This window comes from Papaver somniferum, chromosome 6, assembly GCF_003573695.1.
Source record: "Papaver somniferum cultivar HN1 chromosome 6, ASM357369v1, whole genome shotgun sequence".
Classification (NCBI taxonomy): domain Eukaryota; kingdom Viridiplantae; phylum Streptophyta; class Magnoliopsida; order Ranunculales; family Papaveraceae; genus Papaver; species Papaver somniferum.
Window position 1 is genome coordinate 64,496,784 of NC_039363.1, and position 64,754 is coordinate 64,561,537.

General features: G+C 36.1%; 2 protein-coding genes across 2 annotated transcripts; one reads left to right on the forward strand and one right to left on the reverse strand.

The window, feature by feature from the left end:
* Positions 1 to 22,248: 22,248 nt before the first annotated feature.
* LOC113285724 lies at positions 22,249 to 24,396 on the reverse strand. The gene is made up of 6 exons (XM_026534495.1): positions 24,055 to 24,396; positions 23,261 to 23,325; positions 23,104 to 23,187; positions 22,952 to 22,998; positions 22,687 to 22,743; positions 22,249 to 22,481 (listed from the first exon to the last, which is right to left on the reverse strand). The coding sequence occupies exons 1-5, from the start codon at positions 24,185 to 24,187 to the stop codon at positions 22,707 to 22,709; spliced, it is 366 nt and encodes a 121-aa protein (XP_026390280.1). The 5' UTR covers positions 24,188 to 24,396; the 3' UTR covers positions 22,249 to 22,481; positions 22,687 to 22,706.
* A 28,435-nt stretch (positions 24,397 to 52,831) lies between these two features.
* On the forward strand, positions 52,832 to 55,162 carry LOC113287798 (indole-3-acetic acid-amido synthetase GH3.6-like). The gene is made up of 3 exons (XM_026536637.1): positions 52,832 to 53,223; positions 53,303 to 54,213; positions 54,389 to 55,162. The coding sequence occupies exons 1-3, from the start codon at positions 52,901 to 52,903 to the stop codon at positions 54,976 to 54,978; spliced, it is 1,824 nt and encodes a 607-aa protein (XP_026392422.1). The 5' UTR covers positions 52,832 to 52,900; the 3' UTR covers positions 54,979 to 55,162.
* The last annotated feature ends 9,592 nt before the right edge of the window (positions 55,163 to 64,754 follow it).

Genomic DNA, 64,754 nt, shown 5'->3' on the forward strand with positions numbered 1-64,754 from the left:
AGGATGGAAAGTTGTTATGAGTAATTTTCTTCAAGCTCGTGATTTTTGAACTTGGGTACGTGTCGTTAATGGCTATGATCCTCCGGTTAATACAGAAGGCGTTGTATCTATACCTAAGGATGTTTGTAGTTATAGTCCTGAAGAATCTCTTGTTGCAATACAAAACTCTGACGTATTAAATGCTATCAGACAGACCATTACCCCAGACCTTCAGCACTATGTGTCTCCTTGCACTAAGTCTAAATATGCCTGGGATATCTTAGAAACTATATTTGAAGACAATAGATACGTATCTAAGAAGCATGTCATCGATGGAGGAAATAACCTCAACACCCTCTCCAAAAATACCTCTTTTGGAAAGGTAAAAATTCTTGATCAAAATTCTGTTCAAACCCTTGCATTCAATGTTGCTTCCGACACAAGTGAAACCTCTAACTTGTCTTGGGATGATGAATGTTGCTCAAATGGTGATTGGTTCAATAACCACTAATAACAGAAATGATCAAAGAATTTGTAAAAAGAAGCATTAGATGTGATAAACATCTTCTGTCAGCTCTTGCAGCTAATGATTCTGTGAATGAAAAATCTTTAAGTGTCAGCGATTTGAATTCGTCTGATAGATGTGATGAACCCTTAGCTTATGCGGCAGAAACATCCACATACTCAAAGTCTGATTCAGATATTGAGTCTGACACATAGATTTTCGAATTCTTGAATAGAGAGGTTCTTCAAGAAAATCTTCAATTAAAATCTTCATTGAAGAAACTAGAATCGTTAATCCAGGTGAAAGATCTTGAGATAGATTGTCTTAATGATAAACTCACCAGAACCATTGCTCTAAAGGAAAAAGAGACTAATACTCTCAAGTATGATCTACAAAGATTATCTGGAAGCTCTGACAAAATCTCAACAATGTTATTTGGTCAGAAATCCTTTGGAAATACACATGGTTTAGGATTTAAAAGCAAAGCTGCGGGTACTGTCAAACATATTGTTTCTATTAATCATGGAAAGATAAAGGATGACAGCTGTGGTAAACAGAAGGCACTTCGACAAGACAAAGGATCCCTGATTTGTTCGTTTTGTGGAAATGCAAATCATGTTCAGAGCACATGTTGGAGATTCAAAAAGAGCAATAAGAAAATCACCAAACTGCAAAATAACATGGAAAAGATGAATCTGGATAATCAACCTGGGGCTCATAAAACCAGTGCTTCCAGATTCAGAAGAGGTAGGAAATCTGTTTACATAATAAACCTTGGTAAACCACTATGTGGAAAATAAGGGGAGCGCTTGGCTCACAACGTCCCCTGCCTAGTTCCAGAGACGTTCGCATCCTCATCTTTAACTTGAGAAATTGAGGTTTTGCGTCTTTTTGGCTCAAGTATTGTATTTATTTTTGTTAAGAAAATATTCTCCTAACAATATATATATTTGATCATTAAACCTCAAAAGACTCGTTCTTCTAGGGTTTAGTCGTTCATTAGTCTATCTATAAAATTATTTGTAGACTTCCTTTTTCCTAAAAAATACAGTTTCATGGCTCCTGTAACTAGAGGCACCAAAAGAAGGGATGCAGTTGAAGCATCTAACGTGTATCTGTGTAAAGGAATTTCTTCCTCAAGGATGAAGAGAGTGAAGGCTACAAATAATGGAGAAGGTTCTTCCTCTAACTGTGTCTTATCTGGTTGTCATTTTGATAATAATTTTAGAGGCATGGTGAAAGATTTTATCAAAAAGAGAAATAATTTAAAATCTCAAATTGTTTCCTCTTTGGAAAAGATAACTCACTATGAAGAAATATTGTCTCTAACCAAGAACTCCTTGCGTGATCTAAAATGAGAACTCAGTGAGTTAACTGATATTTCTGAAGATTTGGAGGAACTGAATGATCCCATAATCAATGGGTTTTTCAATAACAAGAAGGAATTCTCGGTAGAAGCCTTGAGAAAGCTCTATTTTGCCTAGTAAATCTTCTATTTTGCTTGTTTTTATTTAGAAAAATAACTAGAGTTTGGAATAGCCATGATTGTGATTACACATAGCTATGTCCAACGTTTTCATCTTCATGTTTTTAGGTTTATTTGTTTAAATTCTAAAATTTAGAAGATGATTTTTGCAGTATTAATCTTTATGGTTTTATATATTGTAATATTGTTATGGAATATGTGTGGTTACGTCTGTGAACTTCATTGTCCCATACTTCGTCAAAAGTAAAGTCTTTCGTAAGTCGATATTCACATATTGATAAAAGAATGAATAGACTTTTGACAAATACAAAAGGTAAGCATATTATGTCAATCTTTGATGGAAGATAGGTTAAAATCTTTTGTTTGAAAGGATTATGTTTATTGTATGTCGTTATGCAAATCGTGATGGAAAATAAAATGAATCCTTGTGTATTCCGCAGTATTGATCTTCCCTGATCCATAATCTTTTATGTATTACTGTGAGGCTCCGTAAGTTTTCTTATGTTGAGCAATATTGACTGAGTTGATTATTTCTTATGATTAACTTAGTTATTTCTCCATAGATTTTCTTATGTCGAGCATTAGAATTAAATTTATTACTTCTTGTGGTTAATTTGGTTGTGTATTCCGATTAGCTTAATTATGGGTTCTCTTGTGATTAATCTAATTGATTATTTTTGGGTCTCCATAAGTTTACTTATGTTGAGCATTTCCGATTAAATTAATCATGTGTTCTCTTTTGTTTAATTTAATTGAGTATCATTTGGATTCAAATTCATATTCGTATGTGATTTGTTATGTCCAAAGAAATCCTTCTTTTCTTTCGAAATTAAGGTCGCTCTTGTTGATCTTTCGGGAATGACGTTTTATGGGGAAGAGTTCTTAATTGAACTTGTGCTTAATTGCCATATCTTTGTGGGGAGTACGGCTGTGGAATATTATAGAGGTTATCTTGTATCTTTAAACTCCTTGATGGATGCATTTAGCTTCGGATTTATGATTGCATCTAAGAACAAGTTGATATATGCTTTCTTTTAGTCATGAAATGTCTCTTTCGGAAATTTCATTAGGATCCCGTTCTTGTACTTTTGCCAATTTTATTGACAAAAAGGGGGAGAATTAATATGTAGTTCACACTTCAAATACATATGGTTTTCGGATCATTATGTAAGGGGGAGTGGTTCCATGTGAGATGGAGTATTGACTAAGGGGGAGTGATACACATCACCATAGTATTGTTGTCAAAGTTGTGATACAATTGAACTTTGATACTGTGTAATGATACTATGACACTGTATAACAATGATTGAGAACTCTTGTTTTCTCGTTGTTACAGATAAAGATTTTCAACAACGATGATGCTAAACTTACAACATTTGGGATCATTGGAGTACTTGGAATTGACGAAGATTTCGAGTAATGTTGAAGATTAGGCATGTGGAATAGGAGCTTCAAAAATGTATTTATCTTTTTTGTATTCCATATGTATTAATAGTTTTGTCACTAAAATTGACAAAGGGGGAGATTGTTAGATCATTGCTCGGTCGAACTCGCATGCGTTTCTATATCAAACATATTTATAAATGTTAGTGATCGAAACTATAAGTCTTGATTTCTAGTCTACTATAGCTAAGGTCTCGGACTAGGATAGAAAGTGTAGTTGAGCTCAAGAACTCCATGACAATCATCATACAAGACGAAGGACTACTCAAGAAACTGGTGGATCTTCATCGACTAAAAGGTATGTGGAGACTTAAACTTATCTATCACTCAAAAGTCTATTTATCTCCTATCTTGAGACAAAAGTCGTTTTGCTATATAGACTTAGATTATACACATTTGGTATTTCGAGCCGAGTTTATCTCGCCTATCTATTTCTCGAAACATGTGTTGGTAAGCTTTCGCTTTAGCCAAGTTCATCTTTACCTAGTGACGAAATCATGTTATGTTTCAATCACTTTGAAAATTTCTCTGACGAAAAATGGTTTGTGAATAACAACTACATAACGCCCTCTGAAAATGTTTCAATGATTGAAATGAGAGTTTAGATTATATAACCATTGGTGGATATAAGCATTGTTGTGGAAACACATATATGTATAAGTCATATTCCTTGAACCAAAGTTCGCGAACTTTGTTGATCAAGAGAACCGGAAGTTTGCACAATTTGCGAACTCAGTCCGCGAACTGGCGGAAGTTCTCGACCCGAGAATATCTGCTGGAGTTTGAGAACTCACTCAGCAAAATCAGTCCGCGAACTGACGATAGTTCTCGACCCGAGAATATCTGCTGGAGTTTGAAAACTCTTTCCGGGAACTTAAGTCCGCGAACCTAGTCCGCGAACTTGAGTAGGTTATATCTAAAAAATATTGTTCTTGAACTCATCTTTATATTGACTAAGGAATGCTTTTGAAAACAGTGGATATTAAGTTCATGAGCCGATTCGAGTGAATCAAATCGTTTTTGCTTTGATTGTATCTTGTAAAGTTACATAAGATCTAAGCAATTGAACAACTCTCTAACTAGTTCATTTGAGTCATTTGAACTAGTTATGGTGAAGAAGAATATGGTTGATATGAAAGTGATCATATGGCCAACCATTTGGTTAACTATTGTTGAACCAACTAATGTACAAGTTGGGGTACGGTTACGCGAGCCTAGAAACGTGAATTTCAATTGTTTATAACAAGCTATGTTTTCGATCTAACAGTTGATAAATATTAGCTTGAATCTAATTAGGTTTTCATATAACGGTGAATATTGAATTCTTTGTTACTAAGCTAACATTTATTGCAAACCCTGATTTGAAAGACTATATAAAGGAGAACTCTAGCAACTGGGAAACTTAATCCCCACACCTTACGTGTGATACTAGTTGTGCTAAGCTAGAGTCGATTCTCCTTTAACCTCTGGTTTTCTTTTCTCAAACCGGGTTAACGACTTAAAAACTTCACTGGGATTGTGAAGCCAGACCGATACTACTTTATCGTAGTTGTGTGATCTGATCTTGCTGTTTCTATCGTACGAATACAATTGTAATAATTGGCTTGAGATTTCTATCTCCGATAGGCAAGATAAAAAGTAATCACAAACATCTTCGTCTCATCGTTTGTGATTCCAAAATATATTTTTTCGTTGCATCGATTAAGACTATTGTGAGGTGATTGATAATACTAGGCTGTTCTTCGGGAATATAAGTCTGGGTTATCAATTGGTTCCTGTTCATCTTGATTTGTCAAAAGACGGAACAAAAACTCTTGGGTATTTCTGTGGGAGACAGATTTATTCAATCCTATAGACTTTTCTGTGTGATACAGATTTGTTTATTAAATTCTTCGACTTTGGGTCGTAGCAACTCTTAGTTATGGGTGAGATCAGCTAAGGGAATCATGTACGTAGTGTCTTGCTGGGATCAGAGATGTAGAAGCATAACTGTACCTTGGATCAGTGTGAGATTGGTTGGGGTTAACCTACAGTCCAGACCGAAGTTAGTTTGGAGTAGTCTAGTGTCTGTAGCGGCTTAATACAATGTGTGTTCAATCTGACTAGGTCTCGGGGTTTTTCTGCATTTGCGGTTTCCTCGTTAACAAAATTATGGTGTCTTTGTTATTTCTGTTTACGCATTATATTGTTTATCTTTATAATTGAAATATCACAGGTTGTGCGTTGTTCAATCAATTAGAATATCCTACCTTTTGGTTGTTGATCTAAATTGATTGATACTTGGATATTGGTCTTTGATACCATCCAAGTTATCTCTCTAGTATTTGATAAAGACTCGCATATTTCTATATGCTTGAGTATATATCAAATCGAGAGATTGAGATATTAACTCCTTTGATATACTTTTATCTAGATTGAGTCTGACTGTCTAGTTGATTCTCTAGCAAAGTATATTGGAGTTAGTCCATACATATTGCTAAGCAAAATATTGGGTGTGGCTGTTAGACCCCCGCTTTTTCAAATGTAATCAGTAAATCAAACAGGTAGGAATCCGTGGACCTGATTATTATGAGAAACAACTTGAACGGTACCAAAGACCAATGTTCAAGTGTCAATCAATTTCAATCAACAATCAAAGGTCGGATTTACCAATTGAATGAACTACGTACAACCTGTGATATTTCAATTATATAAAAAAATATAATGCAGAAAAGAAATAACACAGACTCCAGAAGTTTTGTTAACGAGGAAACCGCAAATGTAGAAAAAACCTGAGACCTAGTCCAGATTTGAACACCATATTGTATTAAGCCGCTACGGACACTAGCCAACTACAATTTAACTTCGGGCTGGAATGAACTTAAGCCATAACCAAGTCTCACACCGATTAAGGTATAGTCGTGTTCCTTGCGTCTCTGAATCCCAGCAAGACTCTACGCACTTGATTCCCTTAGCTAATATCACCCATAACTAAGATTTGATACGACCCAATGTCGAAGACTTTATAAAAAATCTGTCTACCACAGAAAAGTCTATTCTGACAGATAAATCTGTCTCCCACAGAAATACACATGAAGTTTTGATCCGCCATTTTATAAATTAAGGTAAACATGAGCCAATTGATAATCCGTTCTTATATTCCCGAAGAACAACCTAGAAATATCAATCACCTCACAATAACTTAACTATATGGTATTAGAACAAGTTATTGTGGAATCACAAAGAATGAGACGAAGAGCTTTGTGATTACTTTTTATATCTTACCTATCGGAAATAAATCTCGAGCCAATCTTAGAGAAGATAATACTTAATATGATATAACAAGTAAGATAAGAATGCGCAACTACAGGGAAAATAGTTGGGTATGGCTTCTGAATCCCAATGAAGTCTTTAAGTCGTCAACCTATAATGGTTTTAGGAAAAAACTAGGTTAAAGGAGAATCGACTCTAGTCGCAACTAGTATCATACATGAGATGTGGGTATTAGGCTTTTTAGTTGCTAGAGTGCTCCCTTATATAGTCTTGAAATCAGGGTTTGATAGCTTTAAAACACAGCGATCAATATTCACCATTAGATGAAAATCTGATTTAAGATTCAAGCTAAGTTTGCTCAAAACCAAAGAAATATCTCTCCACCGTTAGATGGTCTTAGCTTGTTACACACAAATGAAATATACCTTCATATAGATATGTGTAACTGTATACCTAAACGTGTATATTAAGTTGGCTCAATAATAGTTAACCGAAGTTAGCCATATGAACAATTTTGTACTAACCACATTCATCTAACACTTCTAGATCAAATGATAATCAAATGAATCTAATTGTATTATTCATAGAGTTGTTCAATTGTTTATATTCTCATAGAAGTATACAAGTCACAATTGAAACAAAATCGGATTTGATTCAAGAGAATCAATTCATGAACATTCAGCCACGGTTTGTGTTGTAATAATTCGATTGCAGTAAATAAGGATTCGTTGCTCGGACTTGAAAATATTTTTAAAACAAAAATATATACGAAATTTGTCACAGGATCAAGAGATACTAAGACTCAGGATTCCACCAATTCTTATACTCATGCGAATCAACTATTAATTCTAGACAATTATAGCTTATAATGATAATAAATATCGACTCTTTTCTTTGCCAAAAAATAGATTTTGTAAAGTATTAGATGTAAATCATAAGCATGATGCATCAAGAGTTCCTAGACTAAGCATACATCATCAGATAAAATCACAAATAATCAAGAAAAATCATAAATCAACCCATAATAGTGCAAATAGTCATAACAGAATTAAATAGAATTACTCATGCATAAAGAATGGTTTCCTCCATCATACCAGTAATGGGGTTTAGATATTCATAATAATCATGTTCTAAAAATATATATTTGATGCTCAAAATATGATTAAAAGAGTCAAAAGTTATGAAACAATGATTCTAAGACTCACAAGATGTTTAAAAGATTGAAAAAGGGATAACACATAGGATCTACGACCCTCAGTAAGCGTCCAGAAAGAAACGATAGATGGTAACTGCAGCTAAACTATGACACTTCCTCTCTGCTGCTTGCACTGTTGAAGAACGACGGCCCTGGAGGGTCCGTTCTTCGTCTTCTTCTTCCTCCTCGAGCAGCAGCAGGAAGCTTTCCTGCAACTCCTGTTCTTCGCCTATGCAACCTCGCTCTGGTCTCTGATCGACCCCAGAACTCTTGATAATCTTCTCTCACTTCGCACCAGCCTTTATATACCCAATCAACTCCAAAAATCCCGAGAAAATCTCTTCTTCTTCCTTTCTTCCAAGTCACGGCTTTTCTTTTCTACACGGCTGCTGATCCTTGTTCAAACTCTTCGTACGCGTCTTCTGTTGTTACCAAACTTTCCCGAGATATAAGGGAATCGAATAAGAGAAGATATCCTCCCTAATCCTCCACGCAATTGCCAAAACTGGACCCAACAGAATCCCGTGAAAACAGCATTCCCTGTTGAACTTTGTTCTCTTTTCACAACTTATCCAACCCAATTTGCTTCGTGAAATCACTTACACTATCCATGTTTAGCTTAATCACGTTCATCCCAACTGTTTCCAGCGATTGAATCTCTTCAAATCTGCTCCAAAATTCGAACCCTAAAAATTGTTCTTCGCTGCCCATAGTTCCCGCCAAAACGAATGTTTGAAAACGTGAAGAAATGTGACCTTCCCCTATCCAGTCCCGGTCTCCCTTTAGCAGATGCCTGGAAATGGGTCACCTCTTAGTAATTAGGTTACCCCTTATCCAAAGTGAGATTCTGTATAGTAATTTTCTCCCACGGGCGCAAAAACCACTTTTTTAGCCAATTTCGCCGCAAAAGCTTATTTCTCCAAAAATACCTACAGGGACATAAAAAGCCATAATAAATATAAAATCGAGCACTAATAATATATACAATTGAGATTATATAATACACAAAAATGTGCCTATCAAATACCCTCAAACTTGTTATTTGCTAGTCCTCGAGCAAATCAAATAGAAAATAAAATCCTAACTCACTGTCGCAGGCATCGTCGATTGCATTTAGCGTATGCAATAAGCCTTTAAACCCCTAGGTGTCCCTAGTGGCCGAGTTATAGTCTCGGGAGGGCTTACTAGAGATATACCCACAAAACCTTAATACTCCAGACCCTAGCTATCTACAACGAACCTTGGAAGGCACTAAAGAATCTCCTTGGTTGGCATACTTATTGACTACAAGAGGAAGTACCCTGATGGGAAATTCCAATTGATGTACACGAGTTTGCACTCAAGCATACTAAAATTCATATAAAGTGACAGAGATCTACTCAAATAGTTGCACTATGGACATCAATATCCGGAGTCAAAACTAATCACATGGATAGATCAAGAAGATGGATATAGAAAAACATATATGGTTTTGATGTTTACTAAGTGAACAGCGTTTCCCATATCTGTCTGAAGGCCTCCGCCAAAATGAACCTATCCTAATGGATTGAGATACTAGTCTGACTAATATCAACACAACTGGCATATACAAGGGAACCAGTGATTGATAATCCTAAATCTAGGTCAACACAGCTGGCATATACAAGGGTACCAGTGGTCGACTTTATTGAATTTATTCCTTTTGGTCAAATGGTCTGGTCTCAATTTTTTTTATTAACGGCATGAATAGATCTTTTGGATCCAAGCGCATGCTTCTTGTCAGCATATTACACGATAGTTCCCACGGGTCCTGCATTCCACGCTTGTTTAGGCGACGGAGACAGGGAGAACACACACATATTGCTATCCAAGTGTTAATATTTATTCCGATTGGTCTAATTGGTCCGGTCTCAACTCTTTTTTTTATATATATATATATAGTAACTAAATCACTCTAATTCACCCTAGCAATGGTAACAACTTGAATCGTGTGCCCCACCTAATCACTTAGAGAAACATAGTTTAAAATGAAAAAAAATAAAAATAGAAGTGAAAAGGACTCAACGAGATATGGCGAAACTACCATGTTATTTCTAACACCTGAGCTCTGTGCTTTTATGAATAGACTCTTCTAGATGTTGCCATCTAATCAGATTGGTTCCTCAACTCCTACGATCAAAATGCTTCCATACACTTAGATTAGTTAGTGCAATCCTCAATAGGCATAAATATCTAAGCTCTGGAGTTTATTTATTCATACTGCAACTAAAAAGTTTCTCCCATACCCCCAAACTTAAATCTAACAATGTCCTCAATGTTCTAAAGATAAAATTAAAAGCATGAACAAGGAGAAACTGTTACCATTTGAAGCAAAAGATTTAAGGAAATATATTACCGTGTTTCATGAGATTGGGTTACCTCCCAATAAGTGCTAAGTTTAAACTCTTCAGCCAGACTTAGGAAAGGATTAGTCAACTCGAACAGTATAAAAGTAGTCGGAATAACTGTGGGTCTTTAAAACCAAAAAGAGCTGACAAAAGGAAACTGCAGTGAACCAACGAAATGAACAATACTAGCATTCCCTTACCTAGTTTCCTGATAACTATCACTATTTTCGGTTCAGGTTCAGGTTCTATGAAAGGGTCTAAATAGAAAATTTGCATTGGTTGCGTTTCTTCATAGGTGGGATCCGAATCTTTAGGTCCTAGAGTCTGGAAAAACTCAAATATGATCTTAGAAGCGCACAATAATAACCTAAATAACTGAGGATCCTCTAAGTCAATAAGATTTGACTTACATAATTGACCACAATGAGAGTAGTGGTCATTCTTAAGCAAATGTGTCGATTCTATTTTCCTAAAGCACTTAGGCTTAGTCTCAGAACTTAATATTCGACTCATTTTAAATACAAACGTTCCCACATTTGGAAGAAAACTATTTGGTGGGAAAATAAATTCAAACTTGGTGTTATTTCCTGGGCTAACCACATCTACCATAGGATGGGTTTCTAACGACTGAACTTCTTCTTGGACATTATGAGGTTCGGGAGAGCGAGTATGAATATAATCTTGTAAGATGGTTGAGGCATTGATGTCAAGTCCCAAGTGAGGGACCTTTCTAAGAGTTAAAGCATATGGAGAATGATAATCACCCCCAAACTTAGATTTTTCAGTGTCTCTAGTTAGACTAGTCACAATCTCCCTAATTCCTAGGTCATCAGATTCCTGAAAATGGGCAATTGATTCTTCTAAGTCAGGTTCATCCTCATTAATCTCTACGAGTTCATCTAAGACTATTGTTTCTAAATCGTACGACTGTGAAACAGTATTCTCAGGATAAAACCGTTCCTCGAAACCATCATCGATTACAGTTTCTAAATTGTTCGACTTGAAAACAGTAGTCTCAAGATAAACCGGTTCCTCTAAACCTTATCGGATTCGTAAACAGGACAAACTACATCGTCTAAAACGGGGATATTTCTAGTCAAATCCTTGTCCTTTTGAATAGGTGAATAATTGTTAAAATTATTAGGATCTGAACCAGAAATAATATAATCATTATAAGGCTCAATTGGGGTAAGAAATTCCTGATGACTATTCCTACATGTTTCCGATTCTTCATCAGCACTATCCTCATCACAATCGTTATTATAATAGCATGAAAATGGTTGAACCTCATCTAAAGTAGTGTTATCAATTCTAACCTGGTCATCCTGCTTATGGAAATAACTATTCTCAAGGGTATTATCGGAAAAACTATATCGAGCATTCTGCGCCTCTAACAAACGCTTCTCAATCCACTCACAAGATTTCCTGATGGTATCATGTATCGAAGGTTCACTATTAGTTGCGATTCTTTCGTCCATAACTAAGTCATTTATCTCAGTTGACTCGTATGTTGACTCAAGTGACCTACGACGTGATGACTCAATTAGCCTACGCGCCTCATCTAGAGGAGAGGAATTATAAGATTTTTGCTCGTATGACAAATTCGCGTGGGGATAGTAATTGGGCTCACCATGGTATGAACCATAACCTTGAAAAGGTTGGCGTTCCCAACTACTATTCTCACCATGGTCATAAAATTGATGATGTTCATATTCAACTTCAGGTCGATACTCATTGTATTGGCTTCTATTATACCAGTTTGACATTCTTAATTTCAAGGAAATTCTACAAAATCACAAACAAGGCCGACTCGACCAAATCAAACCTATAAAATCTAGAAAACAAAAAGCATGATGGCTCCACTTAGATTGTTTCTAGACCAACTTCTATCTCTCGAAGGGGAATTTGTTACAGTTTGAGCAACCCCTCTGGATCAATCCGAGCTAATGTGAGATAAAACTGAGGCGAGGGAAGCTCAGTGGAGATTTGATACCCAAGGCCTCACCGGCGTTACAAGGCGGCTTGTTTCAACTCCCAGAAGTCATCATGAACTTTGAAATTGCTTAAAAGGTAACCAATATCCCTCGAAAATTTTTCCTAACAAGCTCGATACCCTATAGGTCTCTTTCTAATCAGATTTTTAAGCTTGGGTTCGCGTTAGGTTTTGTTTTCCTAAGGCGGGCAAGAAGAGAACGGTGATGAAATCTGAACCCTTATCTTGTATGGCCAGTCCTTGCCATTTACAAGGAATTTAAAAACAGTCCAAATTCGTCTTCAATCAATGAATCACCTTAAGGAATACATTAACTCGCTTACAGGAGATTCGCGAGTGTTTTGATGGACTTACCCCCCGTACCAGACGGGGGATGAACCGTTGAAGTCGACTCGGGCCACGACTCCTATGTCATGTACGAACCCGAGGGGCCGAGACGATATTGTAATCGTCGTCCTTCCTTGCAAACAGTTTATTTTATTTTTTTTATTAATAATAAGACCCTTCCGTATGGTTAAAAAAATAAAAATAAAAAAAAATGTCCAAAAGTCCAGAATAAAGTCCAAATAAAAAGTCAAAAAATTACAAAAATTATGAAAAATAAAGCCTATTTACAAATTCTAAAAATAAATAAATAAAAGCTATATACAAAAAAATAATAATAATAAAAATTAAATCCTAAAAAAAAATTATATCTTTTTTTTCTTCTCTTTTAGCTTTAAGCTTTTTGTTCCCAAGTCCTTAGTATTGCACTTCGAACCTGTAAATCAAAGACACAAAAAGAAACGTAAAAAGGAACAAATAATAGTAAAAAAAATAAATATAAACCTAAAAACAAGTCCCCGTCGGCGACGCCATTTTGATCAAGAGATACTAGGACTCAGGATTCCACCAATTCTTATACTCATGCGAATCAACTATTAATTCTAGACAATTATAGCTTATAATGATAACAAATATCGACTCTTTTCTTTGCGAGAAAATAGATTTTTTAAAGTATTAGATGTTAATCATAAGCATGATGCATCAAGAGTCCCTAGATTAAGCATACATCATCAGATAAAATCACAAATAATCAAGAAAAATCATAAAATCAACTCATAATAGTGCAAATAGTCATAAAATAATTAAATAGAATTACTCATGCATAAAGAATGGTTTCCTCCATCATCCAAGTAATGGGGTTTAGCTATTCATAATAATCATGTTCTAAAAATATATATTTGATGCTCAAAATATAATTAAAAGAGTCAAAAGTTATGAAACAATGATTCTAAGACTCACAAGATTTTTAAAAGATTGAAAAAGGGATAACACAGAGGATCTACGACCCTCAGTAAGCGTCCATAAAGAAACGATAGATGGTAACTGCAGCTAAACTACGACACTTCCTCTCTGCTGCTTGCACTGTTGAAGAACGACGGCCATGGAGGGTCCGTTCTTCGTCTTCTTCTTCCTCCTCGAGCAGCAGCAGGAAGCTTTCCTGCAACTCCTGTTCTTCGCCTCTGCAACCTCCCTCTGGTCTCTGATCGACCCCAAAATTCTTGATAATCTTCTGTCACTTCGCACCAGCCTTTATATACCCAATCAGCTCCAAAAATCCCGAGAAAATCTCTTCTTATTCCTTTCTTCCAAGTCACGGCTTTTCTTTTCTACACGACTGATGATCCTTGTTCAAACTCTTCGTACGCGTCTTCTGTTGTTACCAAACTTTCCCAAGATATAAGGGAATCGAATAAGAGAAGATATCCTCCCTAATCCTCCACGTAATTGCCAAAACTGGACCCAACAGAATCCCGTGAAATCAGCATTCCCTATTGAACTTTGTTCTCTTTTCACAACTTATCCAGCCCAATTTGCTTCGTGAAATCACTTACACTATCCATGTTTAGCTTAATCATGTTCATCCCAACTGTTTCCAGCGATTGAATCTCTTCAAATCTACTCCAAAATTCGAACCCTAAAAATTGTTCTTCGCTGCCCATAGTTTCCCGCCAAAACGAATGTTTGAAAACGTGAAGAAATGTGACCTTCCCCTATCCAGTCCCGGTCTCCCTTTAGCAGATGCCTGGAAATGGGCCACCTCTTAGTAATTAGGATACCCCTTATCCAAATTGAGAGTTTGTATAGTAATTTTCTCCCACGGGCGTAAAAACCACTTTTTTAGACAATTTCGCCGCAAAAGCTTATTTCTCCAAAAATACCTACAGGGACATAAAAATCCATAATAAATATAAAATCGAGCACTAATAATATATACAATTGAGATTATATAAGACATAAAAATGTGCCTATCAGTTTGCAAAGATTGCATTCCTTAATTTATAAATGTATTTGTTCATGAATATGAAATCATACTTGTTTGAGGGTAAAAACTGATTCTGCTGTTTTTGGTAAAGTTGGGTGTGTTGATGAGAATGGAGTTCAAATCCTAAACAAATGTACTGCACAGGAGTACTTTTATATTCGGGAGATCAATCTGTAAGACTCTATCCTAAACCAAGAAATGGTCGTTCCAAATTCAATTCGGTCACAAAGTGAAGGAGAAGGGTTGATCTTAGGGAGGGAAGCGAAGAAGGTGTTTGAGATCAGAATGTTGAATTATGAAGGTATGGTTGTTTATGACTTGTATCAGAATATGGTTTCTAGATACTTGTGTTGATAACAATTGTGTTCTGTGTTGAAATAGGTTGAAATCCTATTTATACAAGTCATTGAGCGCACCCCTGATCTCGTAGGAAGTGGAGGCAGTTAAGTAGTGGAGAAGTGGGGTTGTGTAAAAGTGGTAATCACCATGTTTCCATTACGAGTGGAAACTGGGCACACTTTCACCCATTACTCCCATTCAAGTTTTTCTTGCTTCAGTTAGTATGGAGGAGAAGTGGAGACGTGATGAAGCGTCTCATCTTCCGAGTGCCACGACCGAAAGATTCGCGGATCGATTGAAGCGGCGGAGGGTTGAGCATAAAAAATCTCCAGGAAGGAATAAGTATGATTACCCTATTCATAACGGGGTCATAATTCTCGACTCTGATGTGGAAGAACAGTAGCACCCTCAAAAGGCTGTTGGGGCAGTTTCTGAAAAGGATGTCGGTGCATCTTCCGAGAAAGAGGTCGAAGTAACTTCTGCATAGAATATCGAAGTAATTGCTGGTGGGAACTCTGAAGTGCTTGCTATAGAGAACATGGGAGCGGCATCTGGAGAGGATGTTAAAGCATCTTTCAAGGAAGATGTTGAAGCGTCTCCTGGAAGGAACATTGAAGCAGCTGCTAAGAGTGGTGTTAAAGCGGCGTCCGAAAGGGAAGTCGATGGGGATTCTGGAGAGGATGTGGGGGCGCCTTGTGAAAAAGATGTCAAAGCAGCTTCCAACGAAGACTCAAGTGAAGGCGCCATTGATCCATGTGTTAACAACGATAACTATATTCCTACTTTGCTATTTATTTTCAGCATCTTTTCGTAGCTTGTAGACATTTTTGGTACTCAGTGATTTTCTGTTTATGTGACTGGATCCCGAACCTTATCAAATAATAGTCTTCTATTCATGTTATCTTCATACTCTAGTTGTATCACTCTCCAGTAAGGTTTCGATAGGATCTCCCCATTCCACTGAGGTGTGACCGATGGGAATGCGACACACGTAAGCGATGATGTGTTTTCCTTTTATGTGGCCGGATACCTCCTTCATGACAATCATATGTAATTCTAATAACAATAGCTTGAAGTAGGTATGTAATGGTAAAAATTAAGGATTCGGCCACGAACGTGTAACTCCCATTCGGTAACACCCTTGTATCTCATATGTGTTGTGCTTCCGTGAACAAGAAATCCAAGAGTCGTATTTGTTAGGTGTTGAGGCTCTTTGTCCAATTAATAACTCGTGTGACGTGATTGGACACGTATGAAGAAGTGCTTGCAACCAGAAGTACCACGTGCTAGCTTGCTGCTTCCTGATTCCATGAAGGGATTTTTCAAAATCCGAAGAATTGTTGGTGGTGAAACTTCTTCCCTGGATCTAAGCACACGATGATTGAGAAGCCGTTTCTTTGTTGAATCAGGTTGCACTTCAGGATGCTTGCACAAAATCGTGTATTGGATGCTTGATGATTTCCTTTGGTCGCTTTTACCTTATTTATATATTCCCTTCTCCGGTGTTTTTTGAAAGACACGAGGTGCCTCTTTCGTGGTTTTATTTTCTTAGGTTTTGAATCAATGGGTAATGATTTTATGAGGGCTTGGGTTTACTTGAGACTTTTCCTTGAGATGATTCAGGAGTAAGAATTTTAAAAGAAATGATGCTTTGATTAACTGATAAATTGAAACCCTAATTATGAATGCAAGCAGTGCAATCATTTTGGAAGAATACAAATATTGCATGAAAAGGGAAATTGCTAGGGAAAGCATTAAAGGGAACGCTGGAGGAAAGAGGTACCACAGCTTTAGGTGTTGAAAGGTTTGAGCCATCGTGAGTGTATTACCACGCCTTCTAGTTTGTCAGCGTTGATGAGCTTGCAGTAACCTCCTAAGATAAATTCTTCCACTAAGTATGGCTCGTCTTTCCCTTCCGCGGGCGGAGTAGACTAGGCGGAAAATTTCACCACCGTATCTCCAACTTGAAATGGGTTTGGGTGTTGCACAACTATTTGTTACTCAGATTCGTCGTCTTTGACTGAGACAACTTCTAAATTTTTGATAAAATACTTGAAATCACCAGTATCCCATTCACATCTCCTAGCGACGGCTAGGTGGATAGTCGGATCGAGTCCCGAAGCCTTGGCGGAAGGAGGAGTGACTGGTTGCAAAAAGGGTTGTTCAATAAGACTTACTTGAGTTCGGAATCTTCGAATGTACGATGATGGGATCTCTCCAGAAAGTTGTGCCACATTCGCAAGTTGTTGATATGGCAACAAGTAGTCTTCAGGATTGGATGGCTTGTTGGACATCCTTTCAGGTATAGACACTGAAAAAGGACATACTCTAAGCTTCACCTTGTTGTTGTGTATCCATGAGCGCCCCAGGATCATATCATAATTCGGGTATATGGAATTTAGCGTTTGTTAGAGCATCTACCACCTTGACTTCAAGATTAATGTACTCGTAAGCATCTCTGGCTTCTCCTTATGAATTTTTGGTTATGGTTGGGTAGTGAAAAACTTCCTGCTTTGAAATATTTGTAGCTCTCAGAGTCTTGGCAGTGACAATATTGAAATAAGATGTTGCATCAATCAGTATGCTGTCAAACTCGAAATACTTCAAGTGCGGTGGTTAGGAGTCCCCAGTTGCATCTATTAGTCGCGCTTCCCAGGAAAGATTGGGGTCGGGAGCGGCTTCTCTGACTGGAAATAGACGTTTTCCTGACACGATACGGCTGAGGGCTCCAAACATGTCATGACGCTTCGCCTTGGAGAGATACATAATTTCACATAAATGCTCCCTCATAGATTTCACAGTTTTGTGGACGGAGTCCCTAGAAATCATGCAGCTCCTGACAGGAAGAGGGTCCCCGTGAACTCCTTAATTTCCTAATTGAAGTTCCCCTGCATCTACCTTCTCTTTGAAAATGCGCTTCAGCTTGTTGCAGTCACTGGTTGGGTGGTTGAAAAACCTATGGTAACAATAATATTTGGGATTCGCCATCTCTTCTTCGGTTGGCGTACGTCGGAGAGGAGGTATCTTGGTGGCGTCATCTTGAATCCACGCTTCCAGGAGTTACATGACTTTATCCATTGGAAATGGGAAGTCTGGAGCAACATCTCCAGTTTCTTGCATAGGAGTCTTAGCGTGACTTTCCTGGATGGAGTTGTCTGCGCTGGTGCTGCACGCTTGGGTTGTTGTTCCGCTGCTGGAGCTTCCCTTTTCCCTCTTTCACCTACCACGCTTACAGAAGGACCGGTGTTATATTTCTTGTTGATGAGGCGTCTTTTTTCTTGAGTTTCGCATGCATCTTCACCCCTGGACGGTCCTTTCTAACAACGCTGGTGCGGTCGTAGCCGACCGCTTAGCAGCTTCATGGAGTTCAGAGAACGTCCGGAAACACAGGTTTTCCAGTAAAGCACGATAGATGGGAACCATACCGTTAATGCATGACTCCACCAACTGTTGTTCGGTCACATTTAGGTCGTGACAATCCAAAGCTTGAATTCTGAATCTCTTGACATAATCGTTTGGATGCTCGTTATTTCGTTGAAACATTCTTCCTATGTCTGAGAAAGTGATTTGCTCAGATACAAAGAAATACTTCTTATAGAAAGCAGTGACCATCTCACACCAGTTGGATATGTTGTTTGGTGCGATGTTGTTATACCAGGTATACACTCTTCCATTAAGCGACTTTGAAAATTCTTTCAGGCGGAGGACATGATTGTATTCGTGTTCTCCCAAGGATTCCAGAAAACGAGAGATGTGTTCGCGAGCGTTACCAGTACCATCATAGAGGGAAAATTGAGGAGAGGAGTATCCTCACCGGAGAGGAACTCTTTGCACATCAGGAGGATACGGAGGTTGGTGCTGGTGTAGGTCTACTGGGTTTGTTTTTCCTTGATTTTGGAGAAGACGCTCTAGATCCTCATGTGTGATGAAGTTGGACGGTTGATTCCTTTCTCGTGAACGTTCAGGGGACTCATGAATTTCCTCATCTATGAAGGCACACCCTGTTGAAGCGCTCGCGCCAGGAGTGTTAAAAGTACTCCTTATTGGCTCCATGGGTTGACGCGTCTCTCGTGGTAGTCGCTCCGTTAGCGTCTTGAGGAAAGTGAGTACCTCTTTATGAGTTGTAGCCATGTCCTTTTGAGACTTAGCGAGAACCTCTTGTATTTCCATCAAATCAACAATGGTGATAGGGGGTTGGATTCCTCTGACTCCTCCAGTCTCTCGTGCAGAAAAAGAAATGGTGGCAACCCTGGTGACGATTGGAGGTGTCATGCTTGAATAAATATTAGGAGTAGCAGCGTCACTAGCTCCGGTAATAGGAGGTGTCATTCCAAAGCGGATGTTTCCAGCGTTACTGGAGTTGGTGCTAGAGGATGTGACACCATGCAGTGTGTTGACTGTGCTGGCAGGCAGTACATTGGTATTAACGACAGGGATATTGGCACCAGGAGTGTTATCAGCGCCCGTAGCATCAGGGTTGGTAACTGACCCGGACCTAAGATCTACCATCTTGAATTTGAGAAAATTGAAATGAAATTGAAAATTGATCTTGCAACCGAGAGATTAATCTCCCACTATGGTCGCCAGTTGTTTGAGGGTAAAAACTGATTCTGCTGTTTTTGGTAAATTTGGGTGTGTTGATGAGAAACGAATTCAAACCCTAAAAAAATATACTGCACAGGAGTACTTTTAGATTCGAGAGATGAATCTGTAAGACTCTAGCCTAGACCAAGAAATGGTCGTTCCAGATTCAATTAGGTCACAAAGTGAAGGAGAAGGGTTAATCTTAGGGAGGGAAGCGAAGAAGGTGTTTGAGATCAGAATGTTGAATATGAAGGTATGGCTGTTTATGACTTGTATCATAATATGGTTTCTGTCTACTTATGTTGATAACACTCGTGTTATGTGTTGAAATAGGTTGAAATCCTATTTATACAAGTCATTGAGCGCACCCCTGATCTCGTAGGAAGTGGAGGCTGTTAAGTAGTGGAGAAGTGGGGTTGTGTAAAAGTGGTGATCACCATGTTTCCATTAAGAAGGAAAACTGGGCACACTTTCACCCATTACTCCTATTGTTGTTAACCGTCCATCCTTTCCTGACACTTTCTTGTGATGGGCGCGTTGCAGGCCGCACGCTGTTAACCGCCAGACCAATACCCCATTGAGCATCCCCTAGTTTGTGACATGTTTGATGTCTCGAGTAAATGGGTGAAGCCGTGAGACTCGCCGCTAAAAGCAGCACATAGTGCTTTTAGGTCAAATAATAAATTATTTTTGAAATCAATATCTATAAAACATCGTTTATGATCGATGTATATAAAGCATCGCTTTTAAAAAAGCAGCTGAAAATAATCTATGTGCAGAAAACATCGTTGTTTTAGAATTCGTTCAAATTATTCGCGAATTGAGCCTCTTAAAAAGTAGCATGATCGACCACCTTTGGGCGATCGTTTGGGGGTGAACTACCACTTGGTCGATCGCTCCATGTGGAAGAGGGGTGGCCGATGATCACAGTATTACCCTGTTGGCCTCCTGAAAATAAATCTAAACCATCCGACTAGGCTAGCGAAGTTGGATGGACGAGATGATTTGCGGTAGTTGTTCATTGCCGCTAATTTATTTTTAGGGTTTAAAGTCGTGCGGCCAACCTAATTTTGGCCAAACGGTTTGGGGTGTTTGTCACTGATTTGGACAAGTCGATTAAGTATACATAAAGATGGGTTGCCGACGATCTTGTCATCATCTCATTGGCCGCCTGTAATTGGATCTAGGTCGTCCAACTAGGATGGCGAAGATGGGTGGCCATGATCGATTTGCAATAGTTGTGTAATGCCGCTAACTCAATTTAGGGTTTAAAGAACCGCGTGATCGCCCGATTTTAGGAAAACGGTTTGGTGCCTTCTTGGCTCGCTGCGGGCAGATCGATCGACCATGGGTAGAGTTTGGTCGCCGATGAACACGCTAGCACTTCTTTAATTGTTCGAAGGAAGATCTAATCCGTCCAACTAGGCTAGCTAAGTTGGGCGGCCGTGATGTTTTTGAGACCGTTTTGGTCGGTCTTAGCTCGTTTGAGATTTTTTAACAGCGCAATCACCCATGTTCTGGCTAAAGTTTGAGGGTGTTGCGGGTGAACTAGATGGATTCCGACCGGCTAGGATGTTAGTGGGCCCACGGTGGTCGTCATGATGATCGCCTAGTTCCGCTAGGAGTAGGCTAGACTTAATGAATTGCGTGGCCAAATCATGTGGCCGTGATCATTTTTAAAGACTGACATGGACAGTCTAGATTTTCCTTAAGGAAATTAAACATCCTCGAAGAGCTAAGTTTTAATTAAAAGTGTTCGACACGCCGATATCTTTGTCAGAGAGTCGTGTAGCCTATTGAGTGTTTTCATGCGGGTCTCAATACTGACACTTCGGGAGATTCATGCTACTCCGCTGCGAGTGAATATTAACCGTCATGTCATGCCAATATTGAGAGTTCGGCTGGGAACATAGCATAAGAAAATACTAGGCAGGCCATGCATTATTGAATAATGCAGTAGGTTAAAATTTACAGAATATCTGGGATTGTTGCTTCATGCACCATTATGGATAAATTTTATAAATATGTTGAATTGTTCAATATATATGTAAGTAAAGAGGTTTGAACACTCATTACTTTTGAATGACCCAGTCTCTTTGCAGAATAACGGCGCATTAAATACACGGTTTTACGATTTTAGCACTGAACTAAAAACTACTATGAACAATACTTAACCGATTTAAGAAATTTAACCAACCCAGTTTGCAAATGGGTACGCAAACTTAAGTTCCGAACTTTGGTCATGTCCGTCAGTTCGTAAACCAGTATGCATACTGTCGTTCCGGACCTAACTCAGGTGAAACCATTCACATACTGGTACGCAAACTTGATTCCTGGACTTTAACAGTTAAAACCGTTTGCATACTGGTATGCAAACTTGGTTCCCGGACCTGCACTACACCAAAACCTCCGATTTGGGATGGATATGAGCGTTGCAATGAATTTCACCAACGCGTACATCCGTTGGGAATATGGTGTAGGAAATTTTTGTACAACGCTTAAATTCGTTGGTCAAATTAATTTGTGCAACACCTACAAACGTTGGTCACCTGGTATACCAACGTTTCTTGAGCAACGTATTCTTTAATTTGTGCAATGTTTATTATAATTTAGGCAACGTATTACTCTAATTTGAGCAATATTTATATACGTCGCAAACCAATTTACAGGTATAAAAAAATATCCCACAATGATTCCGGGTAAAAAATTAATTCCGACGATTATTTCGGCGGTTTTATGCACCTTCATATAATCAATTAAAAGACCCAATTTTTCATATGGTTGGTCATCAACATATTCATAAAAAAGAAAGGCCAAGTTTGAACAAGTATATAGATATAAGATGAGATTGCCATACATGTGCAGAAAATTTACTAAGAGCATTTATCCCAATTCCATACGCGAGACACTCGATCACTAAGAGCATCATATGCAGGTTGGAAATTTGCATAAAATTCGAAAACATCCATATACTCTTCTAACCTTTTCTCTTCAGTACAACCTTATGAACAGGTTGAGTGCCAGGAGGAACCTGTAACCAAGACCGGGATAAAATTACATTACCTGGGATAAGTTCTGAATACATAACTGAATAAAAAATACTGCATTTAGATATGGTCGTCGTAAAAATTATGAGCAGAGAACTACAGATGGGCGGTTCATGATTTGTCCCATAGTTTCCAGACACGATAAATTGATCTTTCGTCCAATAAAGTAATAGCAAGAACTCCACATACCTTGAGAACAACATCCCCAGTTAGAGTTGGGACTTGAACCGTTCCACCAAGAATTTCCTATAAAAGAAACAACCCAAACAAGAATCTGGTTAATCTTCCTCGTGCATGAACTAGAAACTCATTCTTACCTACAATCCGCTCAAGTATAAGAAGCTGAATCAGCAAGTTCAGGTAACCCATACAACCACACATGGAAACTCGAACCTCAGAAATGAACTCATGGAAACAGAGTAAGAACATGTGCAAAGGTATGCTAGATAAGCACCTCATGAAAAGAACGGGTATTGTTGCAGAAAGCCTTCCCAGTTCAATCTGCAGTAGGAAAAGCATATGAAACAGGAATTCTTGGTCTTGCATAAATGTTAATGCCTCCAAAACCACCAGAAGATAGGAACTGGTGAGGATTCAAATGCATACCTTTCGAAAACAAATCAGATAGGAACACTGGTCGGTTAGCATGGAATTGAACAGCAACTCTTCAATACTCCACAAGTAACTGAACTGCAATCACCACATCAGACTTGAAACATCATCCCAATATATAGAAGAACATTGAAAAGTAGAGAACCCTTACCAGTAAGAATGATAGAAAATCATTGTCAAGAACCGGTACCAAACTGGTGCAAGGAAACCTGTTACCTGAAAAAGAAAAGAAAAGAGAAACTCCATATTATATAACAGGAGTATACCAACCTTCCCCTTCTTCCTTTATCCGGTCTTGGGACCGGCAACGCATTCGCATTGGCGGAGTTAAAAAGGTTTGACATTAAAAAGAACAAGAAACAATATATATATATGGGATAAACTCCATTAAGCACAGATACCACAAAAAACTAATAAAAACAGAGTAGACAAATGCATAGTCTGTCTAATCTTCCTACAGCCAAAAAACACCTAAAAAGAAGACTGTAGAATTCACTCTTATATTAAGCGATCTCCCTAGTCAGTATACCCAAAAACAAAAATCCTGTAAGATACGCTATTATCTATCTTCCTTTGTGTCAAAATACCCAAAAAAAAAGGAAGTCTGCAGGAGATGCTGTGTTTATCAAAATACCCTTTGGCAAAATACCCAATCCTAAAAAGTTTCACTATTTGCAGGAGTGAAATAAGTGTCGTTATTCACATTTCTGAAGTATACTTACATGTGCCATCAGTTACAGATGATAGCTAAAATAAGGAAATGGTAAATTAGATATCACCTCAAAACATTTTAAGGAAAGTAAAGTATGAATGGTATAAAAGCGACGTATAATATTCTAGCTAGTAATTTCACTCACGTATTTTAGTAATTCAACCTAACAAACAATCACTCATGCAACAATGCCAGGATGTACATGTCTGTAAGCTCAAACAAAAAACACCTACGCTGGTCAAATGATGATCCCTGTAATGGCAGGTAAAAATAGGGATGGAGATATACTAATGCAAGTGCAAATAGCTTCTGAGATGCAGCTAGCAATTGATAAGCGTTATCATCATCACTAGGCGGCTTACTCATTTCTAGTAACAAAGCTTGCAACACGCCTCAGCAAAGAAGATGTAACCACCTATTCATGGCTAGTATCCTCAAGTTCCAAAATCCGAACATTGAACAGAATGAGATGCTGACTAAATTCCCTCTGAATCTTGACAACTATTATATAGCCATAGTTGTAATACAATTATCAATATTACAGCATCAATCCCTATTCAGACTCAGGAATTGGGATATCATAACCTAGCTGCTAATAAACCCATTCTATTCTTGTAAGAATGTTAAAGGTTATATACAGATAACAAACCCAAGATCAAACTTGTGCATAGAATGTTAGTTATGATCGAAGTTAAAAAATTAGAACATAAACACTATGTCAACAGTAAGTCAAACAATTCATGTCTTAACTCTTTAACTACTCTCTGATTGTATTGGTTGAAAGGAGAAAGATTGAAAGAGAACTAGAAAACCAACAGACAACAACTAAAACTTGTCGCAGTTGAACCCTACCACTGCCATATAAGAAGAAACTCAAACACAAGACAACCAAAAACAAGTCCTAAAAGTCTTAGAAGCTCTAAAACAAATTTCTCAAGATCTCAAAAACAAACCCACACAAAATCTCAACTCAAATTCCACTAAAGCTCTATTAGAACTAAAACTGAAGGAGATATTATTCTATTCAGTTGAATGCACAGGACATGACCCTTCCAATCCCTCTCATTTCAGGACATCCAGCAGTAACAAATCAAATACATTTAAAAAATTAAAAACTTAACCCTAACACATTAGAACATACAAATCTTAAAAACTTAACCCTAACACATTTGGGACATAGATAGTATCTTTTTCCAATACATACTTTTTTAGGAGAGGTAAGTAGCTTCATCTTACCATCGTAACATGGATCTGTGCGTGGTACAAGGTTGATTTTAGCAACTTCATCATAAGGAACTAGGCGCTCATCTATCCAATAGAAAAACCCACAACAGGTGATTTTGAAGCATACGGTTGATAAATATCTCCTACTGTAGCTTTCATAATAAATAAGAACCCCTTAAAACCATCAATGATGCATTTGTTGATTTCAAAGGGACAATCATTTTCAAAATGACCACTTAGTATACAAAGACTACAAATAATTGGTTGTATTGCACTTGAACCTTCTATTCTTTATGCATGGTTGAAAATGAAGTTGAAAGTGCTTTTATATTAACAACACACTTAATGTCTTGATTTTGAAAATCTAGCCATTGAGCATTCAATGGATCGTACTTTATACTTAAAGTAATATTTTTATACTACTAATATTAACATGTTATAGTAAGTCGGCAAGGTCGAGCATTTCAAACCATGACAACTACCTATCCCTGACACTGCAAAAGAGAGCCTGGGATGGTCGGCAAGGTCGAGCATTTCAAACCATATCGACTTACTACAACTCTAATATTGTTTAAACCTGCAGAAAAAAGACTAAGTTTCTAAAGCAAGTGAAACTGAAAATTAGTATAAGTTTAAGAGTTACTGACAAGTATAAAACCACAATCTAAGAGGTCAAAACATAATATTAGAAACATAATAACATAACCATATCAAACAAAGTTTCATGAATCCTTATCATTGTTGTTATCTTCCTCCACATCAATAGCTTTTTCACCATCACTAGCTTTATCACCAGCCTCATTGTAACAGGGGTTCACTCCAGAAAAGTCAGATGCCTTGAAAAAAGTTCTTGGATCAAGATCCTCTTCTTCCTCCTCTGATGATGTGCATTCAATATAGTTGAGGGGATTGTTAGGACTGTTCATATCCGTTAGAAATTCTTCAGGATTATTCTTATCCATCATAAGTAAGTCTCTTATAGGGTCCTTCTCTCCAGTTTCATCACAAGGATCTTCTAAAGAAGGATAAACCTTGTCAATCCAGACTAATACCTCTGCTGCATTGGTAGGATAAGGGATACCCTCTATGTCATCCTCTTGGAACCTAAACAATACACAAGTGAAAGATATGAACACAAACAACACTGTTGAACATACGATATTGGTCGGTACATTCAAGAATTTTGATAACAATTTTCATCTCCCCCCACTTTAGGTGTATGGGAAAATGGCGAACAATTAATTCTTGTTCTCCTTGTTTTTTTGTTTCTTATAAAACAATAATCAATTGCTCACCACTTCCCCATACACATAAAGCGAGAGGGAGATGAAAATTTTACACATTGAAACACGGTTCTGGTCACATACAAGTCGGCAGGGTTCTATTCATAAGATGCCTACTAATAACAAAATCGAACTCAGAAAAATCAAGTTTCTGTGACATGAAGTCGTGACATTACAGTTTTAAGAAGATGACGACTAAAGAAAATCATTCCCAATATGCAAAAGTCAGCATGGTTGGTTATTGATTACCTTGTCGGCCCTGGTTAATGTTTCACAGTCGTCATGACAATTATGAAAAGTCGGCATGCTATTCATGTTACGACCTAGACGACTACCATTAACTTTCTAAGGACGACATCTATTTTTTTAAAAAATCTTGCCGACTAAATACCCAGAAACCATAATTTTCGATTTCTAACCTAATATAACAATCAAAACACACAACATAATAATCGATTTGAGTTTAAACATCACTTACAGTATTCTTTTTCCCGATAGTGGGTTCTTTTCAACATACTCAGGGATTGGACATTTGATTTCATGGATTTCACTAATTCCAACTTTTCCCTTACCTTTTTCCTCTGATTTGGATCTTTTGATATCATATGTTGAATATGTATTGCTACTTGATCGTTTAGAAGCAACCATTTTTGTGGAAAATCAAAGTTAAAGATTCTGCAGATAAATTGATGGAAGAAGATGAAGGGGAAGAGAAGATTAACAGTTGTTTTAGTTTTTAATTTCAGGGTTAACGATCAAAATAAGTTTTAGTTTTTAAGTTTAGTTAGTTCAAGGGTATTAAAGTAAAATTACCCATTTTAACTATCCCTTAGCAAAGGTATTTGGTCCATTTAAATTTGGGTATACCCCAATTTAGCCAGGTTTATAAACATGCCTCTTTGAACAGAAATATGAGACCCAAAGTTCACAAGTCTTTGGTGTAGGGACACTCATAACATCATTTTAAAAAGCAGGAATAATAAACTATAGTCTAGACATGCAGTATTTCCAATCCTCCTTCATGTTTCCTAGTAGCACCATGTTTCGCTTAATGATCAGCAACAAAATTAGCCTTCAGCATATCTTTGCTGGAGTCTCACTTGATCGAAGGACTTTTTAAAGGCGTAATACTTTGGACAAGTCTGCGAATAAATGCAGATGTCATTGTAGTACAATGGTAAAGTCGTTGGGTGATGATACCAACAACCTGAATTCGAAACTCGTCAGTATCGGAATGTGGGATTTTTCTCTTTCTTTTCATAGCTATCTGGGCTTGTAGATAGTAAATTTCTTTGAGGTTTAAACTTTAATATCACCTTTGGGTTTCAATTTTTGAAAAGTCTGCGAATAAATTATGGAACAGGTTTTGACGAACATTAGTGAAAAAATGCGTTCTAGTCTTCCAGTTTTAGATTAAAATTTGTGAAATATCACAGACTCTTTGTATCAACTGTGTTGGCTCCATGACCATGACCTGGTAGAGAGTCAGGTCCAAATGCACGGAAAGTATGTGTCCTTTTTTGTGAGTTGAGGTTTTGTGGTGATGCGGATTATTGCACTACTGTCAGCCTAACCAGAGACAAAATTTAAAAGCTAGCTGATTCTATACTCTGTCCACCCAAAATATATGTACGAAACCCACTTTAATTCGTACATGTAGTTCTCATGTTTGTTTGTTTGTTGAAAGTTGAAACCCATACGAACAAAAGTTTGTATACCCTCAAAAGAGACTTACCTTAAATTCTTTAGTAATAGTGATTAGATGAGGGTGATTCTACGCTACACCAACCCTGGTTGATCTCACCAAAAATACCAAGGCTAGTTAGAGTTAGATGAGGATTATTTCTACACCATACCAACGGTGGTTAATCTCACCAATAATACCAAGAGTAATTAAAGAGTAATCTTTGGCAATTCGAAAAGGAATTCGCTCGGCTACACAAGAATAATAGGCTAAAATGAAAAATGATGCTGACTTTTTTTTGAGAAACAGAAAGAGTAGAATTTTATACATACTCCTTTAAAGATGTTAGCTCGTCATTTTCATTTGATTTGTCAAATAATTAATGGATGTTCACACCATCACGCATTCACAAACTTAGAATTTTGTCCGTGGCTATGTTATTCCAAATAAAGTTAAATGAAAGGTAAACATTCGGTACGTAATGTGCCCAAAATTGGAATCATTTTAATGCCATATTTAGGGCTACACAACGGGTAGGGTGGGTAGGATATGGCCTATACCCGCCACCCTACCCGTTTATTGGCGGTTAAGAAGATCTTTACCCGTCATCATACCCGCCAAATAGTGGATAGGGTAGGATACGGTTAAAAAACTGGCGGATAGGGTAGGATTGGCGGGTATGGGTAGGGTATGTGTACTCCTAATAGGAATTGCTCGAAGATCAGTAGGGTAGGATAATTTCAAGCTTTACTCGCCACCCTACCCGTTTATTGGCGGTTAAGAAAATCTTCACCCGCCACCCTACCCGCCAAATAGTGGATAGGGTAGGATACGGTTAAAAAACTGACGGGTAGGGTAGGATTGGCGGGTATGGGTAGGATATGTGCACCCCTAGCCATATTATTGAGCACTTGAAAGCTAGTTGAGCTTGGTTGGTGCCATTAACAGAGTTCATGCGACTTCAGCGGAATCTTAGTTAATAACCGACATGATTTTGAGGAAGAAAATGGCTGCGTTCATCGACTTGGTGTGTAATTGCCATTGGCATTGTTACATAACTAAATCTGTTTAAATTGAAATGACTTAGCAAACATCAAAAATTTCCTGCCTATCATCAATCAGCGCACCATTGTGCACAATGAAAATTCTCTTTATTTCTTTTTCTTTCTAGATGGAAAAAAGCTTCTTGCTATTTGGTTTAAGCTCTTTTTCGAGTGCATAGCTCAAAATGACAAAATACAGCCAAGTCATATGAAATTTCCTGAGGACATTAATGGGTAGGGTACTCTACCAAGTGTAGTGTCACTATTTGTGGTTGGGGTGACGTTTCATCCAATATCGATGTGGCACTGGTACGATTTAAAGACACGTGATCACATCAATGTTCCAATTTTATTAGCAAGTTGAAATTTTGGAGCGAAGAACCCATCTTTGAACTGCAATTGGAGAGACACATTACTAAAACAACACGGCCAAATGTAAAGTTGACTCCAATATTGCATATGCATTTACACAATGACAGAGATAAGCAACTAGTCATCTTCGATTGTTTTTATTTTATTATGTATTAAATTAGTTTCATTTTCTTTAAGACAAGTTGAAGATACTTAGAAACAAGTTAGGCTGTTTGGGTTGGGGTGTCAACAGGTATCCGAAACAGAACCAAAATCGGTTGATTTGGTTCTGGTTCTGAACCCTAATGTTAGACCATATATGATTAATATTCCGATGGAGAGAACCATTAACTTTTGGTACTTCCTAATCGTTTTTTTTTAAATCGAAGCATTCTGCGGCTTAAGGAGATCTCAACCAACAACAAAACAAAAACAACAAACAACAAATAATCTAATAAAACTTACAAAAACAACTAACTACATCTAGCAAAGACTTCAAATTTCTATCATCATCCACAATCTTTTTCAGCTCCTCTAAAAACTCACCATGATCAATCTAGATAAACCAATTTTTAGGATGGATAGCAGCAAGTGAATCACCTGCCCTATTAATAGTCTCTCTATAAATATGAGAAACCACCACTCTTCTAAATTTCTTCCTCGTCTGAGTTATCTTTCTCCACAAATGTGTAACACCCCAGGTAGGTTTAGGGTTCTTACTATTAAGCAGATTATATACATCCTTTGAATCAGTTCTAATATGGACATTTGGGAGATCTAGTTGCACAACCAAGCGCAACCTTAATTTTGCACCCTTCATCTCAAGATAGAAAACGGATCCATGAGTACCTTCAACAATGGAAGCAGCTATAGGATCACCTTTAAAATCTCTTATCATAATTCCCGTCGAATCATTCTTTCTCGAGCCATCACAATTAATCATTACTTCATCATAGCAGGGAATTTCCACCTACAAGTAATGATCTTCTGCTTAACAAGAATATATGAGACACCCCACCAATCCAGAAATCTGACACTGTAGGGAATATCCTTATATGTCAAATTACCAACAACAACCTTCATCCTAACATCAGCGACATATGAAAATTAACAGAACTAATAGAGTTGTTAAGCCCAGTAAAGAGTCTTATATTATTTTCCTTCCAAATATGGTAGACATAACTAGAGAAGACAAGTCTTTTAATAGTAGATATGGCTCCAGATCTTTTAAAACAATCCACACACCATTCTAGCTCCAACTCCCAATCACCAACAATATCTCTATTACACCCCAACTTCAAAATAAGACCTTTACAGATTTCAGCTGAGAAGATACATCTGAAGAACAAGTGATTTTCATCCTCAACCTCATTATGTCAAAGAAGGAAGGAATCATCCTCCACAACACCCCAGAGTTTCAGCTTAGCGCTAATCTTCAGCCGTCTGTTACAAGCAACCCAAGCAATGAAAGAATGTCTAGGAATATTTCTTTTAAACCAAATGAGACTAGACCAACACACCACAGGCTTGACAATGCCTCAAGAGTATATTTCATAGAGAAATCTCCAAATTTACTTGCAGTCCAGATAAGCTTATATTATTTATTACAATCAACTGCAATACCCTCAACCTGAACATCCTTATTATGATCTCCTCCTACTGCAATAATTTCCAGATTCCATCGGTCATCAATGAGAAAATCATCCACCTTCTTAGAACCCATAGGGTCTATATGAGAAAGAAAATCAGGGGGCCAATCAAAAAATCTTCCTATAGGGTGCCAAAATCCTCTACCAAAATCAGTATTAGCATCATCTCCAAGAATAATAAAAATAAAAAGTTTAGCAATCTCTCTATGCTCTAATAATTTCCTCCAACTCCAAGAGCCGTCCTGGGAGTTTTCAAACTCCAAACATCTCTATCCTTAATAAGATTAACCTTCACCCATTTAGTTGATATAGTATCTTTACCTGAAACAAGGTCCCAAATGTACTGAAGGTTAGCAGCCACATTGGTAAGTTTTCTAACCCACCAACCTATCTACTAGAACAAACTTGCTCCCAACCAATTGGATTGTGCTTTTTCCCTATCTCAACTCCATCCCACAAAAACCTTTCAAAAATGGAATAATTTCCTTCATAACCCTCTTAGGTAAAATAAAACAAGAAAACCAGAAGTAGACTATACCACAATGGAAAGTCTTAATTAATAATAATCTTCAAGCATAAGTAAGAAACTTGGCTTAGGTTTTTTAATTATCCTATTAATAAGAGGTAAACGACCAACATAAGAAGGCCTAGTGGATATCAAAGGAACTCCAAGATATCTCCTAATCGTTTTTTCCTGGAGGCTACGGTGTAAGATGTATGATTACATGTCTAATTTGGTGTATAAGTAGCCCAGATTCTTAATTTGACTCCAAATTTATCTTTTTTTCTCATTTTCTTACATCTAATCATCCACTAAAATATTAATAATAAATTTATATTAAAATAAATTAGATTTAAATCAAAATCAGTAAGATTAAGATACTTTATCAAAATTTTATCATTTTCAGGTCCACAAATTTAGAAACCAGAACCAACTCAAATAATTGGTTCTAGCAGTATCCATCCCAGAATCGACCTGTTCACATCCTTGGTTCTGAGGTGTTTTAAGGCGGTTCACCGGCTTAACTTAAACTCTATGGCCCAATTAAGGCCTAGTCTTATGCTTCGGTGTAAAGTAAACAAAGAAACAAATTGCCTTAACTAGGCCAACAACGGATGGATCAGATCTTATATTCTAAGAGCATCTTCAATAATAGGATCGAGGTTTTAAATATTCTAAATCTCTAAGTGCTCAAAATGTTGATACATTGATGCCTGCAAGCACCCATGATCATATCAAACCTCGTGAGTTTACCCGCTTCAATAATCTACCTCAACCCCTAATCACAACATTAAAAAACAACAAAGAGGGTGTTTCACCTCGCCGAGCTTCTATACTAATCTTAATAACTTTTCCAAATTTTGAACCATTGATCATTACATACAAAGAGACACTAAAGATGCAAAAATAAATCCATTTACGTCACTTAAAACCAAAACCCAATACTAACTTAACCAACAACTCATTTCTCTTATCTCGTATTTTCAGATTAATTATCTCGTTGGCAATAAGCTCCCCCTCGGTAATCTGCCGAAGGACGCTTTATTTTTATATAACTCCTTCCAAAACCACCTTCAATCAACTATCATGAACTTTCGAGATGATCTTATAAATACTTGGGAACGTCGATATCGGCATATAATCTTTAATCGGTTCTTTTTGAGTTCTCTTTTGGATATGTACTACATATATAATATTAATTAACAAACTTGGAATACCTCATTATTATATCGAAGAGTGAATATCAGAATTCTTAGGATATTTCTTTTGGAAGATTTGTGAAGTCGAGTATCAAAACAGAAGGGACGGGAATAGGAAAAGCAGCTAAAACCATAAAAATCAGAACTGCAACATCGTCACCGACTTTAGATTTTGTATTAAGATGTTGGAAAGGTAGAATACTTCATTGTATAAAAACAACACAAATTAAAATTAAACCTAATTCTACTGTTGAACAAATAACTTTTTCTTCCTTGTATAAAAACATCACAACTTAAAAAAGGAAAAAATAAATGGGCATTAATCAACGGAGATTTTTAAACTATATTTGATGAGCTTTATTGACAGTCTTATGCCGATTAATGAAGATTTATAAGCTTTTAGGATTTATTAGATTAATGCTTCATGGTCGATTTAGCAGCGGAGACGACTGTAGATATGGCGAATAAGAAGAGATAAAGGTTCTAGGGTTAATCGTGGACGTCCGATTAACATATTAGAGCCTTTGGACTAAAAAATTAATTGTACCTTTTTTTTTGTAAAAATAAAAACGGAAAGTTAACAAAAGTTAGACATAACATAGTCAACTAAAGTCAGCATCATCTTAAAGTACCATATGCTAAGTTGGACAAATATTAGACCTAAGTCATATTTTGGGAAAAACCTGAAAACTAAACATCAATTAACCCACATTTAGATCTTGGCACATCCTATTTTGGGCTTTAAGGATGAGGTATTATAATAAAATCTCTTCCCCTGATGATTGATTTATGTGCATACATTCATAAGTAATACGTGTATATATATATATATAATATTAGTCCTTGAGTGAGTCCTTGGGGTACCGGGTGTCTTGGGAGGTCTCTTGAGTTTCAAATTATTTTTTGTTGGCTTTTGAAGAAAAAAAATTGAAGCATTACTACCTTTCCTTACGTGATTAATTGACTTAATTTTGGAAACGTTTTTGTGAGCGTTTTATGACTGTTCAAAAACATTTTATGGTAGTAATTAAAAGTTTATAACCAAAATATGCTCTCGTCAATTCGCACATAAAAATCATTTTTTGAGAACAATGAAAAATACAGGGTTTTCTTCCATTTTTTGCTGAAAATAAAGAGACTAGTTTTTTGAGCATGATTTTTTTAAGCTAAAAAAGTTATCAATAAAGAAAATAAAAAACAAAAACAGGAGGCGGACGTAAATATAGGACCCTTGAAGGAAGTAAAGAAAGAAATAATCCTTGAAAAAATGAAAAAATTACATCAACTAGCTCATCCAAAACGTTTCATCCAAATATTCTTTTCAGGAGCTTTCAAATAAATTTCCTATTTTGGTTTAGCATTTTTCTTATTAAAACCATGCAAAATAGGCTGAAAACCACACGATGGTGGAGATGGAGTATCTTGTATCACCATGTTCTCCAATATCGGCGATGATAAAAAGATGTTGGATTATCATATTCGTTATCATTATATACATGTCTAGTCTACTGAATCTGTTAGTATCAGAATTAGGAAATGTTAGAGCATAGCTCGGTTGAACCCACCAAGCGTTGGTATGTCAAGTTTGGTTGTCATATTTCAGTGAGCCAAAATTCATTTAAAGAGTCGCTTGATTATGTACTAGAGTCAACTTCGTATAAGTTATCTTGAAAGTATTAGGATATGAGACAATACAAGTATTACGTGAAGACTTGGAGAAGTGGAGAACTAAGGAGCTACAACGAAAACATCATCCTTCCATTTGAGGTTAGTGATATTTGAATTGAACTGTTTCATTCCCTAACTTATCTTTCAAGTCGTGCATATTGAAAACATAACTGCGAAGCATGAATGATTATACTCTAGTTAGATGTAGTATTAAGGAATACAATACGAAGTATAAAGCTTATATTTTGAATTTCGTATATAAGACATCGACACAATCGTTTGAATGCTATTGTGATTATGTATGGGTATGAGGTGAAGATTTCATCCTAGGAAACAATGTTGTACATTCATTTAAAAGAAGTAAATTCATGAACTTGTTTTGTAAATCGAAAGGGAAATCGCTAGGCTTATTGGTATTATTATTCATTGCATATATTTTGAACTACCAATATGTGTGATTAGTATAACCTCTCATGACTTGCTTATGTTCTTGTCAAACTATTCACAAGGCCTGACTTTTGTATTGGTATGACTTTTATTAGTGAAACCGATCTTAAGTAATCACCTGGTGATCGATTTGTTGTAATTGGTATGACCAACTTTAGGCAAAGGGGAACCGATCCTAGTAATAGGTGCAAATGATCACAAGAGGGGAATCGATTCTTGTATGAGGTGCAGCAAGTTTCTATATATTGGGAACCGATCCTATGAACATGTGCAACACGTTTTTAGATATTGGGAACTGATCCTATGGACATGTGCAACAAATACAAGTTAGATACCATATATATGTGGGAACCGATCCTAGTACCTAGTCAACCGAATTTTGGAAAGCTAGTGTGACTAATTCCAGTACCCACATGGAGGTGAACCAAAACTTGTTTTGGTAAAACCGTGAAACGCATGTTTGGTGATTGAGTATTCTTAATCAATCACATAGTTCTCGAAAGTCAGATGAACCAACTTGTTTGGAAGTGTGGTAAATCGGTTTCAATATTGTAAGTATGAAAGAGGACTTACAAAGTAAATATGTCGACATACTTGGAACATGTGTAGTAACACTTATCTTTTATTGCTCAAAGATATTCCTTAATAGATAATGGAAAATACCGGATCGAAAAAATAAATTGAGAATCTTTTAATTAAGGTTTTTAATTTTATTTTTGAAAAATGAAAATTAGCAATGTGCATTTACTAGTTGGAGATTTTCTAAGAGATTTTCGGTAAATGTTTGGACAAAGCATTTTCAGGAATTATGGAAACCGAATTTGGAAATATATTGCATATCTTGAGAATATTTTCGGTTTTGGAAATTCCTTGGTGTCCAAACTTCCTTGGTCCATAAATATCAAAGTTTTCATTTCGAGCAAACTAATCCTCAGAGCCAACAAAACTACCTAGATGTGTTGTTACTGGTGGAGCCGCCTATTCAGAGAGGAAAGTAACCAATTAGGCGAAATATCTTACAGCCGCTCAGTTTAAAGACTTCTTTGGGATTGAGAAGCTCTATTAGTACCGTTGGTAGGAAACTAGATAATTGCAGCTTATAATTAGTTTTTGATTGATTTGATTGACTAACGGTTGTTGAACTTTGATTGCACCTAGTTTTTATATGCTTGAGAATCTTCTCTTCTGATATAAGATTCACTCAAACTAGATCGAAGTTTCGACGGGGATCTTTAGACTGTTTGTAGATCTAAAGATGTCTTGTGATAATCCATTGTTAACAAACTCCATTTTGTGTGTAATTGATCACAAAAGATTCAAGTTGATTGTGTGTAGGTGTTTATTAAAGATCTAAGAAGATTTGAAGACGGAGAAGATATCTGATTTGGGTTCATAATCTTTGGTGTGCATAATACTTGTTTCAGTTAAAGAGGATCCAACTATAATCGTTTTATCCTTGTGGTAGATTGGATTGATTAGTTGAGTAGATCGGCATCAATACAATTGTTTGTGATTCAAAGTATTGATTGTAAAATCTTGACAATTACTTTGGTAGTTGTTATTAGATAGATCTAAGAACCTGATAAATGAGTTTATTGGGACAAACGGAAGAGCCTTTTGCCGAACTCACATCACTTGGTTGAAAAGAGTTGTTACCAAACAGATTTGTTGTTCCTTTACTGTTTGGAATACGAACCAAAGGAATTGTTCCAAGTGCGGAACTTATTACAAGTTGGAGGCGTGGGAATACAGGCGGAACTAGGTGAACTATAGGTTTAGTTTCTTGGTCTTAACTATACGAAGTTGGTTTGATTTTGTATAACGGCTTAACCCTGAGAGTATTCAATTCTGGACAAGGTCCCGCGGTTTTTCTGCATTTGCGGTTTCCTCGTTAACAAAATCTTTCTGTGTCTTTTACTTTTTTATTTCCGCAATTATAATTGTTTTTATTATAATTAGAAGTAAAATACAAAAACGTTAATTCCTATTTACTTGATAGTAATCCTATTGTGTTTGGTTTAGTCCGAACCATTTATTAAGTAAACATACTTCGTTGTTGTATTGTCTCGATCTCGTATCCATAGACGATCACACGAAGTGTGAACCGATTAGTTGTATTGTCTCGACTCAGTCCATAGACAATCACTTTAGGAGAAAGGACTTATAGGTGGAAAAGTTTTAGATTGAGGTATATTTGGGTACCTTCATCTTTCCAATGGTATCAGAGGATACAAACACGAAAAGATCTAACAATCTGTGTTTGGTGCGATCCAACCTATAAGAAATTGAATCTATGTCTGATTCAGTTAACGTTATGCAAGAGTATGAATACTCAAAAGTCGAATATGTCACCACTTCGTTAACTCATGATCCAGGAGTTGCAAAAACATCTATGCCGTTCTCTGATGGAAAAGAGGATGCTGATTAAGAGTTGGTAAAACTCCCAAAGTCTATAAAATCTCTGTATTCTAAAGTGTTGTTATTAAAGACAGAGTCAAATTTTCTTAAACAGGAGATCAGAGATAAAGACATTCAACTGAATAGTCTGGCCAAAGAGAACATGGATCTCACTGTCAAATTAGAAGCTCTTGGTAAATTTCTTACTCAAGATAAAGAGAAACGTCCAATGACTCTGACTAATGATATTGTTGTGATTTATTCTGATGTTGAGGAAACTAAAATTCCTTGCTTGACTTTTACAGATTGTGATAAAGTCGGTTTAGTCACATCTGAAACAGATCAAGATGATTGTAGTTTTCCTAACTACATCAAGTCAGAAGAGGATAAGAAACCATCTTCTACATCTACTGATGATCAAACGAAATCTTGTCCAAAGGAAACTTTGAACCGATTCTGTGTAAGTAATCTTAAGGAATACAACTGATACGTATTGATCTTTGTACCTTGGTGACTATTATTACAGAGGCGGAATTCAGAATAATAATAATAGACGAAAATTAGAAAACAGAACACACTAGAAACCAGATTCGAAGAAAATATCTTCTCTAGATTATGAACAAGAAAACTATTAGAATTCTCTGTTTGTTACGCTCACAATCTCTCTAAAAAGTTGATCAAACCTTAAACTGTTTTCTAAGCTTGCTTTTACAATAATTAATTGCCTCACAAACTTATGTCTAGGTGATTTGTCTCACAAACCTCCTTTCTTTGATCTAGGTGAGTCTGTATCACAAACCACACTCTAGATGTCTTAGCTATGAGATAAACATCTCTATTTATAGCTTTAACGGTTTCCCAAAACCTTCTAGGAATCTATTTCCTTATTTAGGAATAATACCCTTTCTAGGTATATTTCCTTATCTAGGTATATTTCCTTATTTATGAATAATACCTTGTTTAGGAATATGTCCTTATCTAAGAATACTGCCTAAAAATCAGTATTCCTTCCCAAATTACATTTCTATCCTCAATCGGTCTTGAGGATCATTAGTTACCGGAGAGAAGAAGATACACATGTATCATGCGCCCCCACTCAAGAACTTGAACTCCCGTGAAAGTCAGATTTGGAGGTTAGGGAACTCGAGGGTTCCTTTCAACTTGTTGAACCATCTCTCTTTGCTGGAAACTGGACCTTGACGTCTAATTTGAAAGGCTTCCATATCTCTTCGTCTTGTATTAGTCACTCTTAGTTCCATGATGTAATCTTCTTTTAGCGGTTCTTCTTCTCCTTCTTCAAAAACACCAGATGGAGACGTAGTTTTTTTCTTCGCCTTCCGCTTGGGTGTATGAGAATGAATACCTTTATTCGATTCCTTGAGGGTAACTTGAACCCACTGCATGTCTGTTTGTATCTCATCAACCTTTTCTTCCATAGTTTATGGTTCGCTATGATTAGGATCATCAACTGACTTTCCCATCTTTGATTCCCTTATTTTTCTAACGTCTTCTAGCTTCTCGAGCATCTCACCAAGTTTTACGTAGAGAGACCTAGTGAAAACCATAAACCACAAGAATCTTCCCTAAAAGAACGAACCTTGCTCTGATACCAACTTGATACGTATTGATCTTTGTACCTTGGTGACTATTATTACAGAGGCGGAATTCAGAATAATAATAGACCAAAACTAGAAAACATAACACACTAGAAACCAGATTCGAAGAAAATATCTTCTCTAGATTATGAACAAGAAAACTATTACAATTCTTTCTTTGTTACGCTCACAATCTCTCTAAACAGTTGATCAAACCTTAAATTGTTGCTAAGCTTTCTTTTATAATAATTAATTGCCTCACAAACTTATGTCTAGGTGATTTTTCTCACAAACCTCCTTTCTTTGATTTAGGTGAGTTTGTATCACAAACAACACTCTAGATGTCTTAGCTATGAGCTAAACATCTCTATTTATAGTTCTAACAGTTTCCCAAAACCTTCTAGGAATCTATTTCCTTATTTAGGAATAATACCCTTTCTAGGTATATTTCCTTATCTAGGTATATTACCTTGTCTATGAAGTATTTCTTTTCTAGGTATATTTCCTTATTTATGAATAATACCTTGTTTAGGAATATTTCCTTATCTAAGAATACTGCCTAAAAATCGGTATTCCTTCCCAAATTACATTTCTATCCTCAATAGGTCTTGAGGATCATTAGTTCCCGGAGAGAGGAAGATATACATGTATCAACAACTTTCAGTCACTTGACAGGAAACTTATACTTCTTCAAAATACGGTGGTAAAAATATTGAAAGAAGTTTCTTGTCTTAAAAAACTGAAAGACCATTCCTCAGTAGAAAGACAGATTATACTACTACCTGATAAGATCAACTCAAAAGAATCAGAGGAAAGAGTTGATAATCGCTTCTGAAAAAAGGTTCCTTCTCGTATCGAAACCATTCATGTTTTGACGAAGAACGACTCCAGAAGAAAGGGAAAGAGAGAATCTCTGTCAAAGAAAAGAATCAGGAATTTCCCATAATTGTTTTAGATAATCATGCTGATGTGCACCCTAAGGAAATCCTTAGGATGAGAAAATCTTATGAAAATCTCATTGATAGAATTAAGAGAGATTTATCTATCCTTAAAAATTCTCACATCAGTATATCTTCTTCACATGATCATGTCTCTAGAGTTAGAAAAGATCATTATTCTGGGAGAAAATATTTTGGGCAGAAATTCCCAAGGAGAAATATGAACTATTTTTATGATGCTCGTTGTAAGCTAGAAAAAGCTTACCCCGATACAACTTAGTTGTATCAATGCCATGCACTCACATCCTCTTCCGTGCTCATATTTATTGGATGGGAAAAGCACATAAAATCAAGGGCACGGTTCATGGTAGCTTCTATTTTCAGTAATAAGAGTTATTTAGAGAATATCTTCCTTTCAATAAAAAGAGAAGTTCGAAAATATGTCGTGATGTTTCGGAAACCATGTTGTTCTAAAAACTAGATATACATATATTCTTATCAAAATAAGAAGAATATTCTCTTAGTTATATTACCTTCCTTAGTAATACTTTTTGAAAGTATGTCTCATCTAACTCGCAGTGTTACAAGGAGTAATAAAAGGGAAGCACGAAACGTGAGAAATTGTCAAGGTTTTGTCTCAAAACGAAGGATCAAGAAGATTGTCTCAAGAATCGGTTCTGATCCTAACTCTAATCAATCTCAAGAAAAGTCATGTCTTTTTGTTCTCAATGATTCAGATCTTAACAAGCGGTTTTGCACAGATGGTATACGTGAAGTTATGTATGGGTTTTAATAACTCGTAGGAAATCTCTTTACTTTGGTTTAAAATCGAGGTGAACTAAAAGATAAAATAAGAGAGATGAAAGGTGAACTTGGAGATTTGAAACTTCAAATTAGAGATATAGAAAAATAGAAAGTGGTTGTAGACAAGTCTCTTGAGACATGCTTCAAAAGTTTGAACACTGAAGAAACCTTAGTGAACAACAAGAGCACCACTAGATATTAAGTTATATGCTGTAATACTTAATCCAGGAAAAATAGACATCAATTTTTTGTTTTCCTTCAATGATTGTATGAGGTCTATTATGAATAAAACTATCTTATTTATGAATAAAATTATTGGTTTATAATTTTTCTTGTGATAGTTTTTTTTTAAAATTACATAGACTGTGCTTGAATGCTTTATCTTATTGCTATTTATTGTATGGGATGTTTGATTTCGGTTTTCTAACCTTGATATTCGATCTCATATTTTGTGAACCCTTATGGTTTGGGTGACTTTTTGGTTTAGCAGGATTAAGTTCTGGTCTTGTCAAAGGATCATGAGGGGTTCTGATTGAAACAATATGTGAAAAATTCACAATATGTTGAATCGGTTGGTTTAGCATAAAAGCATATGTGTTTCGGGGTTTTCAACTTTTACTTGCAATAGTTAAAACCGGTTTTCAACCTTTCTCTGGTAAATGTTGGTTGTTGTTATTCTTTTGTTTTGCATAAGGATGACAACATAATGATATTTCAGTATCAATTCCCCCTGGAAGAATATGCAAACATATTGGAAAAGAGGATGCGAAATTTGAGGTATCGACTTTGTTAGTTAATCATTTTCCTGTTTAAGAAAAGCCTGATTTTATTACATATGATTATTGCTTTTGCTTAACAAAATTTCGATACAATTGATGTTTTATTCTATTATTGTGTGCGCGATTCAATTATTTCCGGTTAAGAAAAACTATTGTTATCTTGCTTTATTGTTTGGTATCAATCGTTTAGGATTATAAAATTTCGGTGCAATTGTGGTGCTTTAGTGTCTATGTTGTTTCAATTGCTTCCGGTTGAGGTAAATAATTATACAAGTTGATTTATTTGGTTTGTATGAATTGTGTATGGCTTAACAAAAGAAAAGGTTTTCGGGATGAATTGTTTAGTCCAATTCGATTCCGTATAAGAGAAACTAAGTTAATTCTGATCTTAGTTAGACTTATCAAAGTGGGGGTTTCGTTTCAAGTATAATTGAATGCCTTAACAAGAAATGCTAGTTAATTAACCTAGTAGTTGTCTTGTTTAAAAGTGAGAGGTCTAAGTTATATGGATAATTAGAACCTGATGAGAAAAATAGATTTATCTTTATTTTGGTTTTATCGAACAAGCGATTGTATTTGTACAATCGGTTTAGCAAAGGACATTGGTGCTTAGTAGATATTTTGGTTTTCTAAACCATTAGGGAAAATTGCTTCGGAAATTTTTTTCCTTGGTAACATATCAAAACAAAATTACTTTGATTGGTTATCAAAAATAGTATGTGGAATCATCGTGATTAACTCTATAGGTTGCAAGTCTTGTAAGATTTGTAAGATCCTTTCGATTTGTCCTTTATTTGCTCGTATCTTTGTCATTTTGTGGCGAAAAAGGGGATAAATATATGGAGTAAACACGTGATACTGGTATTGATTTATATTAATTGGTATCACTAAGGGAAAGGACATTGGTGCTTAAACGTTATATCTAACGAAAGAGTAAAGCATAGACTAAGGGGGAGTAGCATATCATATGATACTTGTAGTTATATGGACTACAAAGGAATAACAAAGACGTGTGGATTGAAAATCTACCTATCTTACCTTTAATGGGAGTATTAGCTTTGTTATTATAATGTCAACAACGGTATTTATGGATTGAATGTATACAGGTTATTGTGTTGTTTAATTCGGGAATCAAGCATATGTGTAATGAATTTTTGTAATTTTTTTATCCATATAATGTAAGAGTTTTGTCACTAAATTTGACAAAGGGGGAGATTGTTAGAGCATAGCTCGGTTGAACCCACCAAGCGTTGGTATTTCAAGTTCGGTTGTCATATTTTAGTGAGCCAAAACTCATTTAAAGAGTCGTTTGATTATGTACTAGAGTCAACTTCGTATAGGTTAGCTTGAAAGTATTAGGATATGAGACAATACAAGTATTACGTGAAGACTTGAAGAAGTGAAGAACTAAGGAGCTACAACGACAACATCATCCTTCTACTTGAGTTTAGTGATATTTGACTTGAACTGTTTCATTCCCTGACGTATCTTTCAAGTTGTATATATTGAAAACATAACTGCGAAGCATGAATGATTATACCCTAGTTAGACGTAGTATTAAGGAATACAATATGAAGTATAATGTTTATCCTTTGAACTTCGTATGTAAGACATCGGCATAACCGTTTGAATGCTATTGTGATTATGTATGGGTATGAGGTGAAGATTTCATCCTAGGAAACAATGTTGTACATTCGTTTAAAGGAAATAAATTCATGAACTTGTTTCTTGAATCGAAAGGGAAATCGCTGGGATTATTGGTATTTTTATTCATTGCATATCTTTTGAACTACCAATATGTGTGATTAGTATAACCGCCCATGACTTGCTTATGTTCTTGGTAAAACTATTCACAAGGCCTGACTTTTGTATTGTATGACTTTTATTAGTGAAACCGATCTTAAGTAATCACCTGAGATGGTATGATCGATTTGTTGTAATTTGTATGACCAACTCTAGGCAAAGGGGAACCGATCCTAGTAAGAGGTGCAATTAATCACAAGAGGGGAATCGATCCTTGTATGGGGTGCAGCAAGTATCTAGATATTGGGAACCGATTCTATGAACATTTGCAACACGTTTTTAGATATTGGGAACCGATCCTATGGACATGTATGCAACAAATACAACTTAGATACCATATATATGTGGGAACCGATCCTAGTACCTAGTCAACCGAATTTTGGAAAGCTAGTGTGACTAATTCCAGTACCCACATGGAGGTGAACCGAAACTTGTTTTGGTAAAACCGTGAAACCCATGTTTGGTGATTGAGTATTCTTAATCAATCACATAGTTCTTGAAATTCAAATGAACCAATTCTAAACTTGTTTGAAAGTGTGGCAAATCGGTTTCAAGATTGTAAGTATGAAAGAGGACTTACAAAGTAAAGATGTCGACATACTTTGAACATGTGCAGTAACGCTTATCTTTTATTGTTCAAAGATATTCCTTATTAGCTAAAGGAAAATCTCGGATCGAAAATAAATTGAGAATGTTTTAATTAAGGTTTTTAATTTTATTTTAGGAAAATAAAAATCAGTAATGTGCATTTACTAGTTGGAGATTTTCTAAGAGATTTTCGGTCAATGTTTGGACAAAGCATTTCCATGAATTAAGAAACCGAATTTGGAAATATATTGCATATCTTGAAAATATTTTCGGTTTTGAAAATTCCTTGGTGTCCAAACTTCCTTGGTCTATAAATATCAAAGTTTGCATTTTGAGCAAACTAATCCTCATAGCCAGCAAAACTACTTAGTTGTGTTGTTAATGGTGGAGCCGCCTATTCGGAGAGGAAAGTAACCTAATTAGGCGAAATCTCTTACGGCCGCTTAGTTTAAAAACTTCTTTGGGATTGAGAAGCTCTATTAGTACCGTTGGTGGGAAACTAGAAAATTGCGGTTTATTATTAGTTTTCGATTGATTTGATTGACCAACGGTTGTTGAACTTTGATTGCACCTAGTTTTTTTATGCTTGAAAATCTTCTCTTCTGATATAAGATTCACTCAAACTAAATCGAAGTTTCGACGTGGATCTTTAGACTATTTGTAGATCTAAGACGTCTTGTGATAATCCATTGTTAACAGACTTCGTTCTGTGTCTGATTGATCACAAGAGATTCAAGTTGATTGTGTGCAGGTATTTATTGAAGATCTAAGAAGATTTGAAGACGAATAAGATTTCTGATTTGGGTTCATAATCTTTGGTGTGCACAATACTTGTTTCGGTTAAAGAGGATCCAACTATAATCGGTTTATCCTTGTGGTAGATTGGATTGATTAGTTGAGTAGATCGACATCAATACAATTCTTTGTGATTCAAAGTATTGATTGCAAAATCTTGACAATTACTTTGGTAGTTGTTATTAGATACATCTAAGGACCTGAAAAAGGTGTTTATTGGGATAAACGGAAGAGCCTTTTATCGAACTCACATCACTTGGTTGAAAAGAGTTGTTACCAAACAGATTTGTTGTTCCTTTACTGTTTGGAATACGAACCAAAGAAATTGTTCCAAGTACGTGACTTATTATAAGTTGGAGGCGTGGGAACTAGGTGAACTATAGGTTTAGTTGCTTGGTCTCAACAATACGAAGTTGGTTTGATTTTGTATAACGGCTTAATCCTGAGAGTATTCAATCCTGGACAAGGTCCCTGGGTTTTTCTGCATTTTCGGTTTCCTCGTTAACAAAATCTTGCTGCGTCTTTTACTTTTCTATTTCCGCAATTATAATTGTTTTTATTATAATTAGAAGTAAAAAACACAAACGTTAATTCCTATTTAATTGATAGTAATCCTATTGTGTTTGGTTAAGTCCGAACCATTTATCAAGTAAATATAATTTGTTGTTGTATTGTCTCGATCTCGTATCCATAGACGATCATACAAAGTGTGAACCGATTAGTTGTACTGCCACGACTCAGTCCATAGACAATCACTTTCGGAGAAAGGACTTATAGGTGCAAAATTTTTAGATTGAGGTATATTTGGGTACCCTCGTCTTCAGCAGACATTATTAACTTCTGAAAGGCGATCCATTATCTGTTTTTAGCTTTTTGTGGATAAAGGTGATCTTCCTCCTTAGACCAATCTAACCAGAGAGTCCCGTTCAAAATACTAGCATATGAAGAAATCTTATTCACTTCACCCTCTACGGGGTTGGCATCTAGTATTATCATAAAAAATATAGTTTTCCTCAATGAGTACTTGATCGGGGATCTATTCATTATAAGTGTCAGAAGTATCATCATTCTTATGCTCCAGTAGTGGGGTCGAAACTATTCGAAGTATCACCTTTATAAGTAACGTTATCATTGAATACAGATTGTATGGGATCAGGATTCTTCGCGACATATTGTGTATAATTATCTTTAGTTTTTGCTTATTTATTAATTCATTATTGAGCTCTTGCGCTTGCACTCACCGAGGTCATGCACAATGGTTTTGCAATGTGAGCAGAATGCAGGTAATTTCTCATATGTGAAATATGTCATGAATGATAAGCCATATCTCTCAACAAAGACCTTATCAAAAAGGTGCCTTGATAAGTCTACTTCAACATAGACTCTTGCAAAAGGGCCATAGGATTTCTTGATTTTTGCACTTTCGAATTGTAAAGGTATTCCGATATCACTTATACTTTCGAAACGTGTTTTGATACGTTAGTACTCAAGACGAATGCCCTAGAATATCTTGGAGTGTTTGGGTTAAATTCTGGAGTCCAGTTTTGGAGGTAAATGATACTCGGTTTCAAGAAGACTACACCAGATTCTCGAACTCTTATGATAGCATCAATAAAATTGAATAAAAAAACAAAAGAAACCTATATCAACTGGCCATTAGGAAAGAAGCTTTGTTTAAATGCTATCAGTGGTTAATGGCGTTGTAACCTTAGGTAGAACAAGATGTTCGATCAAACTTTTTTTACAATTCTTGATACCCTTTTTATATTTGTTTTTTGATATCCTAATCGAAAGATACCCTTTAAGGTATGATTTTGGAAGCTGAAAAGGTGATCAGAAGCTTAGGTTTTGATCCGCGGTGCAAAAGATATAATTGTTTTACGTCTAGAAGAAGTGGGTCTTTCAATCAAGGTTTTGGAGTGTTAGATCTAACAACATCATATCATCACATAGATGATGATCTTCTCTCTCCATTAAGGAAGAAAATTGAGTTTTCTTTTCTGGAAACCTTAGAGCATGTTCGGTACAATTTTTAAAATAGTTTTTAAAAATAGTTTTCCACTGTTTTAAAAACATACCTTTTTTTTATTTTCATTTTATAAAAATTGTTTGGCAGGATAAAAACTGTTTTTGAAAACCAAGAAAAATCAACTAAATCATATCAAATGTAAAGACTCGTCTAAGAGATAGTGATACTGGCCATGACTCACTTGCAGTCATTCCCCCGATCTCTTACTTTGTTTTGAAAAGAAGAAGAAGGAACAAAAAAAAAGAAAAAAAGAAAAAGAAACTCAGAAAACAATAATTGGTTGTTTTCATATTCTTTTTCAAAAACAGAAAACATATAGAAAACATTTTCTGAAAATATCCCTACGAAACACGTTGTCTCTTGTTTTATGTTTTCTTTGTTTTTAAAAACAGAAAACTGTTTTTGAAAACTATACCAAACAGGCTCTTAGAGTCTCCCTGATTTCACATCTGAGCATGATTAGAAAGAGTATAAGTGTTCAATTTCTCACCGTGTGCGTGAGAGTTGAAGAGAGTTTTTATCGATTATTTTATCATGGAGACATCGTGTCAAAGAAAGAACAGCTTGCACAAAAATTTAGAGCATGGCCACAAACATCTTAGAAGATCGATCTCATCATAACTCAATTATCACCTTATTTTGTGTTTAATCATTGTTTTGCAGGTGTGAAACCATCAATTATTTCAAAAACCTAGTCTAGCAAAACCACCAATCAAAACTATTTTAACCATCGGTCATTAAGGTGTAGTCTCAATACAGTAGAAACTCTATAAATTAATGTTGTCGGAACCAACAAAATTTATTAGTTACGCGGAAATATTAATTAACCAATAAATTATAAATTATAAATTAATATTATATTAACATATAGATAAATTTATTATCAAGTAATTATTTTTTGAATAAAATATTTAATTTTCAAAGCACTCTTCTATATATCCCACTTGTGTTTCATTGTTAAAAGTATTAGCTTATAGATGAAATTCAATATAATATTGATTTCAACAGTAAAAAAGAATATTGATGAGCGTTGCTGCTGCCATTGAGCGTAATCATGAGGGGATATGATGTGGAGCTAGCACAAGATTGGGATTGTCTGACAAACCAGTAGTGGCTGAAGCAGACGGTTTCTTACTCGCTGTAGAACTTGTTATATGGCTTGGATTGGATGATGTTATCATAGAAGAAGGGGACTGTCAAGTGATGGTGAAAGTCTTACGAGAGGAAACACACTCTTCCCCTGGAAAATTTAGAGATTCATTGACAACATCAAGGCACGAGGCAGGTCAGTCAACGAGGTGGAGTTTAACTTCACACTTAAAAGCGCAAACAACACTGCTCGCTCTCTTGCTGCCACTATCAAACAACGTCCAATCTAAGTGAACTCAAATCAAATTCCTGGAAACATTGTTTCCACTGTTGGCATCGTGACCTTCTAATGGTCCACTTTTTTACTTTTCCTTTCCTTTCTCTGTACAAAAAAAAAAATCAATCATTTTTCACTGAACATAATATTATTGAACAATTTTTTCTTCTCTCTCTTTTCTCGTCCCTTCTCAAAAACCTAGAAAAAACTCATTGTCTTCTTTCTCTTTTGTTCACATCTAGTTCTTTTGGGTCTAGATTTGAGCAAAGATTATTTGTTTTTAGGAGCTATTTTGTTGTTTTTAATTAATTTTATTCGCTAATAGAACGATTTCTTTTTCTTCGCTATTAGGATGATTCTTTTCCTCGCTATTAGGGCGATTTTATCTGTACTTTGATAGTGTTTTTTTCTATAGATTTGTTCGTGATTTGGTTTTTTGAATATAAGTACATCGGCAATTTGATGGAGGCAAGATCAAGTTCTTCTTCAGCAGAATAATATATCTAGGGTTTCCGTGTTTCTTGCTAAGCATGAGTTTTTGGTCAAATCACACTTCTTTCGTAGGAGTATATCTTTTCAAGAAGAATATCAATCAAAATGGTCCAGTTATGATTTCGAATACCATTCCTTCTCCAATCTCTCTACATACAAGATTTGGGTGCCACCCTTATGGATCGCTCTTTCTTTTCGCGATTTATTCGCGTTCTGTACCTTTTATTGTATTTGTTTCGCGTGTATGATGTACGTATTTTTTTTCTTAAAAGCCATCATGTAAACGTTTCTTAAATGGAATGAAATACTAATGGTTTGATTATGGAAAAAAACAAACTATTGAGCAATCGAGTTAAATTTCACGTGGGATCTATAAGGGTGATCACAAATGAATTATCTTATAATTTCAGCATATTGTACCCGACTCCGGACCAACTAAATATTTTATTTAACAGAAAGGATCCGTTTACCCTTTTATTCTCACACTATCTCACACGTGGTACGTTATTTGTGTGAATAAAAACCAAACGACAACAAATTTGAAGCTAATATTTTGGGGATATGTTCCCCTTACAAAGCTTTACATGTCTAACAAAAATGAGTGCGTTCCAAAATGTTAAACCTCATAGTTTACCGGTCTTAATTTCAATGGCTAAAAATCTTTTAATTCTCAAGGATTCATTTTCAACTTAATAGATGGTGTTGTCATACGTTTCAGAATGCGCTCATTTTTGGGGATAACGTAGACCTTTGTAATAAGAATATATCCCCAAAATATTAGTTTCAAATCCGTTTTCGTTGATTTTTATTCAAAAAAAAAAGAATGATCAATGTGTAAGATATTTTAAAATAGAAGTATGAAGAGATCCTGCCCTATTATATATATATATATAATCGAGTATTAATAATTAGAGATGGCTTATTTAATTAAGGATGTGGCAGTAGGGGCGTAGTTCAGGAGAAATACACCTGTTTAAAGCTTCACAAGAGATAATATGAGAACCCACGAGGATAATATTTATTCTTTTTTATTTTTTTTATTAAGTTAAAATTATCCTCATCGGCTCATCCTCTCGCTCTCGCATGAGGATAACATTGCGGGGGTCCATTCACTTGTTGTACCTGTTATGTACTACTACTACATTACTATTCCATTGAGAAAGTTGGTCTGGTTTGATTTCATTCCTATTGAAGCACACATCCATTTCTTATCAACATGAACTGTCTATGATTGTTGACAATACATACTTGCATTTGCTGATCAAAGACAATACGAACTTGCATTTGCTGATTAGAGACAGTACAATTATTTCATTGGGTTGTAAAAGTCCATCAATCGTGATTGTCTTGATGTGGCTATCTAAGACTACTCGAGATGGGGTAGGTCTCGAAGATTCTTGACATAGCCAGTTTTCTCTGGTAGACCCGTTTTTACGAGAAACTCACCATTCACCGGTGCTCTCCATTCCTATTTTAGAGTCTGGTTAGTGAAGACGGTTATTTGTAAGACCGTTTGTCTAGAAAATCCTATTTTATGAGATACCAAATCTATTTGGCAAAGATATCCATGTTCGACAGTCAATTCTAGCAGCGCACAAATATCTCCTTGATCCTGTATATATAGATAAACGACCTTAGGCACAAATCCGTGAGACTCCAGCTCATATGCAGCTCGGATTTAAGAAAATCATAGGACTGCATAAGAGTGTAATTTCCATAGAATAATATTGTTGGATCTGGGTTTGCCTTGCCATAAAAGGCATAAACCGATTGACAGTGGTAGAGATGACGGTAACAGCTGGCAGAAGTGAATAATTTGCATTTGTAAAAATATATAGCTACTTTTTGCGACTTACGGAAAACTTTTTATCCATCTACCAGATGATCTTTGATTCCTTCATGGATTTTACCTCCACCCCTCTCTCTGTATAAAAGGGACCACAGTAAAGTGTTTTCTAAACTAACCATGGAATGAGACATTGAAACAGCGATTCTTATGCAGTGTGTCTAGCTCAAATTGGTACAACCAACTAACCCTTTAACCAATGCATTTAATGATTATAAAATAAATTAATAAAAATAAAATCAATTAAAAGATGGTTACATATATGACATTTCGTGTGAAACTACGTATAGTAGTCAGCAAACTCTCTACTGAAATATGTTTAATCTGGCCTAATCTTTAATCGTTGGATTTTGAAAATTTCATTCGCATCCAATCCACTAAAAAATAGTTTAGTGTTGGTCCGAATCAAATCCGTGAATTTTGAATCAAATGTTTACCACCACGTCAATTCAGAGTTCAGACTCATCATTTAGAAAAATTGTTGAACTCTTCAGGAATAAATTGAATAACTTAGTTCACCAAAAGAATAAGGCAAACCAGAAAAGCCAAAAAATCGCAATTTCAAACTTTGCATAATGCATAAGTTGAAGTCGTAATAAAAGATTTATAAAATGTTTGTATTATTTTAAGGAATTGTATTTCTTAAAATATCGAAACAAAACCTAAAAGCAAACAATCTTTGCTCAGTTTGTTTCTGCTTCTGATTTCTACTGCTAATATCCAAATATCATCTTAGGTTTTCTACCCAAAAAATCTAATTTCATCAATGATTACAAGAATAGTTAGGCAAAGATAAATGAGAAATCCTTATCTTATGTACACACTGCCCACAACATTTAAAATTTTTAAAATTCATAACTAACTAATAAGTAAATTTTATCTTAAAAAATAAACACGAACTTATTTAATTGTTTTAAGCCTGTTTGGGATTATTTTATTTTATTTTCTATCAAAAGTATTTTGTAACAAAATTGTAGCAAAAATTATGTTTGGTAAATCTTTTTCAAAATGCTCTTGGATAAAAGTAATTTCATTCTAAACCTGCTTTTAAAATTACTCAGCACTAACTTTTGAAAGCTGGAAAAACAAAAACTGTGGACCCACATAAATTGGCTTAATTGATTCTTTATTTGGACCTTATCGGTTCTCTATCATTTGGGATGACTTTAGCTAACCTTCTTTTGGTTTCCAGATATGAATAACTCTAATCTAAAGAATTATAATTTTGGGATAAGATATTTTAGACACGAAAGTTATGAAACCCACTAAAAAAAACATCCCATACGAAAAGTAGGTTCGGAGGAGTTTTCATTTCCCGATCCACAAATAATTTTTAATATGTTCATCACAAATAAGTAAGTTGGGGTATTTACTTTTTTCTTTTACTATCGCGTCACATGAATTATTGATATCAATGTTCCAAATTAGGCCAAACAAAAGGTCCAACTTTATTGTCCCCACGAGCCATTTCCGGATATTCTGTTCATAATCTCTATCCTAGGCTTGGAAATTTGTACCCAAGACCCCCTATGTATAACTAATATCATATACAATAAAAAAACCCGATACGACGTCCCTCAACCCAAAGATTAGCTACTGGTAAAACTACAAACTTTATCCTCAGAAATAGATGTGTAAACAGCTGATCCGTCGATAGAGGGGAAGACAGAGGTATGAACTAGCTAATGTGTCTCTAAAGTCCCATTTCATACGTGAAGGCCTGAAGTATAGTCAAGTCGTATATCCGCATAATCTTCTGCATCAAATGGTGTGCACAAAAGGGGAGGAGGTTCACTTGCTTCTACAACTAACGGGTTTAGGAGGCCCAGTCATTATAACTTATTCCGACAAAACAAGTTACCTTATTATATGACATTACTCGATCACTAAAGCAAAGCTACTGGGAATGGGAAGTTCCGGCAAGCTTCACTACTATTGGGCTGGCCCAGCTAATCAATGTAATATTTGTAGGGTCCATCTCGAAAGCTTCGCTTTACTCAATTTTGTGTAGGGCATTAAAGTCTGTAAGTTACAAGATCTCCTTTTTTTTTTTGGAACCTTTTGCAAGCATTCACCGGGTCTTTACTGGCTGACTTAAGTATATACATCGACATTTAGTAGTGTTTAATCTCGAGTCCTTAACCTCAAAGATAAAAAAATGATTACAGCATACACAAAAACGATTGTTGCCGGTTTTTCGATTAACATCCACCGTACAAGAGGGCACGTACTCTTTGACTCTCTCTGTGCACCAAGTTTACAGGAAGCTGACCGTCTCAAACAGAAAGAAATTACAGAATATGATCAATTCAGCAGTTAAATACTTACATGTTAAGATTTGGTCCTATATGCTATATAATACAACATTATTTGGCTTAGAGAAGGTAGATCGATAATATAGGTAAAACTTTTGTGCCATTTTTTTTAGAGTTATCTTGAACCAAGCCGAAGGAGTACAATCAGCTTCACTTCTACTATAAATATGAACTCATTCACCCCATCATATGAACACACACTCAAACCATATCTCAGCTTCTCTCACTGTTTTTTCTCTTCCACTTCTCTTTTTTTGATCATTTCCAATTCTTCCTTTCACCATGCCTACCATGCCTGAAGCACCAAACATGCAAGATGAAATAAGTTATGAGAAAAACATCAAAGCACTTCAATTCATTGAACAAGTAACAACTAATGCTGATGAAATTCAGAAGAGAGTTCTCTCTGAAATACTGACTAGAAATGCTCATGTTGAGTATTTGAAACGCCATGGTTTAGATGGTCTTACTGCAGACCGTGAAACATTTAAGAATGCCATGCCTATTGTTACTTATGAAGATCTACAACCTGATATTAACCGTATTGCAAGCGGTGATACTTCACCTATCCTCTGTTCAAACCCCATTTCAGAATTTCTTACTAGGTACAACAATTCTCTCCTTCAGTTGTTTATTGGATTCTTTTTATTTTGCTTCTGTTAATTTTCTCTTGCTGTTGTGTAGTTCTGGAACGTCAGCAGGGGAGAGAAAGTTGATGCCCACAATAGAAGAAGAGTTGGAAAGAAGATCGTTGTTATATGGTCTTCTGATGCCAGTGATGGATCAGTATGTTCCAGATTTGAACAAAGGGAAGGGAATGTATCTTTGGTTCATAAAATCTGAAGCTAAAACACCCGGCGGATTAGCTGCAAGACCAGTTTTAACAAGTTACTACAAAAGTTCATATTTCAAAGAAAGACCTTTTGATCCATACAACAACTACACTAGCCCTACTGAAACCATACTTTGCCTAGATTCTTACCAGAGTATGTATTCCCAATTACTTTGTGGGCTTATCCAAAACAATCAAGTTCTTCGAGTGGGAGCAGTTTTCGCTTCCGGTTTTATTCGGGCTATTCGGTTCTTACAAAAACATTGGACCCTGTTTTGCAAAGACATTCGTACTGGAACTATTGATGTCCAAATTACCGACCAGTCGGTTCGTAATGCGGTTTCGAAATTGCTTGTGCCTAATCCTAAACTCGCAGACTTGATCGAGACTGAATGTAGCAAAGATTCATGGCAAGGGATTATCTCAAGGTTATGGCCAAATACTAAGTATATTGATGTTATCGTCACTGGGTCCATGTCTCAGTATATACCCACACTTGATTACTACAGTAATGGTCTCCCACTTGTCTGCACAATGTATGCTTCTTCGGAATGTTTTTTCGGTTTGAATCTTAACCCCTTAGCTAAACCTAGTGAAGTATCTTATACCATTCTTCCTACCATGGGTTATTTTGAATTCCTACATGTACAGAAGAACAGCGGCCTACCCGATTCCGTAAATGAGAAGGAAAAGCAAGAACTGGTTGAGCTTGTCGATGTTAAGCTTGGTCAAGACTATGAGCTGGTTGTCACCACTTATGCAGGTAACATTGTTTTCTTTCTTTTTTCTGGTAATTCATCAACCAGCCAGAAAGAATGCGTTTATATTTTACAAATTAATAGCAATAAGTTTGTCAAAAAAAGGCGTAAAAATTCATGGTTCATTATTATTAAAAAAAAAAAACCCAGAAGTTTTGACGACTTTCAATGTTTATGCAGGACTTTATCGTTATAGAGTTGGAGATGTTCTAAGGGTAGCTGGGTTTAAGAACAACGCTCCACAATTCAACTTTATATGCCGAAAAAACGTGGTTTTGTGCATTGATGCTGATAAAACTGACGAGGTTGAGCTACAAAATGCTGTTAAGAATGCCATTAGCCATCTCATACCCTTTGATGCATTTCTTATGGACTACACGAGTTATGCCAGCACATCAAACATTCCAGGACATTATGTGCTTTACTGGGAGCTTCGCCATGACGGCACAAAGCCAATTCCTCCAACAGTGTTTGAGAATTGTTGCCTCACCATTGAGGAATCTCTTAACAGCGTGTATCGCCAAGGCCGTGTTTCCGAATCAATTGGGGCATTGGAGATAAAGATTGTTGAAACAGGAACCTTTGATAAGCTTATGGATTATGCTATTAGTCGGGGTGCTTCGATTAATCAGTACAAGACACCCCGGTGTGTGAAATTTGAACCCATACTTGAGCTTTTGAATTCAAGGGTTCGTTCAGTTTATTTCAGTCCTAAGTTCCCCAAATGGTTTCCTGGTCAGAAGGAGTGGTACGATGACGATCAGAACTGAACGAATGAGATAACTAAAGAATGATAAAATGAGTCTAGAAGGTTATAATTAGTTACTCCAGTAATTCTCTTTCTAGTATTGTGTTGTTTTTAGGATTACTAGTAGTATGAGTCAAAGAGAAGAAGATCCATGAAGTTCTATTATCTTTGTATTGACTAGTCAATTAATCCAGTATTATGTTTTCTATTAACTCGGTTATCTCACTATACACCTGGAAGCATTTCTAGTCAGCCTGCAGGTTATCTCATCCCCGCAAGACCTCTGCCTACATATGCCAAACAACTATGGGAACTACCCCATGACCCCTTATTTCCCTTCTTTCTTTTTCTCTTAATGAGCATCTCGCCTTCTTATTCTTCTGGTTTTCACCCTTTTCGTTATTTTTTACTAAACAAGATAATAAGAAAACCAGACAGTCATGAAATACATATATTTTTTATTCATGAGCATAAAAGACCAAGAACTGAGAAAGAGAGCAGGGTACATACTATATAAGAAATATAAGAGGGGACATGATAGAAATTATTTCTGTCATTGTTTTATTTCCAAAGGCACATAATTCTCAGGATCTTGTCTACCTAGACTGAAGGCTCAATTGTAGTACTACCAGACAGAGACAATTTCTGTGACATAAGCCAGTATTGAAAGAGAAACATACTGAGATTTTTACAGATATGAATGACATAAAGGTGGGATATCAAAAGATAGTATTGCTCCTTTCACCGGAGATCAGGATTGTTACCCATTGTATACTTTATCATATTTTTATCTAATAGCAAAGATCAACATGTGATAAGAGAATGAACTATGGACAGTGTCACACAATATGCGCCTTGCAAGTTCCTTGGCCTTGACAGGCAATGCTGTGGTTAAGTGAATCATCTTCATCCACAAGTACTCAACCTTACCCACTTGCATCAGAGTGTGCACATGTCATACATCCCTAAACATCTAGTAATGTAACTCTTTCCTTCTATCTCTTAATGTATCTCATACTGCATTAGAGGCTTGCCATGCATCAAACTAGATAACAAACTCACAAGATCATCAATATGATTCAACGTTCTCTTTTAGCCACGTTTGTTAAGATTTAGTATTTCACTCATAACTTCTTCGTTATACAACGGAATTGAGTGATTTTTAGCTCGTTGAGTTCGTCTTTTTTTCTTCTCATTTTATATAGTATACATACCTTTTGAGGCTCAATACCCCTAGAGTATACACAAACGTACATTTACAGTCATATGTCCAAAAAGTGAGTATTTTGCTTCGATAGATATAAAGGTAGAATAAATAAGAGTTTCAAAAGAACCAAGTCTTGTTACCAACTTTTAGAGAATTTCTCAATTGATTTATTTTCTGCTAAACTCAGTCTAGAACTCGGATTAAATTTAGGTAGTTGATTATCAGAAATCACTGAATACTCTTAAAGATTGAAGACTGGAGATCACCAAGACATTGGAGGAAACCTCATTAACAAAGGTATGCGAAGACTGACTATATATATTTATTTATTGTTTCTACCACTCTATCTTATGAGATAATGTCGTGTGGATTTAGTATATGATGAGTTACAAAGAAGAAATTTCGGGTTCAAGCTTGTACTTCACTAATCTCGAAATACGAACTCAAGCATTGGATGTTCATAAGAATTATCGCATTTGAGGTTGAGAATAATTCTTATTATTCAACAAACTATGTTTGCGATAGAAGATCCTAAAAACATCAAGTTATATTAGAGTTTGGAAACTGAAAATGGTAGCTGGCGAACTGTGCAAAAAACTTGATGTTATTGAACTCCAAAATGTATAAGAGTTCGTGAACTGTGTAATTTCACCATGTTCATGGAACTCATCAATTTGTGTACATGAGTTCGCCAACTAGTTTCTCTAGTTGGGGAATTGTGCACTTTTCAGCATGTTTTCATATAACTCCAACATCTATAGTTCACAAACTAATTTTTTCAAATCATGAACTGCACATATTTTGGGTGTGTTACTGAACTCCAATATTTGCTCGATGGTTTACGAACCATATGGTTAACTCGGGAGCTACTTTGTGCATGGTTCTTAATTGCAATTAATATTTGTTTGAACTTTAAGGCCTCTATATACCATTATGAGAAGGGGACTCTCAACAATTAAGTTTCCCAATTCATGCATGATGTGTATCTTGTTATTGCAAGAGTTTTCTTTTATAAACCTAGATTTCCTAGAGAAATATAATTACGTTACGACTGTGAAGACTTTACTTGGATTCGTGAAGCCCGCTTAAACTATGTTTTACCTGATAGATCTTTGTTATCCAGAATCTTATCTTGAATACCGTAGTTCTTGTCTATTACAAAGGTCCGCCTCTTCCATTATACGGCCATTCATGAAATATTGATTAAGGAATAAAATTAATATAAACTTCAAGGATTTTTTTTGTCTCTGACCTTGTTAGTTCCACAAAATTTTGATCTTAATTTAATTTAGATAGATCTGAGGTTGAATCAATTAGGCATCTATATAACCTTTTGAAGAGATTCATCCTTACTTGTTTGAGGTTTGATGATGTCTTTTTTACCTAGAGATACCTCAAAGAAAATATATTTTCATTACCTTGATTAAAGTATATGCAAAGGAAATCAAATAGGTGTCATGTTGGAGGCAAGGTAGAATTAGTCTTTACGAAGGACTATGGATAAACTCCTAAGCCGGTAAATATCATCAGCTAAGGGAATCAAGTGACTAGGGTCTTGCGAGATCCAAGAGGCGTAAGGAGAACGACTGCGTCTGAATGACTCAGAGAGTATATTCGGTCAAATATATTCTGGTCCAAAGTCTGGTAGTAGGTTAGTCTTTATAGTGGCTTAATAAAGTTTGGTAATAACCCAACCCTCCAGGATACTGTCCCCGCTTATTCACAATGATCACCCTGCAGCGTGGGGTTTACAGTGGGCACTGCGGCGGTCAACCATCCCTGGATCACTCTGGCCCGAGCACGCTTAACTGCAGAGATTTTTGCCAATTCTAGAGCCAATTGTGCTGAAAAGGTTTCGGTGATTTGTAATTAAGTGGATTTCATTCGGCGAACCTACTTGTTGAATGTATTAAAATACCACCACCTTAAATTGGATCCTTAGCTCTAGAATATATATGCTCAGATCTCCGACGTTCTCCGTACTTTTTCACGTCGGCAGGTTGTTAGAGCACTGCTCGGTCGAACTCGCATGCGTTGGTATCTCAAGCATGTTTGTCAATGTTAGTGATCAAAACTATAAGTCTTGATTTCTAGTCTACTATAGATAAGTCTCGGAATAGGATAGAAAGTATAGTTGAGCTCAAGAACTCCATGGCGATCATCATACAAGACGAATAACTACTCAAGGAACTGGTGGAACTTCATCGACTAAAAGGTATATGGAGACTTGAACTTATCTATCACTCAAAAGTCTATCTACTTTATCTCCTATCTTGAGACAAAAGTCGTTTTGCTATATAGACTTTGATTATACACATTTGCTATTTCGAGTCGAGTTTATCTCGCTTATCTATTTCTCAAAATATGTGTTAGCAAGCTTTCGCTTTGGCCAAGTTCATCTTTACCTAGTGACGAAAGTCATGTTATGTTTCAATCACTTTGAAAATGGCTTTGACGAAAAATGGTTTGTGAATAACAACTATATAACGTCCTTTAAGAATGTTTCAATGATTGAAATGAGAGTTTAGATTATATAACCAATGTTGGATATAAGCATTGTGTGGAAACACATATATGTATAAGTCCTTATTCCTTGAACCAAAGTATGCGTACTTTGTTGATCAGGAAAACCGGAACAAGAGTTGTGAACTCAGTCCGCGAACCCAGTCCGCGAACTTGCGGAGGTTATTATCCCGAGAATATCTGCTGGAGTTTGTGAACTCCTTCAGGGAACTTAAGTCCGCGAACTAAGTCCGCCTACTTGAGTTGGTTATATCTAAAGACGATTATTTGTGAACTTATTTTTATATTAACTAAGGAATGAAATTTGCAAACCGTGGCTATAAAGTTCATGAATCGATTCGAGTGAATCAAATCGTTTTTGCTTCCGTTATGTCTTTTATAGTTATATAAGATTTATAAAATTGAAAAACTCTCTAACTAGTTCATTTGAGTCATTTGAACTAGTTATGGTGAAGAAGAATATGGTTGATATGAAAGTGCTCATATGGGTAACCTTTTGGTTAACTACAGTTGAACCAACAAATGTACATGTTTGGGTACGGTTACACAAACCTAAAATTGTGCATTTCATTTGTGTATAACAAGCTAAGTTTTCGATCCAACGGTTGAAAGATATTAGCTTGAATCTAATCATGTTTTCATCTAACGGTGAATATTGAATGCGTTGTTACTAAGCTAACATTGATTGCAAACCCTGATTTGAAAGACTATATAAGGGAGAACTCTAACAACTGAGAAACCTAATTCCCACACCTCCTGTGTGATACTAGTTGTATAGGCTAGAGTTGATTCTACTTTAACCTTAGTTTTCTTCTCGAGACCCTGTAGGTTAACGACTTGAAGACTTCATTGGGATTGTGAAGCCAGACCGATACCAGTTTCTTGTAGTTGTGTGATCTGATCTTGCTGAATCTATCGTGTTGAGTACAATCGTAACGATTGGCTTGAGATTGTTATCTCCGATAGGAAAGATATAAAAGTAGTCACAAACATCTTTGTCTCATCGTTTGTGATTCCACAATATCTTCTTTCGCCGCGTCGATTAAGATTATTGTGAGGTGATTGATAATACTAGGCTATTCTTCGGGAATGTAAGTCCGGGTTATCAGTTGGTTCATGTTCACCTTGATTTATCAAAAGACGGAACAAAACTTGTAGGTATTTCTGTGGGAGACGGGTTTATCTATTATCGTAGACTTTTTTGTATGATACAGATTTGTTTCTAAAAGTCTTCGACTTTGGGTCGTAGCAACTCTTAGTTGTGGGTGAGATCAGCTAAGGGAATCAAGTGCATAGTATCCTGCTAGGATCATAGACGTAAGGAGCGCAACTGTACCTTGGATCAGTGTGGGATTGATTGGCGTTCAACTACAGTCCATACCGAAGTTAGTTTGTAGTAGGCTAGTGTCTGTAACGGCTTAATACAATGTGTGTTAAATCTGGACTAGGTCCCGGGGTTTTTCTGCATTTGCGGTTTCCTCGTTAACAAAATTTTGGTGTCTGTATTATTTCTATTCCGCATTATATTTTGTTATATAATTGAAATATCACAGGTTGTGCGTTTGAATCAATCAATTAGAATATCCAACCTTTGGTTATTGATTTACATTGATTGATACTTGAACACTGGTCTTTGGTACCGTTCAAGTGATTTCTCTTGTATTCAATTAGACTCACAGATTTCTATTTGCTTGAGTAAGAATTGAATCGAGAAAGAGAGATATAACTCCTTGATATACTTTATTAAGATTGAGTCTAGTTGATTCTCTTGAAATTATATTGGAGTTAGTCCATACAGATTTCTAAGAGAAATATTGGGTGTGGTTGTTGTACCCCCGCTTTTTCAATTGGTATCAGAGCAGGCAAACACGTTTAAAGACCTTATAAGTCTGTGTTTGGAGCGATCTGATTATGGACGAGTCTATCTCTAATAACGTACATGTTCATAAATTACCAGATGATTTTCAAAGCTTGGATTCACCGGAGAGGACTGTCACATCTAGTTCAGTATCTAAACATTCTCTTAATGTAAAACCTGTTAAAGTCTGGGAAACACACCTAGAAGAACAGTTAGATGAACTTTCTGATGAAGGTGATTCAGATATTGATAGAGATGTTGATGACGAAGTCTCTGAGTATGTGAAGGTTTTGAATTCGTTAGAAAATAAGAAGATGGCAACTTCTCATGTCACTCCTCTTATGACTCTTCTCTGTCATGAAAACAAGAAATTGAGAAGATGTTATGCAGGTGTTTATGTTTTGAATCGTTATAATGAATCGATCCTCAAGGATTCCGAGGAAAACCTACGTATGAAGTCACTTGAATGTGATAATCTCTATCAAAAGTGTTGTTTATTGGAAGAGAAACTTGCCGGATATGAAGCAAGGATTAACTCCCAGCAAAACAAGTTTTGACGACAGAGAAAGCGCTTATCTCACTCGAGAAAAACACCTTGAGGTTGATTTAGCTGCTTCTCTTGATAAAATCAAGATGTTGGAAGATGACTTGAAAAAGTTCAATACTAGTTCAAGCAAATTAACCACTATGCTAGGAGCAAGTAAAAATCATCGTGATACACGAGGATTGGACTATAAGGGAATAGATGCTCCAAGTATTAGTAAAAAGGTAAAAATTTTCAAGGCTAGTGATTCTTCTCAACAAAAGGTTTCCACTGATGGAAAAAGTGAAACACCTTCACCTACAATTAAGGTTCAAAAGAGAAAAGTTTATCAACCTCCAAAGTCAGCACACATGGATCGAGGTAAGAACATTCCTTATGTTTGCCACTATTGCGGAAATAAAGGTCACCTGGAAAGGAGATTTCGTTTCCGTATAAGGAATGAGAAACTTCATGATGTTCTTGTTTGGGCATCACAAGAAGTTGTGAAACCAAGATCATATGTTAAGACTAATCCCCTTAACGTTACAGGTTGTAATTGTCCAACCTTTAGGCAAAGGAATCAGTGTTGTGATAAACCTAGATTTGTCTATAAACGTCATACGAATCCTTTTCACAATCGTAGTGGTTATCAAAAGGATAACTTCGTAAAGATGAAGACAAGATCCGATTCTCCCAATTGGAGAAAGACTAAATTGCAAAAGAATAGTCAATCCAATTCTCTTCCAACAATTCTAGAAGAGAGTAATGGGAAGAAGGTTCTGGTTGTTCCTAAACATACTCAGAAGTGGATGCCAAAGAAAGTCAATGATGATTTGAGATTGAAAAGGAATGATCTCCCAGAAAATTCCATAACTATGGAGAAGGCAGTATCCATGATGTTGGAACTTAAAAAAATTCTTTGCAAAGATGAATTTGGATGTGAAAGGTTCTAAAAGCGATCTCTTTCATGATAATCCAAAAGTCACTTGTGGTGAGCAAGACATTTTTCACCTCAACACAACTTGAGTGTGTTGTAAGTGCATCCTCACCAAGGAATGCCCAGTTATGTATACGTTGAGGGAAGCACAAGAATTGGGGCACACAGATTATGTTTGGTAAGGTTGTAGAATTCAATTGGATTCATCTAAAAAGGTATGTCTATAAACTTGAGCAAGATTTGTGCTTTTATTTATTTTCTTAGAGAACTTATAATGCTCCATGTACCTTTATTATCGTTCATTTCTACCTAACTTGATCTGTGTTTAAGGTTCTTAAATGTTTAGGTTTGAAAATAATAGTTCGGGATGTTTTGACTACATGGTACACATACTAGGTATGCTCACCATCATTTAAAATCAAAATCCAGGCATTTAAGTACGCGTACCCGTTTGCATACTGCCCCAGGTCATGAAAATTCGTTTGCAAACCCGTATGCACCCTTGCTTGTAGACGTCTGATGGTTTTTCAAATAGTGATTGTAGTAGTGGTAAAAACTGGGTCTTTTCAGACTTGTGAAGAAAACAATTTTTATAGATTTAAATTAAACAGGCAACTAAATAAAATAATTCAAAGTTTTGGAGAAAAATACCAAGACTAGGATTCCACCATTGACCAAATAAATAGTAAACTCTAAATAATATTCATGCAATTCTATCTTTAAAAGTAATTCTAATATTTGCCTCAAATATATTCTTGAAGTAATAGTTGTAATCAAAGAGTATAAAACATCAAAGGTATTTAAAACCCAGCATGCTTCATCAAATTAATTCACAACTATTCAATAAGAACTAATATTTCAATTCAATCCCATGCAAATAATCAAATAATAATATTGCAAATAAATAGTAGAATTAGAATTATACCAATTAATGTGGAACAATGGCTTCCTCCGTCGCCTTGGCTAATGAGTTTAGCTCCTCATCCCAAAAACATAATCATAAGATGTATCCATGGCTTAATAATGTGTTTTTATTGATGAAAATGGTGTAAAAAGAAGTTTCCAACGCTGTATAAATGTTACAGCGTCACTGTTACAAAGTGGAAAAGGCTGAAAATAAACGATACAAGCCTCTGCTGTTGTAAAACAACGACAGTTGGGTGTTGAAATTAAGACTGCTGAAGAACGACGGACTCTGCGAGTCTGTTCTTCGTGTTCTTCAGGTTCTTCAATGGCAGCAGCAGCAGCACCACCAATTCTCTGTAACTTCTTTGTTTCGGCTCTCCTGGACTCCAAACTCTCTCCTAAGGGTTTCTAACCCTTATATGACTTGAACCAACTCTTATATAGTCTTTTAATCCCCAAAAATCTCTACTGAATCCGACTTTTTCTTTTCTTTTTCTTCTCTGCGCTGTTGAGAGAATATCTCTCTCTGATCTCCATGTACGCGTTTATGAGCTATTATATTGCCCCAAAACTCTCCCAAGACTTGAACAGGACCAAGTAGAGTTTTCTTTAGCGTAAAACTCTCCCAGAATCTCCTCAAAAAATCTTTGAAACGTAAACAGAACCATTCGTGTCCTATTTGGACTCTGATTTCTTCTCCCGGCTATTCCAGCCCAATGTGATCGATCAAAACACATGTACCAGCTCTGTTTAGTCCATTCACATCCAGCCCAACTGATTTTGGGGGTTGAATCTCTTTAGAAACCGTCCATTAATCGAATCCAACTCTGCCAGCAAACATGCATGAAGTTTCCCGCCAAAACATTAATTTGAAAACGTGAAGAAATGTGATCTCCCCTATCCAGTTTTGGTGTCCCTTTAGCAGATTCCTGGAAATGGGTCACCCCTTAGGTTACCCCTTATCCAAAGTGAGAGTCCGTATAGTAATTTTCTCCCACGAGCGCAAAAACCACTTTTTTAGCCAATTTCGCCGCAAAAGCTTATTTCTCCAGAAATACCTACAGGGACATAAAAAGCCATAATAAGTACAAAAAATGGGTACTAACACAATATACAATTGGGCTATATTAGACACATAAATGCGTCTATCAAATACCCCCAAACTTATTATTTGCTAGTCCCGAGCAAATCAAAACTACAAAATAAAATCCTAACTCACTGTCGCAGGCATCGTCGATTGCATTTAGCGTATGCAATAAGCCTTTAAACCCCTATGTGGCCCTAGTGGCCGAGTTATAGTCTCGGGAGGGATTACTAGAGATATACCCACAAAACCTGTACTCCAGACCTTAGCTATCTACGCAGAACCTTGGAAGGCCCTAAAGAATCTCCTTGGTTGGCATACTTATTGACTACAGGAAGAAGTACCCTGATGCGAAATTCCAATTGTTGTACACGAGTTTGCACTCAAGCATACTAAAATTCATATAAAGTGACAGAGCTCTACTCAGATAGTTGCACTATGGACATCATATTCGGAGTCAAAACTAATCACATGGATAGATCAAGAAGATGGATATAGAAAAACATGTATGGTTTTGATATTTACTAAGTGAACGACGTTTTCCATATCTGTCTGAAGGCCTCCGCCAAAATGAACCTATCCTAATGGATTGAGATACTAGTCTGACTAATATCAACACACTGGCATATACAAGGGTACCAGTGGTCGATAACCTAACTCTAGGTCAACACAACTGGCATATACAAGGGTACCAGTGGTCGACTTTATTGAATTTATTCCTTTTGGTCAAATGGTCTGGTCTCAATCAATTTTTTTTTTT

Bases quoted from the DNA above. Each gene is read 5' to 3' on its own strand.
- LOC113285724 (XM_026534495.1), bottom strand. From the start codon at position 24,187: ATGAGTAAGCCGCCTAGTGATGATGATAACGCTTATCAATTGCTAGCT. The intron at 23,188-23,260 runs GTAAGGGTTCTC...TGGTGATTGCAG, and splicing joins ATTTTCTATCATTCTTACTG to TTCAGTTACTTGTGGAGTAT. The intron at 22,744-22,951 runs GTGCTTATCTAG...TTTCTTTTATAG, and splicing joins ATACCCGTTCTTTTCATGAG to GAAATTCTTGGTGGAACGGT.
- LOC113287798 (XM_026536637.1), top strand. From the start codon at position 52,901: ATGCCTACCATGCCTGAAGCACCAAACATGCAAGATGAAATAAGTTAT. The intron at 53,224-53,302 runs GTACAACAATTC...GCTGTTGTGTAG, and splicing joins ATTTCAGAATTTCTTACTAG to TTCTGGAACGTCAGCAGGGG. The intron at 54,214-54,388 runs GTAACATTGTTT...ATGTTTATGCAG, and splicing joins GGTTGTCACCACTTATGCAG to GACTTTATCGTTATAGAGTT.